This window comes from Sesamum indicum, linkage group LG11 (genome assembly GCF_026168435.1).
Source record: "Sesamum indicum cultivar Baizhima isolate 11 linkage group LG11, ASM2616843v1, whole genome shotgun sequence".
NCBI lineage: Eukaryota > Viridiplantae > Streptophyta > Magnoliopsida > Lamiales > Pedaliaceae > Sesamum > Sesamum indicum.
The window spans coordinates 2,360,839-2,421,723 of NC_142667.1; the positions used below are offsets into that span (position 1 = coordinate 2,360,839).

General features: G+C 33.4%; 1 protein-coding gene, 1 long non-coding RNA gene and 1 pseudogene across 3 annotated transcripts; 2 read left to right on the plus strand and 1 right to left on the minus strand.

Annotated features, from left to right (window-relative positions):
• The first annotated feature begins 2,064 nt into the window (after positions 1 to 2,064).
• On the plus strand, positions 2,065 to 48,192 carry LOC148784986 (uncharacterized; annotated as a pseudogene).
• LOC105173242 (putative WRKY transcription factor 12) lies at positions 7,953 to 15,585 on the minus strand. 2 transcript variants are annotated; one of them, XM_088875268.1, is made up of 5 exons: positions 15,148 to 15,585; positions 14,903 to 14,970; positions 14,487 to 14,648; positions 13,891 to 13,973; positions 8,247 to 8,464 (listed from the first exon to the last, which is right to left on the minus strand). In XM_088875268.1, the coding sequence occupies exons 1-4, from the start codon at positions 15,433 to 15,435 to the stop codon at positions 13,892 to 13,894; spliced, it is 600 nt and encodes a 199-aa protein (XP_088731394.1). In that variant the 5' UTR covers positions 15,436 to 15,585; the 3' UTR covers positions 8,247 to 8,464; position 13,891. The 2 variants fall into 2 exon arrangements, with proteins under 2 accessions (XP_020553657.1, XP_088731394.1); XM_020697998.2 differs by lacking the exon at positions 13,891 to 13,973 and having other exon boundaries at positions 7,953 to 8,464; positions 15,148 to 15,573.
• Positions 39,268 to 40,835, plus strand: LOC148784987 (uncharacterized). The gene is made up of 4 exons (XR_016062932.1): positions 39,268 to 39,659; positions 39,740 to 40,162; positions 40,240 to 40,335; positions 40,418 to 40,835. It is a non-coding gene; the product is annotated as an uncharacterized LOC148784987 (long non-coding RNA).
• Positions 48,193 to 60,885: the final 12,693 nt, after the last annotated feature.

Sequence of the window (60,885 nt, forward strand, 5' to 3'; positions counted from 1 at the left end):
GACTTGTTTTTATACTTTACAATTAATTTTATTTTTTTTTTTGTCGATTTATCATTTTAATTTTATAAAATTTATACTTTGTCGTATATGATCGTTATTTTTCTATTTTTATACCTGAAAAATATCACATACTGTGCATATGTCAGAAACATCACATCATGTAACATTTAAATATCACATGTTCACTACATGTGTTGTTTTCCAATGAAAAACTTGGCTTAAAAATAGCTACAAATGGCAAACTGCAAAATTTCATAAAATTAAAACGGTAAGTTGCAAAAAAAAAAATTTAAATGTCAAAGTAAAAAAAGAACATAGTTCAGACCGTAAAATGTAACTAATCGTTTTTATTATTACTATCCATGTTTGTAAAATTAATACTAATGACTTAAAAATAGAGTATGAACTATTATTTATTAATTTTATTTAATTAGTAGTAAATAATATTTTTATGATGGTATACCAAATTACAATTTTAACTGGTTTGGAGTTAAATATAACAAAGAATTATAGTTGAGGCAGGTGAGGTTATTTCCTTGTGATTTATAGGAAGAAATATTAGTATTTGATTTTAGACAATTGAATATGGGTTGGGGTGAATTTATTTCTTTAAAGCATATGTTTTTATAGAGTTCGTAGCCGTCTTGTCAGCAAGAGATTGGAGATTAGTAACTTTAGAAGTCGTATGTTGGAATGTTGTGGCTCGTTTTTTTCATAGCTCGTGATCTTCATATCCTGATCGTATTTTCCTAAGGCCATCTATACTTTCTAAATTTTGTTTTGCTTGACCTACTCACATAAACTTCGCGTTTTTCTTTTTTAGTGATGATATGACAAGTCCAATTTGAATGGCCTTTCTAATAATTTTGGAATGGAAAACATTTGTTGACGTTATATTTTTGGTTAAAAAGATTTATAGGTTTGGAACGGCAAAATAGTTAAAAAGTTGTTCCTTATCCATAAAGTCGTTTCAAATATTCAATCATTACAATGTGGAACGGCTTTTGAAATAGCATATAAATGTTGGAATGGCTTAGTTCTACGAAAGCTTACCGTTCCAAAATATGATCAAAAGGCTGTTCCAAATATATAATCTGCACTGGTCGTTACAAAGGTCATTAGAAAGTTTTGATTGCTACAAACTTAGAATGGTATTTGTCACGGTCGTGTTGGCTTTATAATGACCACTACGAAAATAGAAGAAACGTTCCACTTACCATATATAAAACCTTTACTAGAGTTAATGCATAAGTCAAAACACCCGACAATGTCGATTTTGACTTATGTATGTGCGGGTTTATGCCAAAATATTATAATTAGTTTTCGCATTGCAACGGATGGTGCGAGGGTACTTTGATGCTATGGTTGCCCCTCCAATGCAAAAGGAGCAAACCCCAACTGCTCTAAAGGAGAGTAATTTGCACTAGGGGTGATGAACAATAGATGGATTGGGCGTGGAGGTTGGTCTTTTATGCAACCGGGTTGGGTTATTTTTCTTTTTACCATGAGGGTGTGATTGATGACGGTATGAGGTCTTGTCCTGTTGATGCTAGTCTTAGTTCGTGGTATGATGGGGCCCCTACCTGACTGTTTTGTGATGTAGTGCACGTTGTTGACCAGTCATTGTGAAGCGGATGTGCTGAATCTTAGTTGACGACTATTGCTGGTTTGATGACTATCAAGGTTGAGGGCAATTTTTCTGAGTGAACATATGATCAACTGTCCCAGTGGCTAATAATATATTGCTCCGCGATACACCCTGCCAAGATATTACTACAATACGAAGAAGTTAATAAGGGATTTGGGTTTACCCGTTGAAAAGATTGATGCGTGTAAAAATGAGTACATGTTGTACTGGAAGGACGATATTCAGTGAAATACTGCAGGTTTTGTGGAGACGCTAGGTACAAGCCGACTAGGGAATGAAACCTCCATCGCAAGAAGTACCTGTATCCCGTTCTTAGGTACTTGCCACTTACTCCCCGTCTGCATAGGGTGTATGATCCAAGAGCAATTCCGCAACACATGACGTAGCATGCCACACATCAGACAGAGGAGGATTTCATGTGTCATCCATCCGATGCAGAGGCTTGGAGGCATTTTAACCAGATGTATCCCGATTTTGCATTGGAATCCCATAACGTTCAGTTAGGGCTGTGCACAGACGGATTTGCGCCGCACGGGTAGTACGACTTGCTTGATCCTGAGGTATACAACTTTTTGTTGATTTTTCTGTGATACAACAACAAGGAACAGGAACGTCCCAAACGCCACAAGGTCAAAAGGATATTGAAGAAAATGAGGATGATGAAGATAACTTCGAGGACTACGAGACTGATAAAGATATATCTTGATTATCCAGTGTTTTGTAATGAAATATTTAAGATTTATAATATTTTATGAAAAACTTTTTATTTTTTTAAAAAATAAAAAATAATATTTGGAACCGCTAGCAATTAAAAATATACGTGATGATGGTCGTTTCAAAGTTTTTGCGGATTAATTTTGGCGCCAGTTTGAAAATGTGGAGGGAAATTGAAAATTTGAAACGGCTATTGTATATAGGTCGTTCCAAAAACCGACCCAATGAATTCGTTTGGCAAAAAAATAAAAAACTTTAGGGGAAGTCCAATTATTTAAAAGGTCGTGCGAATAATAGTATGGAAAGCTGTTTCAATTGGGTAATATTCAATTCCGTATAAAAAAATCATTACAAGTTGTATTTAAATTCTAAAACTTATGTTGTTTGGGTGGATATCTTAAAATTCTTGGGCCGAATTCATATCAAATTTAAATACATATAAGACTGTATCCATTTGATTATATATGATAATATGATTTAAAATTATATGATCTGATTCAATGATGCACCTGATTAAAAAATTACTCTTATGTTCCAAATATGATATCTCGACATTCGTATACCCAATTAGTTCAAAATTTGGTCAACTTAACTTGACCTTAATATTTTTTGATAGATTTGATGCTTTCATCTTCCACCAAGTTGGATATGTGTCTTAACAACATTAATTTATAGATCTTTCAACTTCTTCATGAATCAGATTTTTGGCTTTGGATGATTTTCATGACGAACGCCTTGATTTTGTTTTGAACGCCGTGGATTTTTCTTAATTTTCACTTGATAGGATTTTGAAACTTTTGAATCCTCGCTTACTTCTGTCTTGATTGTTTATTCAATTTTGTGTGTTGAGTGCCCTCTTGACCCGTCTTTACTTGTGTTTTGAGTTGTGTGTCTTGCTGATGAAACACCTTTATTTATAGTTATAGGGTGGAAGATTTTGCCATATTTACTTAATTTGTCACACGATATGATTGGCCAATATGATTTATTTCCTTAATCACAAGACGTGATATAAAATTACCAATTTTAATATGTGATTCTTTTGTTGGCAAGAAAAGATTTAAATTACCTTGAATACTTCGATTTTATACATGATAATATTTAATTTCATCCATTAATCAGTATTTTATTTTATAAAACATATAAAATTGATGAAAATATATATTGCACACGTCATTTGCATGCTTACGCAAGCTTAATACAATAGATAAATCAACAACAAAAGGAAATGAGTGAATTTTGCTCTGAAGAAAGGATGAATGGTGCACGAATTTCGGTAAACATCTTACCTTCAATCTATCTATTTTCTCCTGACTTAGTCTGATTTTTTAATGGAATTCCACTTTTATTTTTTTTACGTGTTCTTTCATTATCATGTTAGTCTATTGTTCGGTTGAAGCTACGGTGAATGTTTGATTTCTAGATATTGTGAGATCTGCTTTATACTTTTATTTAATTAGATACTTGTGTTGTTCATTAAGTTTTTTTTTTTTTCAAATAATCTGATTTATGAATGATATGATCAATTGTTCATTATCAATATTATTTTCTTAGCCAATTAAATTTGCGAATTCGTAATTATTTGTTTAGTTCAATAACTAATGACAGCGGATCATGTATTTATTGTGTTGTAGTAGCCAATTATGTTACGGATAATGTACAATATAACTTAAATAAATCATCGTAGAAACTTTTTAACTAGAATTGGGCCTTTAATTTCTAATGTTGTTAGTGAATTAAATCTAGTGGACGTTTTCAGGGCTATACATTAATTAGGGAATTATCCAATAGACGTTCCTTGGTTGACGAAAAGGTAAGAAAATGTAAGATTGTTAGGTCATATAAATAACCCTAACCAATTTCTTTGTTTGAACAATTGTCATTAATCATTCAATGATCATAGTGGAATTAAACGTGGACTTTGACTTTAATAAAAAAATCTTTCTTTTAATTATATTTATTCATCCTCTTTAATTTTAGGAAAAAATATTATTTTAGTCCGCTAAATATGCCTAATTTTAATTTTAGTCCGATAACTATGTCCATTTTTGTTTAGGTCCAGTAACTTACAAAATTGCTTACTTTGAGTCATCTGGTAGATTTTCGGACAATTTTACCCTTATAAGTGCATATGGACTAAAACTGCGTTTCAAAAGTTGCATAGGAGTAAAATTGTCCGAAAATCTGTTAGAGGACTAAAAGTACGCAATTTCGTAAGTTACTGGACCTAAATAAAATGAACATAGTTATCGGACTAAAATTAAAATTAGGCATACTTAGCGGACTAAAATAATACTTTTTCCTTAATTTTATCTTTTAATTAAACTTCAAACAACCCCCTTCCCCTTTTTATTTTATTTAAAGGAACTGACTTATAATCAAACTTTGTAGATTCGATCCTACTCATCATGTACACAAAATATTAGTAGAAAATTACTTTTGATGAATTCGACACTTATCAGTGGGATGAAGAGAATAGAAAGAAACTCAGGACTAAACAGGTCTCGAATGCACTCTATCGCCACCCCTAGTTATAGAGGTGTATTGGTTTTTCATTTATGGAATATCCATAGAAACACCACTAGATCACATCAACCTTTATCAGGTAAGTATTCCTTGATAGCTAGTGAATTACTATCACAATCTTGCCTCATTTATTGCCCTTGTGTGTGTGTGTGTGAGAGAGAGAGAGAGAGAACTACAATATATAGTTTGCAAAAAATTAAAATCAAAGTTAAGAGGAAATTACGTATTTGATATTATAGTTTAGGCCACTTTGCAGCCATGGTACCAAACTTGTCCACTACAGGTATTTTAATAGGGAAAAGTATCATTTTAATTCGCTAAGTATGCCTAATTTTAATAGTCGGATAACTACTCCCATATTTGTTTAGATCCAGTAACTTACGAAATTGCTTACTTTTAGTCATCTGGCAGATTTTCTGATAATTTTACCCCTATGCAACTTTTGAAAGGCAGTTTTAGTTCATATGCACTCATTGGGGTAAAATTGTCCGAAAATCTGCCAGAGAACTACAAGTAAGAAATTTCGTAAGTTACTGGACCTAAACAAAAATAGACATAGTTATCGGACTAAAATTAAAATTAGGCATACTTAACGGACTAAAATAATACTTTTCCCATTTTAATACCACGTTAACATGACATTTTGCACAGTAGCTATCACTGTTAAATTTTTAACGAAAGTCTCAGGTGACTGGAATATGGTGTTAAGCCAGGAAAAAATTGCACATGAGAGGCACAATAGGGTGAGGTAAAATCACATTCACTTTGACTACAGTCAAAAAAAATAAAAAAAAATTAAAAGAATCATTCTGCCTAAATCGACAAGTTCTAGTATTTGATTTTCTTTTAAACAAATGTTGGGGTTATAGTTTTCGAAATTTTTAATGATTTGTGACTATTAAAGTGTATATTTAATATTATATATATCATCCTAAAAAAAATCATCCAATTTTATGTGTTCTCTAGGAAATTATGGCTCAAACTAGTGCTGCAACATCTAAGCAAATCGCAATTCAGAGTTTAATATACTTGTCGTATAATTGATGTATTATGTATAGTGTGTAGAGCAATTATTTTTATAACGAATACATTACACTTAAAATATAATTGATTTAATGTGATATAAAGTTTCTCCCACTATCTTCACATCTTCCTTTCACTACCTAAAAATAAAAAAGAAAAATGAAAATTAGACTTACAAATTAGACATGTATTGGTATTTGTATGTTTCAGCATATATATATTTGGGTAAAAGGCAAAACTTTTAGAAAAATTGGTTCTAGACTGACAAATTAGCTAAAATGTTGATTATTGGTTTGAACAAATAAAAAGAATCAATTTTAATTCGTGATTTTTCAGATATTCATAAGTTTAGGACATAAAGAATTAAATTAATCATACATTTAAATGTCCAAAACTTACTTCTTTCCTAAGTGCATCCATATATGATCACGTGGCTTGCGACTGGATTAGTGACCCATTGTAGGAAGTATTATCCACTCTGATCTCATATGAGCTCACATTTTTATCTTGAAAAGTTGCATTGCTAGGAGATGAGGCCTTGGGCTAAGTCATTCAAACTTTTCATTTGCAATCAATGTGGAATGCTTGCCTACATTATCAACCCTCCTCCCCTCCGCCCAAACGGAGCGCTTGGGACGAATATATGATTTTATTGCCACAGACACCGCAAATGATGTACTTAGTTGTAATTTGAGCAAGCTCAGTTGCCTCTTGGAATTATCTTTCATTCCGCCAATTAATATTCCCCCTCTTGTAGCGTTTAAGGGGGGCTATAGTTTACATATCGAGTGAGGGGTATACGTGGGCGTTCCTATTTTTTTTTTCAGGCTCATTTTCTTCATCTTTACTCTTCTCTTTGCACTGGAGGTGATGACATCCCTCGGTTGTATGCCCCCTGTCACGGTGGAAGCCACAATATTTGTTGTAGTTTTGCCTTTTACGATGTTTTTCGTTTGTCTTGGTCATTGGTTGATCAACTATCACTGTTTCGCCACTATAAATATATACCTCAAATATTTTTTTAGCACAATTTAAATGTATTTTTGATCTGGTAACTTACGTCATTTGGCATTTTTGTCCTTTAGCTTTCTATAATATCATTTTGGTCCTGCATCTTTTTAAATTTTGCGATCCAGTCCATTTTTTCATTGGAGTTCTCCCTCCTCGCTAGTGGTCCTGTGAGAAAATGACTGAAATCGTAAAAATTATAAAAATTCAAGACCAAAACACTTCTCTAGAAAGTAAAGGACGAATAACCTAAGTGACGACCGAAAATATCTTGAATCCTTATAACAGTAAAAATATATTTGGTTGGGGTTGAAAATGAAGAGTATAAGAGAAGTGCAAGTAAAAAGGAATGCATAAAAAATAGTTTGATTTTGGTTAGGGGAAAGAGATGGAGTGGAAGTAAAAGTTGATGTGTATCATACCCTCTAGAGTCCAATTTGGTTTCCATCTGAAATTACGCGAAAAAGTGATAGTATAAGGCCAAAAATACAAACAAGTATATACTTCATTCTTATTTACTCTATTGCCCACATATATATATATATATATTCTCCTTTCCACTAATAATATTATAAATAATCGTCAGAGAAAAGATAACAAAATCATTGAAAAACGACTGCATCGAAGTCAACGATTAATATTTTTATTAATAAAAAATATTCTTGTTCTTGTTGGATTTATATTTTTATTATTTTTAAAATTTTTGATATACTAAAATCATATTAGTACAATATTAATTTACTTATTTTTTAATACAAAATGAAAAGAAGGTTATTCAGTAAAATTTAAAAAAAAAAGTTCAATCTGTTTTTCTCGTACCAGACAAATGAAAGTAGTTGAGATTTACTCCCCTTCCAATCATACCAAATATTTTGAAGAAAAACTATTATTCTTTCCTTCTTCTCCCTCTTTTATTTTTCTTTTTCTCTCCCTTGAACCCAACGTACCCCGATTTACTACCATTATTTTGAGCAATACACCACCAACTAAAAATTTCTTTGTCTAGACACAACACTTGAAAAGTATCAAAATATGGCGAGAACAATTTTGTCATTCCCTCTCGGCTCAAATTACAACCACATCCATATATTTATTCAACACGAATTTTGATAATTAAATTGGAGCATATCAAAACTACTATATACTAACCAAGAACAACTATCTAAAATTGGCACTTAATAATGAACAAAAGCTACATCCATAAAGATCTAATCAAACCCTCTCTCTCTCTCTCTCTCACACACACACACACATATAATTATATATATGTAAAATTAATATAGAAAACAACATTACTGCATGCACACATGTACTACAATTGCATGCATTTCTCTCTCTCTCTCTCTCTTACTATATATATATATATATATATATATATATTATCAAAAAGAGGTGAAAGAGTTGTGTTGGGAGGAGTTGGAGTCGTCGCATGGAGAGTGATTGTGTCTGCCTTCATAGGTTGTTATTACCATCCGGCAATCCTCCGACAGCCGCTCTACCCTTTTCTTCACTCGACAGTTGCTCTGCGTACATCTGTAGTAACTTCTGCAATACATATATATACCATATGAAACAATAGTTTAATGACAAGAATACCCTTCAAACAGACAGACAAGGATTTACGTACTTTTACTCAGGTCCTTATGACATTATATAATATAAATTTCACTACTAAATATATGTAACATAATATCTAGGGATAATTACACCTTTTTCTCCGAAAATTTGATATAATTATATATAAATCTCTTGTGTTTTAATTAGAAAATTACATTTGGTACGCCTGATGTTTGTTCTTGTCTAATAAATAGTTTTTTCGTTAGTCAAAATTCATCAAATTTGTTTATATTAATTAGAAAAAAACTTAGATGAAAGTCCATATTTTTTCCCTCGTTGACTTATTAATCACTTATTGTAAGTTAAACAAATCTTTTCTGACCAAAATATCCCTATAAAGAACAAAAATATACCTCCTCACATGCATTAACGTGTGAAATTGTATAAGGATAGTTTGGTCAGAATAGATCTGTTTGACTTGCAATAGGTCAGTATTTATTAAGTCAATCAAGCTTAAATATAAATCTTCATTCAACGTTTTTGCTAATACCAACAAATTTAGTGTATTTTGACTAACAGGTGAGTGTATTTGTTAGATAGAAACAAACTTCAAAAGTATTTTTCAAACCACATAAAATTTATATGTAATTACACCAAACTTTACAGGAACGAACTGTAATAATCCCTACTTTTTATTATTTAATATATTTTACGCTTTAAAGGAAACCCTACAATATAATCATTTCCTTGGCGACTTTATCCACAGTGCACGTTCGCTACATATATAAGTCAAAAAAATCAATTAAATCGCAATTATGAGTCTGGGCATTATTTCCCAGAATCAGGACACTTTAGAAGCAATAAAGTCTTGAGAATGAGTTGACTTTGGTTGTGCAAATTGCACGTTAATCACAGGGAAAGTAGCATTTTTAAGAGAAAAATATTATTTTAGTCTGCTAAGTATGTCTAATTTTAATTTTACTTCGATAACTATTTCTATTTTTGTTTAGGTCCAGTAACTTATGAAATTGTTTAGTTTTAGTCCTCTGGCAGAGTTTCAGACAATTTTACCTCTATGAATGCATATGGACTAAAACTGCCTTTCAAAAGTTGCATAGGGGTAAAATTGTCCGAAAATTTACTAGAGGACTAAAAGTAAGCAATTTCATAAGTTACTGGATCTAAACAAAAATGGACATAGTTATCGGACTAAAATTAAAATTAGACATACTTAGCGAACTAAAATAATACTTTTCCCCATTTTTAATTTTATAAGTTGGGCCCATATTATTTTTATCTCATTTATTATAAAATTAATTAATATTTTTAGTTTCATAATTTACAAAAATTAGTATTTTTAGTCCTTATACACTTTTTCATCTACAATTTAACGATATAGGTCACATGTCTAGCACGTTACAGTTAACTAATTTTGGTTGGAGGAAAAATTGGCCTTTTCTTCAATAGTAGCATATGAGTGCTTCATTTGACCTATTTGATTTACTTGTGGAAGAAATGATTTTTTATGTTGCTTCTACTTAACTTCAACTTACAGAAATATGGGAAGAATATGATTCAATTTTTGTGAGAAAAGAGAGAAATCGATACTTTTTTCCCCTATTTTCCTTCACAATTTATTTCCTACAAATCAGCATTTCATTTTAATTTTATTTACAAAACTACAATAACATTAAGGATGGAAAATTTTTACAATTTAATTAAAACTTTTGAAACCATACAGTTATTAAAAAATTACAAAAAAGGGGTAATTTTGATAGGAAAAACAAGGAAAAAGTATTATTTTAGTCTGCTAAGTATAGCTAATTTAATTTTAGTTCGATAACTATGTCCATTTTTGTTTAGATCCAGTAACTTACGAAATTGCTTACTTTTAGTCCTCTGACAGATTTTCGGACAATTTTACCCCTATGAGTGCATATGGACTAAAATTGTCTTTCAAAAGTTGCATAAGGGTAAAATTGTCCGAAAATCTGCTTAAGAACTAAAAGTAAGCAATTTCGTAAGTTACTGGACCTAAACAAAAATGAACATAGTTATCAGACTAAAATTAAAATTAGGCATACTTAGTGGACTAAAATAATACTTTTCCCAAAAAATAAATATATTAATTTTTCTTATTTTCCAAAATTCAAAGTCAACCCAAGAAAGGATAATAATTAATTTAAATTTGACTAATAACTCAATCTGAAACTAGATTTTTTCATTCAAATAAAAGGGTTTTGAAATTTAGTTTGGTGTTTGTTTGGGTTTACTCATACATTAATATTCCATTGTTTGTCTAATCAAAATGGATAATTTCTTTCTGTGTACAAAGTCAAAACAGGCATCAACTTGCCCCCAAATACCTAACCTCTTTGCATCAAAGTCAAACAATTATTTACCTGATATTTGATGTAATTATAAATACTTTTTATTATTTAAAAAATTATAAATATTTTTTATGTTTCATAAAATTATATAATCCTTGAATTGAGACGTGGAATTGTCAACTTTGGCTTTACTGTAATTTCTTCTTTTATTTTAGAATATAAATTCAAAAAATTATAAAAAATCAAATGAGCTGGATGAATAAATTGTTAAAAAAATATCCATCTTTTCATAATTTTCTTTAAAAAAATTTAAAAATAAATAAAATTATAATTTATAATCCACAGAGGCATTTTGGTCAGTTCATCATAAATTAAAAATGGATGAAAATCTAGTAGAGACTAACGGATTGGGCTAACTACATCTTAGACGACTGTTAAAATTAAGAGGGTATTGGTACGTAATTCTTCAAACAACAGAAAGATATTTATAATTATGTCAAATTTTAGAAAAGCTCGTTGTAATTTAATTACCCCTTGAATATATTCTGGAAGTACTATGTATGCTAAACCATTAAATAACTCTATCCATGTTATAATTCTAATTATAAGGTGTCAAACTTGAATCCCACGTCGATATCATATAAAAGAGTAAATTATAATAATTTTTTTAAAAATTTATTATAATTATAAATACTCTATAAAATTAATATTGTCTAACAAATACCTATAGTGATAGTCCATTATAGAAGAATACTTATAACAAATATCTGAAAAGCCCGTTGTAGTTTAGCTATAGTACTAACATAGGATGTAATATACCATGATCCTTCTCTTACTTTGACGCACGTAAGTTCTATATAAATAATCACGGCTAAATAATTATAACAAATTAATATTTTTTATTATAATTAAATAAAATCAATGCGAAAATTTAAACTTTAACTACGATTAACTAACATTTATCATAGTTTTAATTATAACCAAAATATTTACAATATTTTTTAGCTAGCAATAACTAATATTCTGATGTCACCTGCAAAATATCGATTAATCATAGTTAATTAATATTCATCGTAATCCTACGTACATATCATTATATTAATCAACAATCTCGTTAATTCATACACTGACCAACAATTAAAGAAATTAGTCTCGTGAGAACAAAATGTCCCAACAGTCGACCCAGGAAAAATAATTTGTTTAGTCCTTTAAGTTTGTCAGTTATTAATTTTAGTCCTTTAAATTTATCCGTTTTAATTTTAGTCCAATAACTTTCAAAATTACTTAATTTTGGTCCTTTGACCCAATTTCGGATAATTTTACCCCTATACAACTTTTCAAGAGCAATTTTAGTTCATATATATTCATTCATTTTGCATCTCATAGCTAATGCTCGCCTAGAAGGGTATAAGAGTCTAGCTTTATTAAAACAATATTTGTTTATATTACACTTAGAGCATTAGAATGAACTATTAGCCTTTATCATTTAAAGGGCAAAAGAGTTATAAATTAACCTAAAAGACCAAATTTACGTAAAATTAATAGATACAGAACTAAACCTAATATTATTAAAGATAAAAAATCAAAATGAGTTCAGACTAAAATTACAAGACGAAAATTTTCTTTTTTCCCGTCGACCCATAACCTCATTTTTGGACAATCGTTGAACCCTATCTAGAGTCTCAACTTTATATTTTTTTTAATTTAATTTAATTTAGGATAAGTGTAATATATATATATATATATATAAACTTGTTTTTTGTGAATAAAAAAGTAGTATTATATAGGATAAATTATAACCACATCCCTTAAAATTTGACATAATCATACATTCTCGCTATTTGAGAAATTACACATATCCCTCTGATTTTATCGCTTGTCTAAAATGAGCCCATTCAGTTAGTCCATTAAGTTTTATCTAATTTTTATGGTGAACTGACCAAAATATATTTTTGAATTATGAATTATAATTTTACGTATTTTGTAAAATTTGCTAAAATATTTTTATAGACTATTATTCTATATGAATTATTTATTCTCCCGTAATTTTTTTATTTTTTAAAGAAATTCAATAAAGGTAATTAGTTATAATGTCCATCTCATCGGCTAAGAATTAAGTAATTATTTTTTTAAAAAAATATTTATAATTTTTTAAATAATAAAAAAGTATTTTACGTCAAATTTTAATAAAAAAAGAAAAGCTATAATTTAGCGGATTGTATAAGTATGTGATATGAGGTCCACCCCCAGACAAAAATCCGATGCAAGCCAAATACTGAGTTGTATTTCTGAGTTTCTCTGTCAGCCCACTTACTCTCTTTTCCCCTCCCCATCCCCACCCCCACCCCCACCCATTTTCCTCTAAATTTGTTGCAAGAACAGAAGCACAAAGTGGAATGTTTTCAAGGAAACCACAAATCTTGGTTCACACACACACACACACACGAAATTCTAATTCACATTAAGTTTGATCATATCAAAACCGACTGTGTCATAAAAATAATATACTTATCGTGTGATATATTTATAATTAAAAAAAAATAACCAATCACATGATAATCTATCATTTATCATGTAATTTATTTGGTTCGACCAAACTTGATTTTAATAAAAAAATTCCCACAAACTTGTGTGCAATAATGTAGGATATATGCATATGAGGAAAAATACAAGCAACCCCCTTGTGATATCGTAAATGAGCAAATTACCCCCTTATGAAAAAATAAATAGCGATTTACCTCCCTATATTTTTTAAAATACAACAATTTACCCCCCTATGATTTTTAAAATGAAGCAATCTACATCCCTATATAAGGAGGTAAAATTGCTTCATTTTAAAAAGTATAGGGAGGTAAATTGTTATATTTTTTTCATAGGGGGTAGTGTGCTCATTTTTTATATTACAGGAGGATAAATTACTATTCACCCCATGTATATATATATATATATATGGAGGTTATCATCAGAAGCTGATGAGCAGTTTAGACTTTAAAATTAATCTTCTTAAGAAATATTGGATTAGAAGTGACTATATTTATCTATATATATGGAACAGTACGTATGTTGTCTGATTTGAGAAGATACCTTACATCAGACAGCTGTTAGGTTCAGAAATCACAATGACCATCCAGACAACATTAGAATCACTGTTCTTCCTCCTGTTTCTCCTGAACTCTTACCAGAATTTGATAAGGAAGAGGAGCAAAACCTCACTAAAACTCATATATCGGGGGTTCAATTTATTTTTAAAATAAAATTTAATATTTTATAAATTTTAAAAAATAATTTATAAAAATACACGAGTTTATAAAATTCTTTAAATAAATTTAATCAAGCACTCTCTAAATTGGGTAACAACATCATGTACAACAATGGTTATCGCTTAGGACAGCCTGACTCCCGTCATTCAATTACACGTTTTTCATGATCAACACTCGTAGCAAAAGATGAAAATAACGAATAACTTAGACGTAAGTGGAGTAAATTAATATGGGAATTAATGAGTTCATGCTGTCCGTATATATATAGTACGATGATCCATGTTATAAAACGAAGGCAAAAACATCGATGATCTAACAATTACGATGTTGGTGTCCGATATTAGCATTGGATGTCCTTAATTAATGTTGTTGTTTGAAGATGTAGTTTTAGGGGTTAATTAAGTAGGTATATATACACACCTGGGATGAAGGCTATTCTTGACAACTTTCTGTCCATATTTCCTCCATTTGTAGCCATCGTCGAGTACATCCACATCACTCTTTGTCTGAAAACAAAACCTTGGCTCTCTCAGCTTTCTCCTTACCTTAACCTTGTTCTTTTCCAAAGACGAACTCCTCCACCTAATTCACACAATATTCATTAATCAATTCCCATCACTCCTGGATTTATTATTTACAACATTTGCGGAAAACCCTCTACGTACTCAATGTGAATTGATCATTCACCCAAGTTCTGAGTGTAATTAAAGCCAAGAAAACATCTCTAGCTAGGGTTTAATATGTATATATATATATAGACACAGAGAGAGAGAGGAGAGAGAGAGAGTTATGATGTATATATATATATATAGAGAGATATATATATATATATATACCAAGAATGGCCTTCGTCGAGTTTGCAATTTTCATCATTTACAGTCTTGGGATCCTGCAGGGCTGCTACCTGTACATATATTTTAGTTAATTTCTCCATTTAGTAATTGAAAATAAAAAAAAAAAAAGAATCTTAAAAATGAAGCAATAATAATACTGAGAAAGAATTATCCAAACAATGTAAATATATTAATTAGGAGAAGAATGAATTTCCTTCAAAAAAAAAAAAAAAGAAACACTCAACTACCTGCTGGTCGTTACTCCATGAAGGTCTATTCAAAAGTTCATGATCATGAGTGAACCCTAAGGAAGCAGCTGTATTATTGATGGTGGTGGCGCCGCCGGCAAGGGGCGGAGATATCTGGTGTAGGGGCGGCGAGGGGGTGGGCAAGAAGTTCAGGAGGTGGTTATCATGATCATCGAAGTGTAGAAACCCCATTTCTTGGTGGGGATTAGGAGGTGCAGAGATTTGGAGATGATGATAAATTGTGGAGGGTGGATGAAAGATCAGCTGCTCATCTCTTTCCCCTTCCATTATTTGGATCTTATTTTCAAAGAAATTGTTGATGAACGGATTGAATTCCAACACAAAATCAATAATTAATATTCTATTCCTTCTTGCTGCCCTTTTCGCTCTCTTCTCAGTGGATGTTGGGATTGGGATTGGGATTGGGATTGGGATTGCATGTTCGCAGGACAACTTTGTGGGGCTTTCATATCAACAATATATCATCTATATATATACAGTCCCCACACGTGACTAAACCAAGCTTCTTGAACTCATTCCCCCCTCAAGGCGAGCCCCTTGCTCTAGCATCGTTGATCATTGTATACGCACTTGTCAGTTCAATGCAATCTAGTTTTCTGAATTCGCGTGTGCAATTTACGATTTTGTGATTTGTTCCTCCTGACTCTGATATATTCGGCGCGCTGCATTAGTGCCGAGCGGAGGTATTGGCGGACGTAGTTAGCGGACTACTAGCCACACGGTGCGCTTTGCGATAGGCGCCTCGTGAGAGGTGGTATCAGTATATGAGAAATTTTAATTCGAGACAAGTTTTATCCGACTTGAAATAAGTATATGGTAAGTATTATTTACTTATAATTATATGTTGGTGTACAATTCAAAAAAAATGACTAATCACATAACAAGTATATTATACTTGTTCTATAATTTATTTGATTTGATCAAACCTAATTTGAACATAAATTTTTTCTTTATATATATATGTCTGTCTTTGTTGTGTACACTCCGTCCATCTTTTTAGGTAAGAATTGAAATTAAATAAAAATTTCATCTTGTATAAGTATGTATGCTTTATGAGAAAATTGAAGTTTATGAGGAAAAGGTTACACTTTTTATCCTATATGTAGTTAGTATTTTTAGTCCTATAGTAATTTATTCTATTTATACATTTAATTCTTTTATTAATAAATTTAGTTTTGAACGTCTCACATTTAATTACGTCTTAACGATCTATAGTTATAAAATCAAAAATTAGATTTACCCCACTGTGTATGGGACAAAAGTTGTCTAACTCATGACAAGATTTGTCAAAACATGATATGTTTAGTACTAAATTCATTAAAAAAAGATTAAAATGTACTAACGAAGTAAGTTACAGGATCAAAAGTGCTAACAACCTATAGGTACAGAACCAATAAAATGCCGCCTGAGAAAAATGAAGCTTTAGCCATGTAGTGTGGGGGTGATAATTTTAATCATATAAGAATCCATTTTGAGAACTTCGTCATATAACTTTAAAAAATTGAAAAATTGAAGATAAAAATAGACAAAAAAGTGCGTGTCCTCGATGTGAGTATTCTTTTAAGGTTGCAAGACAAAACTCCCATAATAAATTCATATAAAACTAAATTTGTCACCCTCTGTATAGGACTAGAATTGCAAATTTTTTTATATTTTATATATCCACGTTATGAATATAAAATATTTATTTAATAAAATTACAAAGTAATTGTTTAGGTTTCATACTTGTGCCGTGTGGGCATCCTCGTATCATTAGACATTGGTTGTTGGCTATCATTGTCGACATAGTTGTGAGTTATGCGAAAGTAACCCCTTTTGAGGAGTAGATCGTCTAATATGCTGGTGTGAACTGTGGGGCAAATTGCAATTTTGGTTTAGTATCTTAGGAGCGGTGGTACTATTGGTCTAGGTATTTCTAAAAATAGCATTTTAGGACATTAATTCTAAAATTTCGGCAATTGCAGGACAAGAAGCCCTAATTTCTCCAGAATAGCTCGCGAGGACCACATGTGACGGCCTTAAATTAGGGGTTTTCTTACGTGTCCAAAAAAGGTGCTTAAGTGAAAGGGAAAAAAAAAATCATCATACATGTTAACCACGTCAGCCAAATTAACCACATCAGCCTTCCACGTCATGAGAAGTACCTAAACTCATAAAAAAAGGACTAAATATATAAATGAAGTAAGTTATAATATTAAAAGTGCAAATAATCTAAAGTTATAGGACCAAAAATATAATTTTGCCAAATATTTTTTTAAATAAAGAACTCAAATTTATACACACTACATGTACAGAATATACATGATGTAATAGTTAAATCATTATCTTTTTGGGTAAATATAGCTACCTCTCTTGAGATTTGACATAATTACATATACTTCCTTATTGTTTGAAAAACTATAAATACCTCCTCAAATGAAAAATAATTATGTACTGTCTAGACGATGAGGTAAACATTACTACTTTACCCTTACTGAAGTTTTTGAGAAAATAAAAAAAATGCATTTGAAAAAATGAATAAAGAAAATGAGGATGGATGAAATATCATAGAGAATATTAGCCCATAAAATTATTCTAATAATTGTAAAAAACATACAAAAATTATAATTCATAATTCAAATAGCATTTTGGTCAGTTCACAATAAAAATTTAATAAAAACCATGTTAAAATTAATGGGTTATTTATAATTTCTCAAATAATAAAGTATTATTTATAATTATACCAAACTATAAGGAAAGTGACAATAATTTATTTATTATTTTGCTAATTATTCTTCAATGTGGGTATGATTCCATATGGTCAGCTAAGTGAAGTCCGGACATGAGGAATTTGTACAGTCAATTTGAAGATTACATACGTTGTTTCTGGCCTTAAGGGGTGTGTGTGAAGCCCACAGAATAATTTTGACAATTTTGCTACAAGGGTGGACACGTTTTTCTCTCTTATATATGTAACTCGCTTAGACTTTGTATAATTCTTCATTGAACATCTAAGCATTCCGAAATAGGGCAGAAAATTAAATTAAATTGTACGTGATACTCCATTAAAATTGATTTGATAAAAGCTGTTTTGAATTTGAATTAAATCTGAAAATTTGACAAACTAAATTTGAACTAAATTTTTTGTTCAATAAGCGTTCAAGCTGACTTAATCTCGATTCGATTAATATAAAAATAATATAATATACTTTAAAATATCAAATTTCTTGAATTTAATTCATATTTTGATTCAAAATTAAATTTTATTTCAACTCGACTAGAACAGTAACCAAACCAAATTCAAACGCAATTGTTCAAGCTCGAATCATCTACAGCCCTATACTTGATAATTATTTTTTTTATTTTTTTTAGAAATAAAAGTAGTGGTCAAAAATCAGTTGCTATGCATTATAAATGCTAGAGACCATTATGTGTGACATATAATTCAGAAATTGTCTTAATATATATTTTTAGGATGAATAGCAATTTACCCATATGATATTGAAAATGAGCACATTATCTCTCTATAAAAAAAATACAATAATTTATTCCCCTATACTTTTTAAAACGAAATAATTTACCTCCTTATACAGGCAGGTAAATTGCTTCATTGTAAAAAACATAGAGAGGTAAATTATTGTATTTTAAAAAAGGGAAAAGTATTATTTTAGTCCGTTAAATATGCCTAATTTTTATTTTAGTTCGATAACTATGTCCATTTTTTTAGGTCCAGTAACTTACGAAATTGCTTACTTTTAGTCCTCTGGTATATTTTTGGACAATTTTACCCCTACGAGTGCATATGGACTAAAACCGCCTTTCAAAAGTTGCATAGGGGTAAAATTGTCTGAAAATCTGACAAAGGACTAAAAGTAAACAATTTCTTAAGTTACTAGACCTAAATAAAAATGGATATAGTTATCGAACTAAAATTAAAATTACGCATACTTAGCGGACTAAAATAATACTTTTTCCTTTAAATAATACAGGGAGGTAAATCGATATTTTTTTTTTATAAGGAAGTAATTTGTTCATTTATAATATAATAAGGGAGTTACTTGCGTTTTTCCTTATATTTTTACTTGAGTACACGTACCAATCAATTTTTTCAAATTCCACATCCTTGAAAATAATTGATTAATTAAATTATTTCTAATGATCAATTGATTACAATCGTATATAATTGCTCTGTCAAATATAGAATTTGATATATATTATGTAATTGCAACATAATTAAGCTAGAAACATTATATAAATGTGTAACTAATTAATGATGTCTGATTAATTTATATAAACACGTTTTTCGAATTGTAAAACATGCTAGAAACGTGAATGGTAAAACCAAGCTAGAGATAGCAATGGTCGTGAAAATGCTTCCATTCAACTGATACCAATATTACAAACTCTTGGTTTGACTAATATATTGATATGAATACAAATAAATTATAATAATTGATATAAAATAAGATAAATACCCATATATTCAATAGGACTCGAACTGATGACTTCATGGGCCACCTCAGCCTTAACCTCAAGTACTATGCTAAGACATTATTGATCATGAAAGCCTCCCCTACACACCAACTTCTGTGAACAACTTGGCTACGCTATATATATGCGGTATCGATTTTATTGTAATTATGATGCTTTAATTATTGGTGTTTGACATTTTAGTCTTTTAAGAAATAAAATTTGAAATTTTGATCTATAATCTCAAAGTTGAAATTTGATATTAAAGATGTGGAATTTTCAGCAAATTTAATTAGTCGTTTTGTAAATTAAATTTAGTGTTATATATTGTTTGAAGTATTAATGTCTTTATATATGATGAATATCCAATTATGAATTTTGAAAAAAAGGGCACACGTAGTAGCTCGATCAGCTTTCCTCATGTTAATAATGCCTTTGGGACAAAGAAAAATTCCATCCATCTTTGTTGACACCAACACACACACACACACATATATATATATCAATGATTACAATATTTAGATGGGAAAATTACAAATGTCCTATAACTAAAGGAGTGGTAATTTTGGTCTCGTAACTTTAAGATTAATAATTTTAGTCTTATAAATTTTAAAAAGGTTGCAATCTTAATCCTCCGAGCAAATCTAGTCGAATTATGGATGATTTTACCCTTTTACAACTTTAAAATAAGTATTTTAGTCTATTTTCATTCTTTTCATATTTTATCGCATATGCTTACACAGAATGTATCAAAGTGTAGGTTTATTGAAAAATATTTAATTATATTATAGTTAGATATTTTTACCACTAATGAAGGAGACCTTTAGAAGTATAAAATCAAACGAAAGTCTGTGTTATGATGATAATAGGAAATATTTTCAAACTCTGAAAATACAAAGAAGGAAATTTCTTATGAAAATTCTTGAAAATATTGGCCACAGTTCAAAATGGATTGACTTTGATCTTCTCACGAAAGAAGAAACGAAGAAATGGTTGCGTAATTACCAGGTCCGCCAGATACTACCAGGGAATACGGTAAGGCGCTTATACTCCACCAAGGTCTCTGGTAGAATACCAACCAAGAGAAACGACACAAGTAAGTTTCTAAAAACCTACAGTTCTAAAAATAATGATTAAAGGAACTGATTGAAAAAAAAAAAAACTCGAGCCGACCACCTCAAAAATCTCTCAAGATCTAAGGGAGATTCAAAATAATGTTCAGGACTATGGACATAAGTTAATCCATTTACTTATAAAAATAGATCTTTTGAGCTAGAAGATGGACGAGATCTTTAAGATCTTCCCATATCTGCACAAAGATCTTACAGGTTTGAAAGGCGAAGTCACAGATTTGAAAATGAGCCAAAGCAATACCCTAAAAACATCCAAATCTCATAAAGAGCGTATCAGGGATGTCTTCGAACCAATACCTCTTCCATACGAGAAGAGAAAGGCGATAGAGATTTTGAAACCAAAGACACGAGAAGATCTAATCTTTAAAGCCATCAGATCCATAAAATAATGAAAGGATCAAAGGGAGATCTATCACATCTGCAGCGGAATTCTTTTTCCAACTTGGGATTGTGAATTTGATCAACTTTCAAACCGATGAAATCAATCCAGCACTACCACCATAGGAGGGAAGTACAGGTTCAAATAACCCTTCACGCCAACACCACCCCAATGTTTGTGGAAACAAAAAAAAAGAGTAAGTACAAATTTCCATACCAAAATAAAGAGTTGTTAAAAGCTTTAACTCCTAAAGCAATCAGGATTAATAATATAAAAACCATTAGATGCCATGAAGGCGGGAAACAAATTTAAGTTGTATTTGACATCACTGAATAAGAAAACTATTTTTTGTTTGATGACTTATATCATTTGCAGCAATCTGTTGTTGGTAAATACGAAAGTATGCTAGAAATAATAGGCTATGAGATCATGGTTACAAGTGTTGCAGGACGAGAAAATGGAAGTATGATTTTGGGGTTAATTTTCCTTGAAAATCATAAGCCATAGGGAAAAAAAAAGTAACGGTATGGAATTCAGTTTAGATAGCGTTACTATAAGAATTGAATGAATAGCCCCTTTTCTATATACATACCGATAGGTATGTTATATGAGCAATATAAGTCGGAATATTTTGCATCTCATATTGATTTAGGATCAAGAATTTGTACAGAAAAATCTGTTGTTTTCCCTAGCGAAGCTATAGAAACTTTGCCTATTATTGCAGGAAGGAATTTTCACAAAAAGTCCTATTACTCAATAAAGGAATTGGGGAAGTAAAAAATCATGATTGTAGGAGCATTTGAGACACCTTGAATTAAGGTAAAAATGTCTCCTATCAACTTTCATGATACAGGAGTAGATATTTTCTAGGTAATAACGTTATCCAAACCTTTTCAAAATATGTACAAGATAACCACAAAAATCTGTAGATTTTTACTACTAATTGTGGTAGTGAGATACAGGTTTTGTAGTGAGAAAAGCCATCTAACAGAGTAATGTCCATAAATTTTCACAGCAAACTGGTGATTGTGATGCCAAAATAACTCATTCTAAAATGCAAGATAAAAGAAAATTTTCTAAGGCCCTTTTGTCTTTCGGGTAACAGGGTTTCAACAAAGCTTCTAAAAAATGACTTAGGATCTTCAAAGAAGCTTTCGAAGAAGCAAACTTTCTCTCGAAAATGTCAAGAGACTAATCTAGAGAAATTTCAAGAGGAACCCTCTGGCATGACAAGATAGAAACAAGATTAAAACTACTCTGAAAGTCAAAGAGGATGCAAGCATTAGTATGTTTGATACAAACCTATCCAAATGAACATTAAGGATAAGAAGGATATGCAGGAAACGTCAAAGAGCATATCAATATTTAACTTATCTAGCCTAGAGTCTCTACTTCCTGTAGCCCTATTTCTAATAGGAAACCAAGTGAGTAATTAACTATCAAGGTATCAATAAGATACTAGAATTTGATGGTTATTACATTTCAAGTAAAGAACACTTAATCGACTGCATTAAAGATGCAAAAGTATTTTTCAAATTTGATTGCAAATTTGGTTTTTATAAGATTAATATGGAAAGTGATTCAAAAATATATATTGCATTTTTCATACCATAAGGACAATATATCTGAATGTGATTCTATTGGACTTGCTAACGCACCCTAGATATTTCAAAGAAACATGGATAATCTTTTCAAAGACTATCTTGAGTTTATGTTTATCAATATAGATGACATCTTGATTGCTTCTAAAAATATACAAGATCATATTAAACATCTAGAAAAACCATACCATAGAGAGGGTTTAGTGTTCACTACAAAGAAAGCCATTACAATTTTCAATAAATTGAATATCTAGTAATTCTTATTGACCAAGCAGGTATCGAGTTGCAGGAACACATTGTGGAAAAAAAAAAAATCTGATATTCTTTAAAAATAAGAAAAAACTTTAAAATTTTTTGGGAGTTGTTAATTATGCATAAATCTTTATTAAGATCTTGCAACATACAGAAAGAATTTTCAACTATTCTTTAAAGAAATAGGAATTTCAAAGTGAAAATGGGAGGAAATTCACACCTAAAGGGTTTGTAAGTTGAAATAGGTTTGCAATAACATGTCAAAGCTTGCTATCCCACAGGATGAAAATGAATTGGTAATCTATACAGATGCCAATGACTATAGATGGGCAACTGTGCTCATGAAAAAAAACAACTACTGATAAAGAACCATGTAGATAGATGCACATGAGGGCTGGTCATAGAGCAAAAAGCCAAAGTTTAGCATATCAATGAAAAGAATTCTTTGTGGTTAGGAAGACATTCAAAAAATTTCCTTTGTTCTTACTTGCCAAAGAATTCACTTTAAAAGTTGATAATACAAATGTTAAACCTTACCTTAAGAATAAACTCGAACAAAAAATTGAGAAAACAGGTATCCTCAAATGACAAGCTGAATGCCAATATTATTAATATCATGACAATGTTTTTCTAAATTTCTTGACGAGAATTGGAGGCATCTAAAGCAAAATCCATCATTGTAAGGCTCGGGCATCTAAAGCAAACTCCATCATTGTAAAGTTTAGGCATCTTAAGGAAAACCTTGCGGAGCTTGATGAAAAGTTTGGACAGCTGACGGTAAAAGCCCAAATAGTTGGCCAAGTCTAACAAGCTGATCTTGATGCGGTCCAGATTGCCATCAAGAGTATCAAACTGGCCTCAGGGTCGTTATGGCACAACATAATAGAATCAATTTGAAAGGCATCGCCTTTGGTGATGTCCCAAGAATTAAGAGAGCAGGGGACCTGTAGTTAGAGAACGGGGCTCTAAACCGGTAGCAAACAATTCAAGTACTACTTGCACGAGACCATCCCCAGACTCTGGTGAAGTGTCAACAATCAAATTGCAGGAAGTGAAAACTCCTGATAATTCAAGTCAACCCAGTATATCTGTGGTTAAAGAGGGATAGATTAACCTTAGGTCAATGATATGCAACTCTAAGGTTAATACTGACGGTTCTATATATTTTGTTTCTGCTTGGCAGGTGTATCGAAGAATGTGGAAAAAACTGGATTCCCGTATAGGAGTCAACACAAGCAAGACCATAATAGATGCATTCGAAAAATATAATTGGATCTAGATGCTTGAAGAGTCAAAACCAGAAGAGGTTCGAGAATGGTATGAATTTGGAGCACTAGCCACGATTCATATTACCTCACTAGGACTCTGAAGATCTCAAAATTTCCAAAATAGATTAGTAGGGCAGTATATGATGCATGACACAACAATTCCCACTTAAAATAAGGAGATATTTTGGACCTTAAGTTCATTTCAGCGGTTTCAAAAATAGCAGGGAAATGATCTCATCTGGCATTCCATTTTATCAAGTTGCTTAAATTTGACATGATAGCATTCAACAAAGTCAAAGCTGCTACAGGAAAAGCTCCCCAGGTATCATCCTAAAGTGAAGATGAAATATCCACTAGGAGAGCTTGGGGATTCTGGGTCAATCTCACAAAGATGGACAAAGTTAAGTATCTATTTAAAATATTTTCAAACAAATTCAATGGATCATTCCTATTAATCTTCATGATATAGGAAAGAGCACCTAGTTTGTAGAAAGCTTGTTCGAAAAGAAAAGGATACTTGTATGAGAGAATAAGTTACCTGTAACAGAGGCTACAAGAAATAAGGCATGCTACATGATGCATGTTGGGCAGAAATAACCACATATATCCTTGCGATGAAAAATAAGAAAATCCTTGTTCGAAAAACAAAAGTTCGCATAACACAAAAGAAACCTGAAAATGGTAAAAGAAAGGATTTTCAGTAGACGAGGTAAAAACCTCAAAATGTAAAAAATCAAAAGGAAGATTGTTGGCGGAAGATGATAGAAAAACCAATATCCACAAAGCAGAGGATACCAGTTGGCAAGCACATGACTATATGACCAACAACTGAAACGACATGCACATTGATACGGCACAATCTTGAAATCATGAACATTGAAAAGAATATATTGGACAATATATTCAATACCTTTGAAGGACATAAAGGGAAAAACGAAGGATAATTTAAATGCATGGAAGGACCTTAAGATTATATGTAATTGACCAGAGCTTAGGGTGGATGAAAAGTGGTCGAATGTGATGCCCAAAGTCGTATATACCCTGAAAAAAGACCAGAAGAGGAGAATGTGTGAATGAGTTCGTGTTCTTAAGTTTATTGATGAATCTGGCCCATTGCGTCGACATGAAGGAGCCGGGAATGCATAATATGAAGAGTCATAACCATCACATATTCATGGAGAAGATGATCTCGGTTGCCTTCTATGAAACGCTTCCTCAGCATGTGTGGAGTGCGTTGACGGAGGTGAGCCTTCTATTCTAGATTCTATGCTCAACCACTTAGATGTCAACAAGCTATAGGAATTGAAAGGTAGTGTCCCGACCATCTGTGAAAACTCGAGAAATATTTTCTCCAGCTTTCTTCGACTTAATAGAGAACCTAATTGTTCACCTGCCATATGAGCCGCGCATGGAAGGGCCCCTACAATACAGGTGGATGTACCCATTTGAGAGATACACGAGAAATTGTAATTTTTTTTTTTAGGAAATGTAAGTTTCAGTAAAAGGAGAAAAATAATAGTACAATAGTGTTCCTCATCAGGTGACTCCCTCGACAGGTCAAGGGATACGCCGAGAAATTGTAGTTGTTTTTTAATAGTTCTAGTGCCATCTGTTTTTCTAATAAATATTCATACGAATAGATTCCTCCACAATTTGAAGAAGAAGCTGAAAAACGAAGCACACATCAAGGAGTTAATTGTGAAGGCATACCTTATCGAAGAAATAAGCCTATTCACTTCCCACTACTTCAAGTTACCGATTCTTTGGGAGCAAAGCAGGCTCGTAGAAACGACGATCTCACAAGCAATGATAATTGTATTCCACCGATGTATTTTCAACCATTCTTGCCAAGCAAGTGGTGCCTCAAAGAAGAGGCAACTCAGTAGTTCAGAGCGTCACATAATCGCAACGTACATTTTGTGCAACCGTGAAGTGGTCACGCCATACTACGAGTAAGTGTATGGATAGCAATAGTTTTTTCAAATCTTATTAGGAGTTTGAACATATATATTTATATGTATTCTTTTTTTTTTTTTATAAAATACAACTCACTCTTGAATGAGCTATAAGAGCACCACCATTCATAGGACCCCAATATTGATCTACTAGTAGCAACCGAATTCAAGGATTGGTTCAAATGTCGGGTAAGTGTCAAACCTAATCAATTATATTATAACTGTGAAAAATGATCATTTGTCAATTTTCTCTGCTATGTGAATTTCAAATTGAACTACACAGACAACGAGCTGTTGAAGTTGCATTATTGGGGTCCTATCATTGAGGTGACATCATTCTCATATTACTTCATGAATTGTCACAATTTCCACACTGAACGTCAGAATGTAGGAAATTCAACTATGAATCGTGGGGTGTGCATGAAAAGCTCATCATATAAAGACACGAACAGTAACTTTTATGAGATATTTGAAGAGATAATTTAGTTAGATTACCAACTTATTCCAAACATGCACATCATTTTGCTCAAGTGTCGTTGGGTCGATCCTACAAGAAGTATGAAAATACATCCTTGTTATCACCTCGTTAATGTAAGTTTCAAATTGGTATACCAAAATGATGAACCATTCATCCTAGCACAACAAACAGTACAAGTATACTACACCAACAACCGAGCATGAAGAGAGACAAAGCTAACTGGATGACTGTATGCAAAACCAAAGTTCGAAAAATAATTGATAACTCTCGATGGATCAAAGTAGCATTTCAGCTAGAGCAAACCATACCTACTCTGGAAATTGTTACAGACAATCAATAGAATCATCATTACACAGTCCTTGTTTTGAGTATATTCAAAGAAATAGATTTTTTGTCGAGAGCTTCAATTCGATTTAGAAACTCCTCGTTGAAATTTATTTCTTTTTGTTTGTTGATATAAACCCAAGGGTTGAAGAGTTCATTAGATGAAGCTTTTACGGGTGTATGAGGGGATATCCTTCTTTTTATCATTTCAAGAAAATTGATAAACTAGTGGGATATGTAAAAGAGATTCTTTCTTTTCCATCAAAACGTACGACCTGTATGATCCAAATGATATACAATTAGTCATTGATCAATCTATGGCATATCAACATGGAGCAAGTACATTCCGCTTGGCAAATGGAAAATCTAATGATGAATATGACGAAGATAACTTTGATGAGGATTATGAGACCGATGAAGACAATTATGATTGAGTGTTTAGTGTTTAGTTATTTCTCCTATTTGTAATGGAAAATTTTAAGTTTATTCATTCAGTTAATTATACATTTTTAAAATAATTTTTGAACATTTTTTCATTAGGACAAAAAAGAAAGAGATAATTTCAAACATTGGAATGGTTATTTCAATTTGACCGTTCCAAGAGAAGTTCCGAAATAATTCCATTTGGCGCCTATGAAAAAAAAACTGGAAAAATTACAACTTGGAACGGTTATGTGTACAACACCATTCCTAATTATATTTTTAAATAAACCATTCCTAACTCCACTCAGTAACCATTCCTAATTATTAATTATCATGAACGGTTCCAAATATATAAAGTAACTATTCCAAATTGTGTTAAAAAAATTGCCTAATATACATTCCGATTATGATATCTCAACATTCGCGAGCCAAATTAATTCTAAATTTAAACATGTATAAGATTTTATCTATTTGAATATATATCTAATAGTCTGATGGTGGGTGTCGAGATCACCAAAAATAATTCCTACTACGCCTGTGAAAGTGGGAGTAGGGTCGATTCCAGAGAGACTGATTATAAGTTGATTTCTTGAAGAAAAAAAAAATAATAGGGGAGATTGATGATAAAAAGAAATAATTGAAAACTAAATAAACTAAAAAGTAATCAAAATTTACTTGGTGAGAATATAGAAGAAAGCTTTTCCGGTTAAGGTCGGGTTCATGCTTGATTCTTGTGAGTTGATCATTGATGCAAAGAAATAACACTTGTATAAAAAAATAAATCAGTTATAGTGCTGGTACGACCTAACACCTTACATTTTCTTACCTTTTCGTCAGCCAAGGTACGACTGTTGGCTAGATCCTTAATTAACAGATAACCTTGGGAACGTGCACAAGATTTAATATATTAACATAGCCCTTCCTCTAGCACCAAATTTTGGCGTCGTTGCCGGGAATGGCGTTTCTAAGTAGATTTCTTTATTATTTTTGGTACTTGATTTTTATCACCATTAATGCCAAGGTCTTCTCGTACAGGTAAATTAGAATACAACCCCGAAATCGAGAAGACCACACGAAGACTTCGTTGGGAGACTAAGAAACAATCGAAAGGAACATCCGCTCCCTATGAAGATGGAAAAGACATAGCTTTAGAATTCGCGGAGTTCTCGAGCGAATTCGGAGAAGAAATGACTTTGATTCCTGAAAGATCGATCATGGATATGACGTCGCCCGATCTGAACCAGCAGCCACTGTGCATTGAGTACCCAAACTTGGAGATAAACTTTGAACTGAAATCTGGATTAATTCATTTACTTCCCACTTTTCATGGTCTCGCAGGTGAAGTTCCACGCAAACATCTGAAGGAATTCCATGTGGTATGTTCCGGAATGCAACCACAAGGTATAAGCGAGGAACAAGTCAAACTGAGAGCATTCCCCTTGTCTCTTGCCGACCAAGCGAAGGATTGACTGTACTTTCTACCTCCGGGATCCATTACAGCACGGAATGATCTCAAGAGACAATTTCTTGAGAAATATTTGCCTGCCTCAAGAGCCACAACAATCTGGAAGGAGATCAGCGGGATTCGTCAATTTGTAAGAGAGAGTCTTTTCGAATATTGGGGAAGATTCAATCAACTAGTGGAAAGTTGCCCCCATCATCAGATCCTGGACTACCTGTTGATCCAGTACTTCTATGAAGGTCTATCAACCATGGATAGGAAATTGATAGATGCAGCAAGTGGAGAGCATTGTTCAATAAAACCCTTACCGAAGCGCATAACCTGATTTCAATTATGGCATCCAACATGCAACAGTTTGGGGTTAGATACGATGATCCACCAAGGAGAAGTAATGAGGTAAGTACTCTTGAAGATTGTTTAAATAAACTCACATCCCTTGTTGAAAAAGTATTGTAGACAAACATCAACAAGTTAAAGCATGTGGTATTTGCGCTTTAACGGGGCATGCCATTGACATGTTCCCAACTCTTCAAGAATCAACCACCGAGCATGCCGATGCCATAGGAGGATTCACTGGACAACAACAGAGAAGATATGATCCTTTCCCCAACACATACAATCCCGGATGGAGAGATTATCCGAATCTGACTTATAGTAACCAACACCAAAACTTTCAAAGACCCCAATTAAGGCCACCACATCCCCAGCCTAATCCCACACCTAGTCTACCTCTCAAAGACATGACGAAAGCACTAGTGACCAATAGACAATAATTCCAACAACAAGCACAACAGTTTCAATAGCTGACCCAAACGAGCATCCAAAATCTGGAATCTCAAATCAGCCAACTAGCGTCGTTTGTTAGGAAACTAGAATCTCAAGGTAAGCTACCTTCTCAATCTGTCATTACCCTGGACAAAAAGCTAGTGCTATTGTGCTTCGTAGTGGAAAGGAGTTGCAGGAAAATGTGAACGAAGATGGTACTAAACATGGGCACGCTGTGAAAAGAAATTGAGGTCCAACAAGAACAAGCCGAACCCGAAGAGGACCATCCGAAGCCTTTGGTAACTAGACCACCATTCCTAGAAATATTCACCAAAGCAAAGAAGGAAGAGAAAGAAAAAGAGATTTTTTAGACGTTCTGCAAAGTGGAGGTAAATATCCCTTTACTCGATGTCATCAAGCAAATACCCCGCTACGCGAAATTCCTCAAAGAACTGTGCACTAGCAAAGAAAAACTCAAAGGAAATGAACGGGTAAGTATGGGACATAATGTTTCTGCAATTCTCCAACGAAAACTACCCTAAAATGCAAGGACCCAAGTACGTTTTCTATACCTTGTAAAATTGGTGTGATTGGAATAAAGAGGGCTATGTGTGACCTTGGAGCTTCTATAAATGTTATGCCCCTCACCATTTTTGAGCCCTTAAATGTTGGTCCCTTAAAGGAAACAGGGGTAGTCATCCAACTTGCAGATCGCTCTATAATCCACCCTGAAGGAGTCTTGGAAGATATTCTAGTACATGTAAATGAATTGGTGCTTCCCACTGACTTTGACGTGTTGAATATGAGGGAGGACAACTCCCCCAATTTCACATCAATCTTGCTAGGATGATTGTTCCTCAGGACAGCTAGAACAAAAATTGATGTGCACAATGAAAGTCTCACCATGGAATTCGACGGTGAAATCATAAGATTCAACATCTCCATGAGGTATCCGACTGATTTACCTACCGCCCTTCTTGTAGATATCTTTGACCCTCTTGTGCAGGATTCCACAGCAACTGACGACGAGGAACGCATTGGAAGAAAGCCTCACGTTAGAGAAAGCAAAAATTTTGGAAGAAAATATGATTATAGATCCGAACATCGGTGACACTGTCCTTGAACTTGAAGCTTTTCGAACTTTACCTCACAATGTTGCTTTCATCGAATTACCGTATTCTCACACCAAAATTGTTCCCCCTATATTGCAGGTGCCCGTATTGAAATTCAAGGAGTTGCCAAAATACCTTAAGTACGCCTTCTTGGGGGAAAACAAAACATTACCGGTAATCATTTCAAGCAAACTCACTAATCTTTAGGAGGAAAAATTGATTCGAGTGCTTTGCGAGTTCCGAGAAGCCATTGGGTGGACTATCACCGACATTAAAGGTTTAAGTCCTTCGATTTACATGCACAGAATACTCCTAGAGGAAGGCACTAAACCTTCAAGGGAAGCCCAACGCCGACTGAACCCTTTGATGATGGAAGTGGTAAAGAAGGAGATCTTGAAACTCCTCGATTAATTTCTGATAGCGAATGGGTAAGTCCGACTCAAGTAGTGCCCAAGAAAACAGGTATCACTGTAGCCAAAAATTCTGTTGAAAATTTAGTACCCACACGTGTTCAAAATGGGTGGCGAGTTTGTATTGACTATAGAAAGCTTAATGCAGCCACTAAGAAAGATCATTTTCCACTCCCATTTATATATCAAATGTTAGAAAGGTTAGGCAGTCATTCTCATTATTGTTTTCTTGATGGATATTCAGGTTTCCATCAAATTCCAACGACGCCGGAAGATCAAGAGAAAACAACATTCACATGCCTATTTGGAACTTTCGCCTATAGAGAATGCCATTTGGTTTGTGCAACGCACCCGATACCTTTCAAAGATGTATGGTTAGTATTTTTTCTGACTTTGTTGAGCAATTTATTGAAGTTTTCATGGATGATTTTACTGTTTACAGAAACTCATTTGAAGATTGTTTGAAAAAATTGACTAAAGTACTTGAAAGGTGCATAAAAAAAAAAACCTCATTCTGAATTATGAAAAATGCCATTTCATGGTAGATCAAGGTTTAATTCTAGGGCATATCGTGTCTTCTAGGGGTATAGAAGTAGATAGCTCTAGAATAGACGTTATAAAATCCTTGTCTTACCCCGCTAGTGTGCGGGAGATTCATTATTTTCTTGGACATGCAGGGTTTTATCGACGCTTTATAAAGGACTTCTCGAAAATCGCCCAACCATTATGTGCGCTACTGTAGAAAGACGCAAATTTTAAGTTTGATGAGGCTTGTGTGGAAGTTTCTTTGACAAGTTAAAGGACTCCCTAACATCAGCATCGGTGATTCGTCCCCCTGACTGGAACCATCCTTTTGAGATAATGTGTGACGCCAGTAATCACGCCATTGGGCTGTCCTAGGCCAAAAAATTGGAAAATATCCCCACGTGATATATTATGCCTCACGAATGTTGGACAGCGCTCAAAGCAATTACATAACAACGAAAAAAGAACTTTTGGCTGTTGTTTTTGCTTCAGAAAAATTTCACCATTATTTACTTGGATTTAAAGTTGTTGTGTATTCTGATCATGCAGCGTTGAGATACCTGTTGTCAAAGAAAGAGGCAAAACCACGACTTATAAGATGGATACTGCTGCTGCAAGAATTTGATCTGACGATTAAAGACAACAAATGAGCGAAAAACCTCGTAGCTGACCATCTTAGCCAATTGGTCACCGATGAAAACCCACCACCTCTAAATGATGAGTTCCCGGACGAACATTTTCACACCATTCAAGGAGTCACCCCATGGTACGCTGATATAGTTAATTTCTTAGTTACCGGTATTCTACCACGAGAGTTGACTAGAGTAAGAAAAGACAAAATCAAAAGCGATGCCAAATACTATGTGTGGGATGTGCCCTATTTATGGAAATTTTGTTTGGATCAAATCATTCGAAGGTGCGTTCCTGAAACTAAAATCCCCTCCATTCTTGAGTTTTGTCATTCATATGCACGTGGAGGTCATTTTGGACCAAAAAGGACGGCACGAAAAGTGCTAGAATGCGGCTTGTTTTGGCCAAATATGTTACAAGATGCATACCTATTTTGTAAATTATGTGAAAATTTCCAAAAAGTGGTAAACCTTGGCCATCGTAATCAAATGCCCCTTTCCCAGATACTTGTGTGTGAAGTGTTTGATGTGTGGGGAATCGACTTTATAGGCCCCTTCCTCTCTTGTTTTGGCAAGTCTTGCATCATTTTAGGAGTAGATTATTTGTCCAAATGGGTAGAGGCAAAGGCCACTCGAGCCGATGATGCTAAAACTATTGTGAAATTTGTCAAGGTTAATATTTTCTCTAGATTTGGTATGCCAAGAGCAATCATGAGCGACTGAGGGACACATTTTTGCAACAAGGTGGTCGAGACATTGTTCAAGAAATACAATATCACTCATCGAATCTCGACTGCCTACCACCCCCAAATGAATGGCCAAGCGAAAGTCTCCAATCGAGAGATCAAATTCATACTCGAGAAACAGTGAATCCTAACCGAAAGGATTGGAGTACACGCTTGGATGACGCACTTTAGGCTTATCGTACAGCATATAAGACTCCCATAGGTATGTCTCCATATCGTTTGGTTTATGGTAATCTTGTAACCTCCCTGTCGAACTTGAGCATAGGGCATATTGGGCAATCAAGCAATTCAATTTGGCAATGGATGAAGCGGGAGGGCAAAGAAAGTTGCAAATACAAGAACTTGAGAAATTACGGAATGACGGTTATGAGAAATCAAAAATCTACAAGGAAAAAGCCAAAGCATTCCATGACCGCACTATTTCTCGAAAAGAATTCGTTGTTGGGCAAAAAGTTCTCTTCTTTCATTCTAAGCTTAAAGTGTCCCTAGATAAGTTGCGTTCTCGATGGATAGGACTTTTTGTTGTTACTAATGTTTTCCCTCATGGCGCAGTTGAAATTAAGAGTCCCACAACTCATAAGGTGTTCAAGGTGAATGGAGATCTGCTAAAGCCTTTCTACGAGGATTTTCAAGCACCAATAATTGAGAAAATTCAACTTGTGGAGCCCACCTTCACCTGAATATACCTCTCTCAGTCTAACCAAAGACGTTAAAGAAAGGCGCTGCATGGGAGACAACCCATGAAATTTCTATGCTTCCTTACTCTTTTGATTTTAGTGTTTCTATTGAAGTTTTGCAATGCATGCCCACACTTAATGAAGATCCAAATCTGTTTGGAAAGCCAAACCGGATAGATTTGCTGATTTCATTAAGCGTGCCCACGCTTAAAGGATCTTTCTAATCCGTTTGGCTCACTTCACCAAAACAGATTTGAAGTTTCCTTTAAGCGTGCCCACGCTTAGTGAAACTTTGTAGGCTGTTAATTCACATCACCAACCCTCATTTACTTTCCTTTTTTATTTAATTTTCATAAATTTAAAAAAACAATCGAAAAATCAAAAATTCAATAGAAAAGGTAAAGTTGGTCAAAATCTATGACCACATCTTCATCTTTTCAAAACACTTCATTGACTATCTCTCTCTCACTTTCTTTCACAGCAACCTCACCTACCACTTACCTCTCTCAACAGCCACGCCGACGCCATCTCACCTGAAATCGCTCACCGCCGCCTGAAACCCATCGCCGCCGCAGCCTATCGTCGTGCCATCACCATCACCACTCCATAGCAGCAGCTCGCAGCCGAAACCGACAACCCACATCGCCGTCTTCTATCCCAGTGTCGCCGTCGCTCAGCCATCATCACCGTCGTGTGTCACCATCACTCGGTTTCCCTCCATTTGCCGCCGTTCTCTCTCACCGTTGCTATCTCACTCCCGTCTTGAAATCACCAGTTCCGCCTCTGTCACCTATCTCACGTCACCGTCGCTCAATTTCTCCCTCTCCGTTCCCACCAACCCATATCGTTGTTCCGCCACCTGCTAAATCCACCGCTGTGCCACGTCACTACTCCAAATAGCCTCGATCTCTCTCACCGTCTATCTCCGCCACCACTTCACCAGGAAAACCCAGCCACAACCTCGACGTCACCGGTGTCACTATTGCTCCAAAATAGTCTCTGTGGTGCATGGTTCTTCTTCTTTCTACTTCTTCTCCTAATTTCTATTTTATCTGCTTTATTTTTTTTCTTCAATTGATTTAAGATGAGTAGCCGGAAAAGAAGCCGAGAAGAAGGGTCCTCCTCCAGATCAGGATCCCCTTCCCGTAGCACACGCTGCCCAAGCGTACTTCCACCATCATCAGAAGCTCTTAGCGGGAACCTCAAATTCACAACCTGCGCGGCAAAGGATCAGTACACACTACTCAGCACTCGTAATATTCTGCCATGCAAAATAGTGCACACTGATACTTTACGTAGTTTGCATGCTATTGAGAGTAGTAAGTTACTGATCGAGAATATTGGCTGGCAATGTTTCTTTAATTGCACTGAGCATACTTATATTGAACTCACGAGAGAATTCTACACCACTTATGAATTTACTACTCCATTATCACACACGTTAGACATGCCAGGAGTAGTTAAATTTCGTTTGATGGGACGACACTTTTCCATGTCTTTAACTGCGTTCAATATTGCACTGGGTTTCACAACTACTGAAAATACACGCACTCATGATTACATTAATTCTTTATGTGATTACTGTGAGGATTTTAATCCTATCAAAGAATGGCATAAACTATCTACTGATTCACTTGCATATCATCCAAGTAGATCGAAAATCCATTACTTGAAAAACCCAGTGCTCAAGTATGCTCACCATTTCCTAGCTTTCAATTTTTTCGGTCGTAGAGATACATCTGGAATTTGCTCTAAAGCTGAATTGTTCTTTTTGTGGTGTATGTTACACGGAATTAAAGTTAATCTTGGATTTTGGTTGGCTATGCAATTTAAATCATCCCTTAACCCAAATCGTGCTTTAATTCTTGGTTCGTACATTACTTTAATTGCAATAAATCTTAGTGTTTTTTGCCCTTCTCTCCATACCCTCCATATTTACTTGTGAATTGGAACCATTAGACATGGCTAGTTTAACACGGATAGGCCTTGTCACTAGGAATGGTAGTCTTTTTGAGTTTGTGGATGCAGGATGGTCACCTACTGGAGATGCACCTTCCACTTCAAGACCACCTCACAGCAATGACTCAAACGAGGATGTAGACACTGAGGAAGAAGAAAGCAATGCTGGAGATGATGAGGATGAGGATGAAGAAACTGATGAGGAAGGAGAAGAAAACAATGAAGTAACAAAGCAATGGGAGGAAACCAATACGGCAATACCACAACCGCCACCAAATCCACAACAAACAATCTTAGATGACATTGCTCAAAAAATCACACGAATAGAAACCAATTTAATGGGCTTATTTGAGCACATCAGGCTAACACCAAGGCAACCACCCACACCATGAGCTCTTCGCGGCATGCACTCAGGGACGCTTCCTTAAACTCTCTCATTTTAATTATAATTGTTGAGATGCATGTCATGGTCCACATTGAGGGCAATATGGATTTTAAGTGCGGGGGTATTGTTGTTGAGCATACTTGTTGAATTAGTTGTTGTTGGTTGCTTATTGATAATGATTGTTGCTCTTGTTGGTTGTTGAACATGGTTGTTGAAATTGCTTGAAGGGATAGTTTTCTTTTTGTGCTTGAGGCTTGATGGAAATATGCTTGATCAAAAACTTTTGAGGAATGAGCCTTGTGAAAATTATTCCTTTTCTTTTATTTGACTTGAAAATTTTTTGACAAATTTTTGAAAAAAAAAATTAGGATAATTAGTTATGTATGGGGAATGCATGATCTAATTACTATGACATAATTAATCATGCTACGTTGCTTCTAAGCATTGAACTAAACAAATAATTACACGGATTTGTAAAGTCCAATTAGTTAAGCAAACCTTCTTGATAATCAACAAATGGCCATATTATTCAAAAATCAGACGTTTGTAATAAAAGCACGGAGAATAGCATGAATATTCATTTAACAAGTGTAAAAAGGAGCAGATTAGATCTTACAATATGATATGAATCAAGCACTTACCATAACCTTAACCAGAAAATAGAGAACTTAGCCGAACATGTTAATGGAATAACACACTAAAAAGTGGAATTTCATTAACTCCGGCTATAAATTAAAACTAAAAGAGAGAGTGGAATAAGCAAATGAAAATAAAGTATTCTATTGAATTCCAAGATCATCCTCAAATGAAGATACCCTACTATTTATAATAAAAGTCTCCTATGAATCTAGACGTAGGGGGGATAAGTACATAATTAATTTTGAAAAGGTAAATAAATCACAAATAACATATTTTAAGGAATCCTTTCCAAATCTAAGCACATTATTCCTTTTTTCTCTTGCGGAAATCATGCCTTTCCTTTCTTCATCCACGTTGACCAAATCACTGAGCATGGGCACGTTTAGTCAATCCCGCAAATCTGTCTTGAAATCTTTTCTTCCCTTTTTGGTGCCTTCAATTTCCGATTTTAGCTCGATTTTTCCATCTTTATCCTATATCATCCCTCTTTAGATGGATACGCAATAAATTCACATGATTAGGAATGTTTTGGCTTAAAAATGAAGATTAAATCGTTATAAAATCGTGATAATTTGTGGAGTTATCATCTGATTTAAAATCACATAGTCTAATTAAATGTTGCACTTTAAATATCGCTAATCACAAACCAGATACAATATCTCAATATCCATGTAACAAAAATGTCTAACACTTCATTGTATGTAGTGTTTTGTGTATTTAATCATATTTAACGGTTCGATCGAAATTTTAACGATCTGAATAGGTGATGCAGTATATAAGATGCTAGTTACACCTATGTAATAGGAACAAATTTGACTATACAAACATACTTCATATAGTTCACATATATCAATCTCATGAAAAATATTTTATGTTGTCAATGGGCTTAATCCTTTCATTGTATACTTTTCTTTGCTCATTAACTTGTCTCGTACGCATTTTTCTTAATTTTTATTTATTTTCTTGAAAAATGAATATTTATGTGGAACATTAATAGGAACGATTTTTACCAATTAGAAACGATTTTGTAATACGAATCTTTAAATGATGTCGTTTTTAGGTAAAATAATGTCAATTTCATAGTTTGGGAATGATTATGGGAACTACTTAACTAATTCCAACAGGAGTTTCAAAAAATTACCATTTTAAAAGAATCTAAGTGTCGTCATTTTGTTGGTAAAATGGCATCATGTCATTAGTATTGGAACAATCATAGGAACAGCTTGATAATACATAATTGATCCAAGATCGTTCCAAAATGTTAATATATAAGTTACACTTAACAGATTTTTTGCTCACTTTTTTCATTTTTCCCTCTCTCTCACAAGCGTTTTACCCCCCACCCCTCCCGCTTGCACCGTTTCCTGCACCATCGCTGCCTCCCTTGCGTCTCCGTCCTCCTACTCACCTCCACTTCACTCTGTCGCCTCCGCCATCCTCTCTCTCTCTCTCTCTCTCTCTCTCTCTCTCTCTCTCTCCCCCCCCGGCCATACACCGCCATTCCCCACCATTCCCGATTGTTGCCCGTCATTCCCCTACCATTTCCCATCGTTTTGTCATTTTTAGAGGTCAGTATTAAAAATGGATTTTTTTTGTTATTTTGTGGAATATTGTGAAATATTTTTCATATTGTGGATTTTTTTTTATTTTCCTATCATTTCTGTGATTTTTTGTCTTTTTATGATTTGTTTTGTATTTAAAATGTATTTTGTAGTAAAACTTTTTTGAAATATTAAAATTTTTCTAAAAATAAAATATTTTTCCTAAAATTAAAATATTTTCAGAAATATTTTATGAAAATATTTGTTCCCTGTTCCTAAGATTATAAATGTAGAAATAGATATGTTTATGATAATTTTGTTAATTAGTTGAAATTTCAGAAATGCATGAGATTTTTTTGTTTCTACCTTTTTCAGAAATTTGCTGTTGCTAACTAATTTTTTTGTTGAATTAGTTGAAATTTTAGAAATGCTATGTAATTTTTTATAATTTTATTGATTATGGTGTAATTGTTGGATATATATATATATACACACTATGAACTTTGGACTAATTGTTGATATAAATATGTTGTGTAATTTTTATAGAAATTTGTTATTGGTGTATATGAGTTTTTTGAAATTTTAGAAAATTTTTGTTAAATAGTGTTGATATAGTTAGGATAATATCTTGGACAATTAGATTATTGATATAATAATTAGGATAGTTACAAAATTAGGATAATTTAATATTTTCAATAATTTGGCTATTTACATAATAATTAGAATAATTACAAAATTAGGATATAAGATTTTCAATAATATATTATTTACATAATAGTTTGAATAATCACAAAATTGTAATAATTACAAAATTAGGATAAGATTTTTAATAATTAGAATAATTATAAAATTAGGATAAGGTTTTCAATTATTACATAATTATATTTTCCTAAAAATTACAAGAATATTTTATTCAACATAATTAACATATTAATTAGAATAATGTCAAATTATGATAATTCAATTTTTTCACCAAGTAGATTATTTACAATATTTAGATAATTAGAATAATTATCAAATTAAAAAACTAATACTTATTATAATTTTATAGATTATGTCTACTTGTGGTTATCCTCCTCAATGAGGTGGACAATGTGGTTGTGGCTGTGGCCGCGGTCATGGCCCGCCTATTCCACCAGCGGCAAGTGATACTTCCCAAGTTAGGAAAATAGTGTTCCGACCACCCCCACCACCTGACACGGCTGGCCCCTATGCAATCGCATATAATCCAGATGAGGTTGGACTGTCCTCTACTACACCAAATAGCCATCTGCCCCCGAGACTGTAGATCCTACCCTTTTGTGGGTTGCAAAACCACCAGCACCACCACCAGCAGTCCCATTATCGGCGTCCTAGTATATCAGCCTCAATAACGCAAGGTAATTTTTTTTTGTCCTGTTATTTTGGTATTATTTTATTTCAAAAATGACTAACCAACATAATATTTTTGGTGTAACAGCAAATTTCACGTGCGCATCAATGCGATAGTGTGAGGGCAGTATCCCCACCCCTCGGGATGTTTGCTGCACATGTCGTCAAAGCACCAACAGTTCTGGTTCGAGAGCTTGAAGGTAAGGTACTTTTTCGGTAAAATTGTAGATAACCCATCGGTGGAACTGTGACAATGAGTCCATGATCCGGATCTTCTACATTTGGGGGGGGGGCAAATTCATTTGGAAATGATTAGTCGTGGCCCGGAGTTAGCCGATCAAGCCACTTTGGTTGGTCAAAAAAGGTTTGGGGCCAGCACCAGCTATATTGGACGATGCGGATTTTTAAGAGAGTCTGCCAAGTACAAGGCCAACCGATCGGCTAACCCCATGGTGACATCTACTATTTACCACGGAGATCTTCCTCTATCGGCATGCACAAGAAGAAGACGGTAAGTAATTTTGTATTTTTTTTAACTTTTTATCTATATTTTATAAATATTTTGCTAATTGTTCGATTCTTATACAGGAGGCACAGCTTGGTCTGCCTGTGAAGCAGATGGACTTATTTTCTAGATGCTAAAAAGAAAAGGTCAACGGCGGTTGGAGAAGCTTGGCAGCAGAGGTGGTGGTACATAATAGTAAATTAAAATATTTTTTCAACATAATCTTTTTGTATAATTATAATATTTTTGTTTGTTATGCAGCAAACGATCCAAAAGTTTATAGAGGATCATCAACCTCAGGCTACAACCAATGATCAAGATACTACGACCAAATTAGATGCCTTGATTGCGATGATCGAACAGTAGTTGTGGTTGGCTTTCGGGGCAAGAACAAAGGTCGTGTATTCAGTCTTGATTTTGACACCCACATCTCGAGCTAGACCTATACGTCACCATAACCACCGCCACGTGACATGGAGGACTGGATAGTCTGACTTGAGACAATGATGATTGACATGATCGCCATGATGAAGTCCATGCATGCCAGTCGACCTGTCACAGCCCAGCGCCTCAACTAACGCCCTATTACAGCCTTCAACAGACACCCCTACACCAGATGACAACGATATAGACCTTGTTGATGAGGAAGGTGGGTGTTGAATAGGTTTTTTTTAATATTTGTAAATGGATAATATTTATATTAATATAATATTTTTTTGTAATTATTCATATTTTAATATTAATTGCATTCTATTATTCAATATTTAATTAATTAATCAAATTGACACAAATAATTAATAAAATTAATACGAATAATTAATTTTAATTTTAATATTAAATTATTATTTCAAACTAATTTTTTTAATATATGTGTAATTTAGGAACAGTTTTCGAAATGTTCGACAGAACCATTACGAAAGTTCTCCATACACTATAGAAAAAATTATTTTATTGGAACGGCTTGTGTAACAGTCATTTTATTAGTTTGAAACGGATTTTTTAATTTGCAACGACGTTTAATCGGGTGTCCGGATGTAAAGTTATCATATTTTTTTATCTGAATTTTTGAGATAGCTTGTTTTCTATAACTACTTTTGTAATAACTGATATAATTTACCATTGTAATGGTCTTGTAGCAGCCTTTGTAACGGCCAATTGAAATTAAAATGCCCACCTTTTTTATTTTGATTTCAAAAATTTTAGTTTGTAACTACATTTGTAATGGCTATTTGTGTTTTGACTGTTACAAAACTTCATTTCCCGCCTGGTGCCAAAAGTTGGCTGCCTTACATTGTAACGGTTCTATGCTTAAAATGGTCGTACTAAATATGTAAATTTTAAAAAAAAATTATATTTTTTTTATTTTACAACATTGCAAAATAAAAGTATTTCATAAAAAAAATTATATTATGTAGCCTCATATTCACAGTCTCGTAGTCCTCGAAACTATCTTCATCATCCTCTTCATCTTTATTATGAGTTTGACCAGCTTGAGCCCGTGAATGCACCCTGCTAGTATGCAATCGAAAGATCAACCACAATTTGTGAACCATTGGGATCATGTAGATCGTACGACTGATTATCCGTAGAAACTTCAGGGACTGGTACGACTTTCTACGGTTGATATGCGATATCAGTCTACTAGGACTCATCAACAAATCTTCGGACCTTAGTTTTGCAAGCAACCATCCATTTCGCTTTGTCCCTCTTCATATTTGGGTAGTCAGGGTAGTACACTTGTACTGCTTGTTGTGCAAGTATGAATGGTTCATCCTTTTGGTATACTTTTTTTCAAGTTTACATCAATGGTGTGATAGTATGGGTGCACCTTCATGCCAATTACTAGATCGACCCAACGACACTTGAACAAAATGATGTGAAAGCTCGGAATAATGTTAATTGAATGATCTCTTCAATGATCGCATAGAAGTCATTATCCTCATCTGTATACGATGAATTTTTGACACATACCCTACAGTTCATGATTGACTTGTCAGCGTTGTGACATTCCATGTGGAAGTTGTACCCATTTACAAAATAGCAAGGGATCGACGTCACTTCTGCACTTGGACCCCAATAATAACACTTCAGGAGCTCGTTGTCCATGTAGTTCAACTCGGGATAGACCTGTATATTCATATATTAATCAGATATTTTGAATTTGGACATAACGTACATTTAAAAATTAAAAAAAAATGTATTAACTTACATGTCATTTGAACTAATCCTTGAACTCAATCGATAAGTCAACCAATAATTAGGTCGGCCAAATAATGGTGCTGGTGCAGTTCGTTCAAGTGTGATCTATATATATGTTAATCAGATAAATTATATATATATATATATATATGAATACAATTATTAACATATATGTATTTTGGAAACAACAATTTACTCATAATATGGCGTGACTACTTCACAGTTGGTCAAAATGTACGTCTTGATTATGTGTCGTTCTGGTCCATTGAACCATCTCTTCTTCGAGGCACCACTAGCCCCACCAGGGTAGTTGAAAATAGACATCTGATTCCTTCGTCACTACTCGTGCACTCATCATTTTAACGAGGCATGCTTCGTCTGTATAGCATGTCCAGCTCGAAGTACTGTGAATAAAAAAAACTGATTTCCTCGACAATTGATGCTTCGGCATGTGCTTTATTTTTCATCTTTTTCTTCAACATACATATGAACCTTCAAATAGGTACATCCACCTGTATTGCATTGACCCCCCCTACGCGAGCTTCATGCAACAGGTGAACAATGCGATGCTTTATTGAGTCAAAAAAGTTGGAGAAAATATCTTCTCAAGGTTGCACAATATGATTGAACACTGTTTCTAACTCATGTAGCTTGGAAACATCAAGCTTGGTCAAGCATATGCTTTGGAATATAAGACTAACCTCCGTTAATGCACGGGAAGCAACTCACAAAAGGCGGTTGGGATCAGTTTCTGCATGAATACGTGACACTCGTGGTTCGTCATACCGTACATCTGCAATTCCATCATGTCAATGCAGCAGGCAAGGTTAGAGTCGTAGCCATCAGGAAACTTATGGCCACGAATTCATTCACATATCCTCCTCTTCTGCTCCTTCGTCAGGGTATAGATTGCTCCAGGCATAACGTCCGGTCTACTTTCATTCAACTCAAGCTCCGAGTGATTATAGATGCTCTCCAAATCTCTGCATGCATTCAAATTATCCTTCGTCTTTCCCTTGATGTCCATGACTATATTGAATATATTGTCAAACATATTTTTCCCAATGTGTATAACATGAAGGTTGTGTCGGATCAGATGCATTGCCCAGTATGGAAGATCCCAAAAGATACTTTTTTTCGTGCACTTGTGGTCGCTACCCTAGCCGAAAGGGAGTGTCAACAATATTTCAACTACAAGACTAATATCTATAACCCAATCCAAGATCTGGTCTCCTACCATCCTGAGACGAACAACCTTATATTCGACACGATTCCTCGTGAAAATTTTCTTGTTCCTTCGGTAGGGATAGTGCTCAGGAGAAACTACCTAAGGTAGTCAAAGTAGCAAGCCTTCCTACCGTGTTGCAGATGGAATACCCATGTGTTATCCATACAAATCGAAAAACCCATAATACCGATGGTATTCCACCCAGATGCCATCCCATAGGCGGGTAGGTCGTTCATAGTCCACATCACGCTGCTCGCATGATGAATGCTTTGTCCATGGTATTCTCGTACATTTGAACAACCACATACCACAACTGCAGCATCTCTTCGATCAACGATTTCAAGTATACATAAACAGTGAGGAGGAAAACCATCTGTGCAAATGTTGAACCGAACATTGTGCAGCTCTTCTGCATAATCGGGATATGTCCGGTCAAAATGCTTCCATGCCTCGACATCGAATATATTGCACATTAACCCCTCCTCTATCTGATGTGTAGCATGCCACATCATGTGCTCGGTAGTTGTCCTCGAAGAATACAACCTCTACGGATGGAGAGTAAGCGGCAGGTACCTAAGGACGGCATAAAGGGACTTCTTGGTGTGGGTCTCGTCCTCGGGTTAGCTTGTACTAGCGTTTCCATAAAACTTGCAGTACTCTAAATCGACATCGCTCTTCCAGTACAACATGCAGTCATTCTTACACATGTCGATCTTCTCAACGGGTAAATCTAAATCCTTTATCAACTTCTTCATGTCGTAATAATCTCTCGGCAGGGTGTGACCCGGGGCAGTATTTTATTAGCCCATTAGGATATTTGGTCATATGATCGCCCAGAAATATGACCGTCTACCTTGATATCCACCAACTCAAGAACAAATGCCAATTGAGATTGGGTGCAACCATTCCACAATGGCTGGTCGACAGCATGCACTATATTGTACCCTAACTCATAATCATAGGGGCCACCACCATAATAATATGAACAAGGATCGGCATCAACATGGCAAGACCCTGTACCATTGACAGGCACACCATCGTGAGAAAAAGAAAAATAACTCGGCCTGATGGAGAAATAGTTATAAATGGCAAGTGAAAATTTTCGTAAAGTTAAGATGGTATGACATAAAAAAAATTAAATGCCAAAGTATATAAAAACGATTATTTTTCAGATGACAAAATGTAATTTACCCTTCTTATAATTCATACTTAATGTTATCAATATTTTGCAAATAAAAAAAATATATAATTTTAGCCCTGTAACTAGTGGGGAGTGGCATTTTTAGTTCTATACGAATTGATTTTTGCAATTTACTCCTATAACTTTAAAATTCTGACATTTTTCATCCTTTTTGCTACCAATTTGGCCAAAAAATTGCATGTAACTTGCACATGACCTAATTAAATTATAATTTTAGTCTATAACTTAGCGAGAATTGCCATTTTTAGTCCTGTAGAGTTGCATTTTTTGTTTTGCATAAATTGATTTACATGATTAATATTATAATTTGATTTGATCCTGTGCAAGTCACATGTAATTTTTTAGTCAAATTGGCATAAAGAGACTAAAATTGTCCAAATTATAGATTTACAGGACTAAATTACTAAAATTAAATTCGTACAAAATAAAAAATACCATCCTCTATGTTACGGGACAAATATTACAATTTTTTCCCTTGCAAGTATATGTAAGCACGATGGTGATGTGTGCACTTCCATTAGGATGTGCTTGACCCACTCCAACTCAGCACTATGAATTAAGAGTGTCGATGGGTAAGGTAAGACCATACCTAGATCCATGACATAATTTAAATACCCATACCCAGACCCGATGAATATTCTTACATTTAGGCCCAAAAACCCATGAAAAAATGTTGGGTTTGGGTTCGGTTTCTACTATCAATACCTACAGGTCTATGTATTCAATTTTGACTCAGAAAATATGTCTATTTTTTTCAATTCAGTTAGATCATTATTTTAATCTATCTAGTAGGGTGTGCAATTTTAGATTAACCGATCGAAAACTGACTAAACTAAAAATTTGATTTGGGTTTTGGTTTCTTTTTTGAGATTTTGATTATTCGGTTTGGTTTCAATTTGTTATGCCTGTTAACCGAACCAAACCACTACAAAGAAAAAGGCGGGATTCGTAACAGTTTTTGTAATGGCCATATGGTTGTTCTAATACACATGGCCTTTCTGATAATTTTTTAATGGACTGAACGTGTTGAGGGGGTAATTAGAATACAATTATTTTGTAACGGCCGAAATTGTTACAAATGATGTTACAAAATCTATGTGTACCTAAACCCGTTACAATTTGTAGTAATTCGCTATGATTTTTGTAATGGCAAGTTATATTTGTAGCGGTTTTTGGGTGAAATAAGGAGTCGTTACAAAGGCAATAGCAAAAATTATTAGAAAATATACAAAAAGACGGTGTTACAAAAATCATGACATGAGATACGATTTTTTGTAACAGTCGTTCCACAAACTGTTGCAAAATAACGGCTATATTTTCTAACAGCTAGTTTTAAACGACTATATTAGGAGTTCCAATGGCCGCTACAAAAAACTTATTTATTCATTTCATTTGTTGTAGAAATTCTTATACTAGCCAACCACACTCTCAACACTCTAACTTTCGTGCATATACATTTGATTGGCTTGTAGATTATTACTCAAATTTTGGACCGTCAACTAGTATTAATCATCACTTAAGTTGGATGATCAGGTAATAGAGACTAATTTAATATCTTATTGTGTTTAATTAAATTAATTATAGTTTACTTATTTTAGTTTTATGATTTTTTATTAATCTTATATCATATTAATTATATGTATTCTCCTAAATAGTGTAGCATAATATTTATAAATTTGTAGGTCGTCAAATTAGAAATTAATTAGATATATATATTTAGGTGTGAATACGATGATCTATATATCATCATGTTACGAGAATTGACGAGATGGATGTATAATAAGAGCCTCGTAGGGAGGACAAGTCTTACACCGGAGTTTGAGGATGGGCTTAAGACTTTCATAAAATAGGCAAAGGGTTAGCTGGAGATATGGATGGAGATAAAATTAGGTGCCCTTGTTGAAAATACAAAAGCACAAAGTTCACAACACCTGACGATGTTGGTTATTACTTGTGTATGCGAGGGCTTACGCCAGAATTTTATAATTGAACTTCTCATGGCGAGGATAGGGTGTAGGAATACTTTGAGGCTGTGACTATCCCTCCAGTATCGAAGGAGCAAACCCCCAACTGCCCATATTGGGGGGTAACTATTCATATTGGGGTGATGAACAACATATGGATGGGCGTAGAGGATGATTTTTTATGCAGTCGGACCAAGTTATTTTTTTTCTTCTCACGATGGTGTGCATGATGACGGTACGAGGTCCTACCCAATTGATGCCGGTCCTAATTCATATTATTATAGCAGTGGCCCCTATGATTATGAGTCAAGATTAGCAGACCGCTTTTACAATGTAGTGTATGCTGTCGTCCAGCCATTGTGGAACGATTGGCATCTGTTGCTGAATTGGTGGATATCAAGGTAGACAGTCCTATTTCTGGGCAATCATATGATCGAATATCCCAATGGGCTAATAAAATATTGCCCGTCGGGTCACACCCTACCAAGAGATTACTACAGCACGAAGAAGTTGATAAAGGATTTAGGTTTACCCATTCAAAAGATCGATGCATGTGAGAATAGTTATATGTTGTACTGGAAGTCTATTTAGAGTACTGCAAGTTTTGTGGCTACAAGCGGACCCGAGGGCGAGACCTACGCTGCAAGAAGTTCCCGTATGTTTTCCTTAGGTACCTGCCGCTTACTCCTAGTCTACAGAGGTTGTATTCTTTGAGACTAACTGCCGAACACATGACGTGGTATGACACACATCAGATGAATGAGGGGTCAATGTGTCATCCATTCGATGTCATGGCTTGAAGCATTTTGACCGGAGGTATTCTGATTTTGCAGAAGAGTCGCATAATGTTCGACAAGGCCTTTGCACAGATGGTTTTGCACCTCACTATCAGTACGGTCGTACTTATTCATATTAACCCATTATCATTACACCATATAATCTCCCGAGTATGTGCATGAGTTCTGAGTACATGTTTCTGAGAATGGTGATCTATGGCCCTTCTAATCCAAAGCGTCTGATCGATGTGTACTTGAAATCATTGATTGAAGAGTTGCTACAGTTGTGGCATGTGGGCGTTCGAACGTACAACAATTCCACAGACAGCGCATTCATCATAGGGGCTGCCTTGATGTGGGCTGTGAACGACCTACCCGCCTATGGGATGGCGTCTGGGTGGAGTACCGCCGATGTAATAGGTTGTCCGATTTGAATGGATGACACACGGGCATTCCATCTGCAACATGATAGGAAGGCATGCTACTTTGACTGCCACAGACAGTTTATCCCTGAGCACCATCCCTACCGAAGGAACAAGAAAGCCTTCATGAAGAATCATGTTGAATATAAAGTTGCACGTCCGAGGCTAACAAGAGACCAGATCCTAGATTGGGTTGCAGACATTAGTCCTGTAGTTGAAATGCCATTGACACTCCATTTTGGCTAGTGGACGAAGAAAAGCATCTTCTAGAATATTTGATACGGGGCAACACATCTGATCCGACACAACCTTGATGTCATGCAAATTGAGAAAAATGTGTTTGAAAATAGATTTAACACGGTCATGGACATCAAAGGAAAGACGAAGGATAATTTGAACGCATGCAGGGATTTGAAGATCAACTATAATGGCCCGGAGCTTAAGTTAGATTAACGTAAACCGAACGTTATGCTTAAAGCAGTCTATACTTTCATAAAAGAGCAAAAGAGGAGGATATGTGAATGGATTTGTGGCCTTAAGTTTCCTTATGGCTACCTGTCTAACCTTGCCCGCTGCGTTGACATGACAGAATTGCGGACAAACGACATGAAGAGCCACTACTATCACGTATTCATGTAGAAATTGATCTCGATTTCTTTTCATGAGGTGCTTCCCAAGCATGTATGGAGTGCATTAATGGAGGTTAGTCATTTATTTCAAAGCATTTTGCTCGACCACGCTTGATGTTGCCAACCTACATGAGTTAGAAAACAACGTTGCCATCATACTGTGCAACCTTGACAAAATATTTTCTCCAGCTATTTTCGACATAATGGAGCACCTCATTGTTCACCTGACGTATGACGCTCACGCAGGGGGGCCAGTGGAATACAGGTGGATGTACCCATTTGAAACGTTCCTATGTGAGTTGAAGAAAAAGGTGAAAAGTAAAGCACATGTAGAGGCATACATTGTCGAGGAAATCTGTTTGTTTTCTTCAAAGTACTTTGAGCTAGATGTGCTATCCAATGAAGCATGCCTCATAGAAATGATGAGCACATGGGCAGCGATGATGGAATCCATGTGTCTACTTTCAAGTACCTGGTCGGGCTAGTGGTGCCTCGAAGAAGAGATGGCTCAATGGACCAGAACGGCACATCATCAGACGTATATTTTCACCAAATGTGAAGTAGTCATGCCATATTATAAGTAAGTTGTTATTTTCAATATACATATAGTTAATTAGCGTATTCATGTATATATATCATTTATCTGATTAATATATGTATAGATCATTCTTGGATGAACTGTACCAGCACCACCATCTCTTCTTCTAGGCACCACTAGCCAACCAGGGTGGTTAAAAATAGACACCTGGATTCCATCGTCGCTACTCGTGCGCTCATCACTTCTACTAGGCATGCTTCGTTTGGATAGCAAGTCCGGCAAAGTACTTGAAGAAAACAAACCAATTTCCTTGACAATTGATGATTCGACATGTGCTTTATTTTTCACGTTTTTCTTCAACTCATGTCAGAACCTTTCAAATGGGTACATCCACCTATATTACACCGGCCCCCCTATGCGAGCTTCATACGGCAGGTGAACAATAAGGTGCTCCATTGAGTCAAAAAAAGCTGGAGAAAATATCTTCTCAAGGTTGCATAGTGTGATGGCAACACTGTTTTCTAACTTATGTAGCTTGGCGATATCAAGTGTGGTCAAGCATATGCTTTGGAATAAAAGACTAACCTCCGTTAATGCACTCCATACATGCTCGTCAAACATCTTACAAATGACAATCCGGATCAATTTTTGCATGAATACTTGATAGTAGTGGTTCTTCCTGCCGTGCATCCGCAATTCTATCATATCAACGCAACAAGCAAGGTTAGACGTGTAGCCATCAAGAAACTTAAGGCCAGGAATCCATTCACATATCCTCATCTTCTGCTCCTTTGTCAGGGTATAGACTACTTTAGGCATAATGTTCGATCTATGTTCATCCAACTCAAGCTCCGGGCGATTACAGATGATCTTCAAATGCCTATATGCATTCAAATTATGTTTCGTGTTTCCCTTGATGTCCATGGCCTTGTTGGATATACTGTCAAACATATTTTTCTCAATATGCATGACATCAAGGTTGTGTCGGTTCAGATGCGTTGCCCAGTATGGAAGATCCTAGAAGATGCTTTTCTTCATCCAGTACAGCATGCAATTCTTACACGCATCAATCTTCTCAATGGGTAAAAATCTAAATCCTTTATCAACATTGTCGTGCTATAGTAATTTCTCGACAGGGTGTGACCTGGGGGCAATATTTTATTAGCCCATTGAGAGATTCGATCATATTTTCGCTTAGAAATATATTCGTCCGTCTTGATATCCACCAACTCAGCAACAGATGCCAAATTGAGATTGGGTATAACGGTTCCACAATTCTTGATCGGCAGCATGCACCACATTTTAAAAACGATCTGCCAACCCTGACTTGTCGTGATCATAGGGGCCATCGCCCTAATAATATGAACTAAGACCGGCATCAATAGAGCAGGACATCATGAGAAGAAGAAAAATAACTTGGCCCGACTGCATCAAAAACTAGCCTCTACGCCCAATTCATATGTTGTTCATTACCCCAATGTGAATAATTACCCTCGACATGGGCAGCTGGGGAATGATCCTCAGGCACTGAAGGGACAGTCACAGCCTCAAAGTATTGTTGCACGCTTTCCTCGCTATGAGAAGTCTAATTATAATATTCAAGCATCAATCCTCGCATACACAAGTGATAACTGACATCGTGGGGTATTCTAAACTTTGTGTTTTTTTATTTTCGGCAAAAGCACCTAATTTTGTCTCCATCCATATGTCAACACTGACCCTTTGCCCATTCTGTGAAAGTCTTAAGCCCATCCTCAAACTCCAATGTAAGACTGCCCTCTCTGCTAGGTTCTTATTATACATCCATCTTCTCACTTCTCATAATATGATGATATATATCAGTGTATTCTCATGTATATATATAATTAATTTTTTAATTTGACGACCTACAAATTATAAATATTACACTACACTATTTAGAAGAACATATATAATTAACATGATATAAGATAAATAAAAAATTATAAAACTAAGATAAGTAAACTACAGTTAATTTAATTAAACACAATAAAGTTTTAAATTAGTCTATATCACCTGATCAACCACTTAAATGATGATCAATACTAGTTGACGATCCAAGATTTGAGTAATAATCTACAAGCTAATCAAATTTATATGCACGATAATCAGAGTGTTGAGAGTCTGTGTGGTTAGTAAGAATTTCTACAACAAATGATATGAAATGAAAATAACTTGCATATTATATATAATTTTTTTTGTAGCGGCCTTTGAAACTCTTAATATAACCATTGAAAACTAGTCCTTATTTTGTAACGGATTTTGTAACGGCCATTAAAAAAAATCGTCTCTAATGTCACGGTTTTTGTAACATTGTCTTTCTATATATTTTTTCGTGGTTTTTTTCACTTTCATTGTAACGGCTCCTTATTTCACCAAAAATCCGTTACAAAAATAATGATCCATTACAAAAATCATAGCAAATTAGTAAGGGCCAATAAATTGTAACGATTTTAGGCACACATAAAACTTGTAATGGCGACTGTAACGTTCTGGCCGTTACAAAGTAATACATTTTTATTACCCCTCAATGACGTCTGCACATCCAATTCATTATAAAAATACTACAAACGTCGTGTGTATTGTAACAACCATATGACCGTTACAAAAAAGCCATTACAAGTCCCTGCATCTTTGTAGTGTATGATTTCTGAGATGATTCTAAAGTTAGTCTTGAGATATTATTAAGAACGATAGCTATACGAAAATAATGGATTTAATGAAATAGATTTTTATGATTAATTGATAAACTATATATCTTTAAGAATCTTTTATTGTCTAGTTATTTAGAAGACACAGAACAAAGATTTGAATAGTGAGAGAAATGAAATATTAAAAGATTATTTGAAGCTTTATGAATAAAATTTAATATTTTATTTAGAATTCACAATATTCTTGACATATTGATTATATGCATTATAACTTATTATAGGATACGGGATAAAGTAGAAGATTGAACAACTCCCTCTCTACTAATTAAATCGTCAAGGTAAGTAAATAAATAGTATTATCTATATATGTTTTATTTCCTTCTAATACTACTTTTATGTAAGTTTGTGATTCATGGTGGAACTAATTTCTTTAAAATTGTATGAGTGATAGATCGATGATTTAATTTGAGTGACTGTTGTGAAAGTAAATTGAAGAAATGCATTGAAATATTACATTTGTTGAATGATGTGTGGGTGATGCTTGTAAATGAAAATATATTGATGTATGGTTTTACGTTACCAGTTGTTTACAAGAACTGTGATATGCAGAAATGAGGGAGTGACGGAAATTGAATATAAATGTGTGGCAAATGAAATAAAAAGAGTTGTAATGTGATGTGAAAAGAGTTATAATGCGATATGAAAAGAGTTTTTATGAGAATTAAAAGAGCTATGATACGAAATGAAATTAATGAGTCTGTGTAGCATGTCAAAGGGATTCATTTAAATATTATACAATAAATAGTGAGATTGAGTTGGTGGAAAAATACTCTATCATCTTCTAGTAAGCAAACTAGGAGAAGATGAGTTTAACTACTTGTCTTGTTAGGAATTGACTGCATTATGTAATAAAATTAATTGTATTGGAATCAAATTAATTATATTTTAAATATATTGTTCATTTTATCTTGTTTGAGTGTAGACTTGATGTACATGTATCGGGGATGCGGGTTATTTACTTACTAAGTTATATATTCATTCTTCTGCTTATATTTTTTAGGGAAAAGTATTATTTTAATCTGCTAAGTAAGCCTAATTTTAATTTTAGTCCGATAACTATGTCAATTTTTGTTTAGATCCAGTAACTTACAAAATTGTTTACTTTTAGTCCTCTGACAGATTTTCGGACAATTTTACCCCTATGAGTGCATATGGACTCAAACTGCCTTTCAAAAGTTGCATAGGGATAAAATTGTCCGAAAATCTACTAGAGGACTAAAAGTAAGCAATTTCGTAAGTTACTGGACCTAAACAAAAATGGACATAGTTATCGGACTAAAATTAAAATTAGGCATACTTAGCGAACTAAAATAATACTTTTCTCTATTTTTTAGGAATAGATCTTGTGGTGTCTACCCACCAAAAGCTAGGTCCAAACTTGCATGCAGTCAGGTCGAACCAGTTTGCAAGTCTTCCCTCCCCGTCAATCATATTTTGAAAATGTATCATTACGAATTAAAAATGCGATCGGCGTGTGAGCTATCATAATAGTTTCACTTTGTGGTATTTGAATGCGAATATATATATATATAGGAAAAAGTATTATTTTAGTCTGCTAAGTATGCCTAATTTTAATTTTAGTCCAATAACTATGTTCATTTTTGTTTAGGTCCAATAACTTATGAAATTGCTTACTTTTAGTCTTCTGGCAGATTTTCGAACAATTTTACCCCTATAAAACTTTTGAAAGGCATATGCACTCATAGCGGTCAAATTATCCGAAAATCTGCCAGAGGACTAAAAGTAAGCAATTTCATAAGTTACTGGATCTAAACAAAAATGGGCATAGTTATCGGATTAAAATTAAAATTAGGCATACTTAGCGGACTAAAATAATAGTTTTCGAACTAAAATAATACTTTTTCCATATATATATATAAACAGATTTATTTTTAATATAATATTTAGAAGAGATACCCACGTACTCCGGTCAGAAAATACTACGTATAAAACACTAGTTTTTGCAATTCTATGGTCATCAAGGGATCAACTTCACTTTTTGACTGCATTCTTTGTCATTACATGGGCTCTATAATTCTATCACAAAAAGAAGAATATTTGCAAGATAAAGTTGTTCTATATAAACTGATAAGAAGTAGACTGTGCAGAGAGTTGGGGCTAATGTCTATTAGTACTGACAGGTTGATGAACTTCTGACATGCACTCTCAAATCAACTACTCTTTTTTAGCAGCAAAAAGAATGTTAAATCCGTTATGACTCTTCCAATAAATGGAACTTAACCATTATTTAATACTTTTTTCCTTTAGAATTATATTAAAATATTATACAAATTATCACTACATAATCGAAAAAATTATACTTTTAGTCCCGTAGGATAGGGGGTTCAATATTTTTAATCTTCTATTTTATGGAATTTTCAAAATTGACTCAAAATTAAAAGAAAACTCGACACATTTAATCATCTGCATTACGGAATTCTCAAAATAGTCTCAAAATTGGAAAACTCAACATATTTGGTCCTCTGTTTTACGGATTTATGCGACAAGATGTGTCGAATTTTTACAATTTTAAAACTATTTTAAAGATCCCGTAAAGCATAAAACTGAATATGTCGAATTCTTAATTTTAAAATTATTTTGAAATTTTTATAAATTAAATTACTAAAAATATTAAATCCCTTTCCTATTTTATGGAGCTAAGAGTGTAATTTCACCACATAACCCCATTAACACACAAATATTTGCCAACACATAGTCAAAATTCCCCTGAAAAAGTTAAGTTTGCTATTGACAGTGTGCATTTGCCAGGTAGTGAAGAAGTACAAAATATTCTTGAGGGAGTTTTCAGCAGTGCTAATCATTAGCACTACAAAATGAATTTGTAGCTTTCCCTTTTTGCCCATGAAAAAAAATTAAAATTAATTTGAAGTTTTTTCCCAAGACAAGAAAAAATGTTGATTCATACAAGGAAGATTGTGAGTTCGAAATCCTTGATTTAGTACATAATTTATATGATAAATTACAATTACCTCCCCTAAAATTTGGTATAATTACAAATACCTCATTATTGTTTGGAAAATTATAAATACTCCCTAATTTTAACGTCCGTCTAACAACGAACCTATTCCGTTAGGTTTCCATCCAACTTTTGTGATGAAATGACCAAAATGCTCTTTTGAATTATAAATTATAATTTTATATGTATTTTATGATTTTTAAAATATTTTTTATGAACTAATATTCCCTCTAGATTATTTATTTTAACTCCCCTCAAATTTTTTTATATTTTTTTAAATACTTTTTTATTTTTAAAAAAAATAAATAAAGGTAAAATAGTATATTGTCCACTTCCCCATCTACGGGCTACATAATCATTTTCCATTTGAGGGGTGTATTTATAATTTTTTAAACAATAAGGGGGGTATTCGTAATTATGTCAAATCTCAAGGGAGACAATTGTAATTTACCCGAATTTATAATTTATTATCTTTTTATTTATATTTTGTTATGAAATTATTGATGTTTTTAATAAATTCTTAATATTAAAAAAATATTTTAAATAATAAAGAAAAAGAAAATAAATAAATAATTTACTCCAATGATTTACAAAAAAAAAGAAATAATTAATAAAGAAAAAGAAATGATCATGATCTTTCTTTGGTTATGATGTCTATTGGAATTCAGCATACCATAAAGTTTGAATTTTGAATATTTTAAAGGGTAAATTACGTTTTGCTATTTGAATTATGCCCACTTTTTACATGTTGCCGTGGAAGAAAAAATATTTGTGACAATTTACCTTCTCAACTTTGTAAAATTTTCACTTTGTTATATATGATCATCTTTTTGTTGATTTTTTTTCTCCAAAGATATCACATACTCTGCATATATGAAAAATATCACATCACATAACCCTTAAATATCACATGTGCACTGCATGTGATTTTTTTGTTAAAAAACTTTATCGAAAAACAGTTACAAATGGCAAAGTACAAAATTTTATAAAGTTGAGATAGTAAATTGACAAATAAAAAAAAATATAGATGCCAATGCATATAAATGATCATATATAGTTCGCACGGCAAAATATAATTAACCCTGTTTTTAAATTATCATATGCCTAACTTACAAAATAGAAATTAGTACTCCGATATTTAAATTAATAAGAAATTCGATGAAATATGAAGATGGAGTGTTGAAAATATAGACAAGTGTAGATATTCGTGAAGGGAGAGAGAACAACATTGCTATGTGATTGAGCTTAATTAGTTTAGTTACTTGTTGACTTACCTTGTACCTTATACCGTTATTTATAGGAGCAACGTTTTAGAGATTTAGGGGCCGGTCGGGGATGATTAAGATAGACCTAAAATTTTTGAAATGTCTATTTTTTAAAGTCGGTATTTATCTAGATATTAAAATTATCGTTTAGATATATGTCAGTCAAAAGAACTCTGTTAGGTCAATCGGATATTTAGGGATCTTAGTTACTTTTATCTTCCATGAGATGGGTGCAAGTGACAATAACGTCCTTGCTGGCATCCTTTTAGGATGATATAACCTAAACTATACATAATGCGGATTGACGTTGCGATTGTGTTTTATGGCGTTAGGCCTACTAATACGGATCCTATTTTTAGGCAGTGGCCCGTCATCAGAACCAAGCTAGTTGGTTATACCTCTTGCAACCTTTCAAGCGTGTTTTTGCCAGCAAAATTTATGACTTAAGTTGAGGGGTTGGGGCCTGTCAATAGGGGTGTGCAAATCGGTTAACCGAATCGAACCGAACCGAATTTTCGGTTAATCGAAAATTCGATTTGGAGTTTTGTAAAATCGAAAACCGAATCGAATTTGATCAGTTCGGTTTGGTTTTAACGGAACCAAATCCAATTTTTGGTTTAAAATCCGAAAAAACCGTGTTTTTTCCTTTTTTTTTAAAATCATATACTTTGATATTCTTATTGTATATATATTAATATATATTAATAATAATATGTATAAAAATATTTTTTTTATTTATTTTATTATTTAAAAATTCGATTTTTCGGTTCAATTCGATCACCAAAACGGTGAACAAAAACCGAATCGAAAAATCAAAAATTTTTAAAAGAAAAATCAAAAATCGAAGCGAAAATTTCGGTTCGATTCGATTCGGTCCGATTCGGCCGATTTTTCAGTTTTCTGCACACCCCCAGGGCCTGACTTCATAGTGCGGATTTTGGACCAAATTTGTTTATTGGGTTTGAAAAAATATATATATGTATATATGTATATTGTTAAAATCTATGATTAAGTATATATTATCTACTTTTTAAATAAAACTCCACATAATCATTCAATCAACGCTGGAATCAACACTATCTTTTGGAAATGAGGATTTCGTATGGGCTTTCGGGCCTAATTTGGGCTTATAGAAATGGTGGTTCTAGTAATTTTCTTCTAGATTTTTATGACTTATTAGGACAAGGAATTACGACCTCTATAAATTAATACTCGATAAATTAATAATTTTTTTAAAACTTTTTCTTGATCCTGATTTGAGTCCACAGTCTAAATTATAATTTTAATAAATTAATAAGATAATAATTTTCAAAAAGATCCTTGTATGAATTTATGGTCCATTTAATATTATAAATTAATAATCATATAAAGTAATAAATATAACTGGAACAGCTTAGTAAAATATGATTCTACTATTGTTTGCTTCTTTTTAAAATTTAAATTTAGTTGTATTTCGTCACTAACTTTCTTTACTGCATCCAAAAGCTCCGGTGTTGCGTTCTCATACTGAACAAAAAATTGCAAAGAGTTGTTGCTGCGATGAGTGCTTCCTCCCGTGTAATTGGCTACGAAGGCATTGTATTATTTTCAGTTGAATTTTTTGTACAGGGTGTATTATATTTAATTAGTCACATTGTCCATGAACATCATAGTCAATATAATATATATATTTTATTCTTGAAGAATAATATAGGTTCGTTGAATTGGAAATAATCTCTTAAATTAATAAATTATTAATTTATTGATTAATTAATATATTTTTAAATTAATAAAATTACATGGTCCCGACATTATTAATTTATAGAGATTTTACTATATATGCTTAAATATGTACTTAAGTACTGTTGCCTCATGTCTATCAAAATTGATTGCTATATCAGACTGCAAAAATTCAGATCATTAACTAGACTTAAATTTAGGGATTGTCAGAGTAATTTATCGGAAATATTTAAGATAAATTACAAACACCTTCCCAGAATTTGAAGTAATTATAAATACGTCATCGTTCTTTAGGAAATTACAAGTCTCCTCCTCAATTTTAACATCCATCTAATAACGAGCCAATTTCTTTAATATTCATCAGATCCAGTCTTTGTGGTGAACTGATCAAAATGTATTTCTGAAATATGAATTCTAATTTTATATATTTTTTTTAAAAAAAAAACTTAAATGTATTATTATGAACTAATATGCCCTCCGAATTATTTGCTTTACTCAACCTCACAATTTTTTTTTATATTTTTTCAAATAACATTTAATAAGGGAAAGTATTGAATTCCACTTTTTCGTTCCGGATATACATAATTGTTTTTTATTTAAAAATTTTTTATAATTTTTTAAATAATAAAAAAAATATTTATAATTATATCAAATTTTACGAGAAATAGCTGTAATTTATCAAAATATTTAACATGAACACAACTTTCTTTCAAAAGTATATATGTATGAATCATTGAGCACCCCAGAAATGATTAATTTGAACAAATAGGGTCATAGATATCCCAATATGAGCATGTCTATGTGGTGTGGTTGACTTGGAAAAGCAACTGCCTATCTTGGAATAAAGCATCCTCAAAAGATTTTATAAATCTTCTCATTGCTCTACTTTTTACCAACACATATCTTCTTCTGTTTCCCACTTCTTTCAAATTTTTTCATTTTAATTTTTTTTCTTTCAATATAAAATTAAAATTATCTTTCATTTTATAATATTATTATCGACGGCATCTCCTCAACTATTTTTTTTTTAAATTCCACGATAAAGAAAGTGGGCCCCCACTAATTAATTCAACAGGCTTAACCTATTGGCCTATGAGCAAAGTATCAACCCCGTAAATTCTACTTTTATATCAATCTGGTAGGGCCCATAACGAGTTTAATGTAACAGGATGAGGGGATTCCGTGTAAAATATGTTTTCCACATCTTGAAATGCATCACACTGAAAAAATCTTCAATAAACTCTCTTTAGATTTGCTGCGGCCGACCTGTCAACAGCAGGTAAAACAGAGCATCCAGATTTTGGGTTGACTTGACAAAACTCGTTCAAACGAACATAATCTCAATCCTTTTTTTGTTATTTTTTTGTTTTTTTGTTAGTTAGCTACCACAAGCAACTTTCAAATGATGAAATACACATAGCAATTGACTCCCAGATTCTACTCCTAATTAATCGGCTTATAAATAGAGGTTATAGTGCAATCCTAATAATAACTTCATGCATTAACATTCACGCGCACTTTTACTTTCGGTCAATAGCAAGGCTATGACTTTTGCACTACACCGGCATACCCCATTTTATATTTTTATATTTTGTCACTCCACTTCGATTATCATACCATATCTTATGTTATTTTCACGTGTTTTCTTACTCATTTTTCAGTAAATTAATTTACTGATTTAAATATTAGAGTGATAATCCCTATTTCACAAGTGAGTCCTACATTGATCATTAAGATTTATCTTAAGATATATCATTCAATTATTATGGTGCTATTGAACTCCGGTACGCATCAATTATCATAAATAAAATACTCTAAAAAGTATTTATAATATTTATATGTATATATATAACATGAATTTTTATACATTTATTGGATGTATATAAGATGAAATATTACATGCAGCAACAATTTGCAAATAAAAGATTCGAGACAGAATACTGTTTTGAAATTTTAACTATTTATTTATTGTTATCTTACAATAATAAATACGAAAAAAGTATTATTTTAGTCCGTTAAGTATGCCTAATTTTAATTTTAGTCCGATAACTATGTCCATTTTTATTTAGGTCTAGTAACTTATGAAATTGCTTACTTTTAGTCCTCTGGCATATTTTCGAATAATTTTATCCCTATGAGTGCATATGGGTAAAACCGCCTTTCAAAAGTTGCATAGGGCTAAATTTGTCCGAAAATCTACCAGAGGACTAAAAATAAGTAATTTCATAAGTTACTGGATCTAAACAAAAATGGACATAGTTATCAGACTAAAATTAAAATTAAACATACTTAGCGGACTAAAATAATACTTTTCCCAATAAATACAGTTAATTCTTAGCTATTTTGTCTTGCGTAACTTACAGGGTATGTGGGTAAGTTTATACCATTTTTAAAATATTTTATTAGATGTTTGGAAGCTTATAAAATATTAAAAAATATTTGATAATTTTTTAAAAAAAATTAAAATTAAAAAAATAAGATATTAGAAGCTCAAAAGCGCCTTAATAAAAAGTAAATAGTTCCTAACAACTTTTAATATTTTAACAAATTTCTTTATTATTAAATGCAAAATCATTACAAGCTTTTTATAAGCTCTATAATTTTATTTTACCCAAATACTTTAAGAACTACATTTAAAATAAAATCTAACATTGCTACATTATTGGGAGGGAGTTAAGATAATTAGGGGGGGAAATTTTATATAAAATAGGATAATTACATTCCTCTGCTATGAAGTTTGGTGTAATTATACGTAAATCCTCTATGATTTGAGAAATTATATCTAACACCTTTCGAACTTGCTTTCATCTGCCAAATAAGTCCATTTGCTACTCACAATTCATTAAATTTACTGATATTAACAAAAAAATAAAAAAAAAATCTATATTTAACCTTGATTGACTTATTGCTGACTTCAAATTTTTTAAGATTAAATACACTTTGCACTCCTAAACTATGCATAAAGTGCATTTATACCCCTGAACTACAAAATGTAACAAAATAGCCCCTCGTGATACACACTAAATTTTTTTATGATGAAAATGCCCTTATTATTTACACCCCTAAAATATTTATAATAATT

Bases quoted from the DNA above. Each gene is read 5' to 3' on its own strand.
- LOC105173242 (XM_020697998.2), bottom strand. From the start codon at position 15,435: ATGGAAGGGGAAAGAGATGAGCAGCTGATCTTTCATCCACCCTCCACA. The intron at 14,971-15,147 runs GTAGTTGAGTGT...ATATATGTACAG, and splicing joins CATGGAGTAACGACCAGCAG to GTAGCAGCCCTGCAGGATCC. The intron at 8,465-14,486 runs GTGTGTATATAT...TATGTATTGCAG, and splicing joins AAGAATAGCCTTCATCCCAG to AAGTTACTACAGATGTACGC.